The 72,089-nt window shown below is 39.5% G+C and overlaps 1 protein-coding gene across 1 annotated transcript; it reads right to left on the reverse strand.

Annotated features, from left to right (window-relative positions):
• Nucleotides 1-16,103: 16,103 nt before the first annotated feature.
• On the reverse strand, nucleotides 16,104-51,854 carry LOC145772719 (uncharacterized). The gene is made up of 26 exons (XM_082584593.1): nucleotides 51,785-51,854; nucleotides 50,624-50,715; nucleotides 49,451-49,528; nucleotides 42,920-43,067; nucleotides 42,476-42,620; nucleotides 41,654-41,855; nucleotides 40,567-40,723; nucleotides 39,261-39,835; nucleotides 38,117-38,215; nucleotides 37,574-37,713; nucleotides 37,070-37,166; nucleotides 34,965-35,146; nucleotides 32,716-32,974; nucleotides 31,551-31,769; nucleotides 28,694-28,907; nucleotides 27,652-27,750; nucleotides 27,164-27,341; nucleotides 26,148-26,378; nucleotides 24,179-24,377; nucleotides 23,306-23,462; nucleotides 22,401-22,551; nucleotides 21,493-21,631; nucleotides 20,304-20,428; nucleotides 19,092-19,426; nucleotides 18,146-18,245; nucleotides 16,104-16,346 (listed from the first exon to the last, which is right to left on the reverse strand). Exons 1-26 carry the CDS (start codon nucleotides 51,795-51,797, stop codon nucleotides 16,160-16,162), a joined length of 4,521 nt encoding a protein of 1,506 aa, XP_082440719.1. The 5' UTR covers nucleotides 51,798-51,854; the 3' UTR covers nucleotides 16,104-16,159.
• Between the last annotated feature and the right edge of the window lie 20,235 nt (nucleotides 51,855-72,089).

Genomic DNA, 72,089 nt, shown 5'->3' on the forward strand with positions numbered 1-72,089 from the left:
ACCGGGTTTGCGTGGGTAGTTTAAAGCCTCTACAACTCTTCAAAAACTGCTAGAATTAAGCGCTCTTAATCCGAAGATAAAGATTCAAGTATGATAGGGGAAAACCTCCTACAGTGCCCAGGTTCCTACAGTGCCCATATTCGAATTTTACCCACAATGCATCATTAATTTCGCGCCCGAATTCATTTTGAGATGTCCACGTGCCCAATGATTTCTCACATGTAAGATGAAGATGCAATGTGAAGTACTTGGCAAGTGAGAACAGAAGTCATTTTTTGAGGAAAATAGAAACTTTTTTTTGGAAACAATGAAAGTGTGCATGTGACTTCATTGCTCATGTTATAGCATTGTTAGTTACACTGTGGATAGTTAGTTAATGTAGGCAAGCTTTGATACTGCTTAATGCTTGTAATAATGTAGTTCATAAATATTGCAGCAAATTTTGTCCAAAATGGCGACGGCCCCAACAGTGCCCATCAGTGACAGAGCCTACAGTGCCCAGGGGTGGGCACTGTTAAATCTATGTTTTTTTTTTGTTGATAATGAGCAACAATCTTCAGATAGGTTTACGTTTATTGTTTTTGTCCAGACAATACGTTATTAATCTTCTATACCGTATCTTATTTTCAAAATGTCCAGTAGCCTACAAAGAAGCTTGTTAGAGAATATCCAGAAAATGTCATGAAGAAAGCATGCATGGAGGTGATTGTAAAAGAAAGAGCAAAAAAATTTGTATCTGAGGAGTTCGGCATTTTTCGTAGAACAATGCGGCGTTATTTAGCTAAGTGTTAAGGAGATCTAGAGAGTATTACCATGAACAATTTCAAGCAAAACTACTCCGTAAACAGGATTTTTAATGACCAAGAAGAAAAGAAACTTTGTGCCTATCAAATAGAGTCTGCAAAGCACCATTTTGGTTTTCCACTAAGAATGTTAGAAAGTTGGCATACGAACTTTGTTACGTACAAAATATGAGAAAAAAAAATACCAGAAGCGTGGAAGGCAAATAACATTGCTGGAAAAAAATGGTTAGAAGATTTTTTTATTTCTTCGTCTGCTTTCTTTATTATTGATTAGTGTTGTTCATTTTAGGCTATATGGCTTGAATTCAACATTTATTGTGTGTGGTGGTTGCTGCAACCAGAATATTACAACACAAGATAAGTAGGATACGACCTTTTAAGCAGTACAATAATGTGATGCTTTGTAAAGTGGGCACTGTATAGGTACTCCCCATGGGCATTGTATGGGACCGATACCCTACAGTGCCCACTTTTGAAAGCAAGTTTTTAAATGGCTACCGAACGAAAATTAGTAATCCCAGAACTTAGACAAATAGGCCAAAAAATAGAGAAAACCTCAAACTATAGAATAAAAATCAAAAGTTCAATGTTTCTCTGCAACTTTTTTCAAAATTTATGAAAATGTAAAAAACTGGGCACTGTAGGAGGTTCTTTCTCCCCTACCGGTAATCAAAAAAAATCAAATAAATAATATTCGGCTACGCTACCTTAGCCTACAGTAGCACATGCCTCGTAACTTAGTAGCAATCATTTGATAACAGTTTAAGGCTAATTGAATGTTTTTGTGTCACTGAATACAAAAACAGCATTTAAGCGTTTTTGTTTTCAAGCCGACATTGACTTTTTCAATTATTTCAAAACTTATTGTGCGATTTTTAATCTATTTAAGATTATTTGTCGTATAGCTTCACTGATTTTTGTAGCCTATGGCAGTTGGAGATGTTTCGTTACGTAAACTGAAAGGCAATCGTTGGCATAGCTATGTCAGCTGGCAAAATTTCTTCTACTTTAATCAATTTAAAAAATGACTTGCAGCGAAGTGTCTTGTCAAGACTCGTCTACATTATATGCTCTCGAATTACGATTCTTCTAGCCATAGCCGTACGAGCCAGGGGGGCAGGGGGGCAGCTGCCCCCCCTATTGTTTTAAAACGTCGCAAATCCGGGCAAAATCTTGCAATTATTAGGGCAAAAATTGCTGTATGAAAAGCTACACAATTGCATGAATTAAGAAAAACTATAAATTAATATATTTTACCTAAGTTATCAAACTAAGTATGGCCTCTTATTTGCACAAGAAATGTGGCGCAAAATTTTCATTTGGCACACCCGTATTGATGTATTGCATTGCATGGTGATCAAACTGTAGTACGAAATGCATTTAACCAACTGCATCATGCCAACTTGGGCAGCCACCAAAATAGGTCTCTAATACTTTTGTGAAACTGACCAAATCAAAATGCAAAGTTTGCTTGGCCTATATAGCTAATTTTTATAATTTTCACAAATGCATCGTGTTGATTTGGGCAGCTGAAAACATGAAATTATCCGATGAAACTGATTAGTCTGTTTATACAACTGCCCAAATTAGCGTGAGGCAGTTTCCCCAAAATGAACAAATTCATTAATTTTTCCCATTTACATAACTGCATCGTTTAGATTTGGGCAACAAAAAATATGAAATTATCTGATCATACTCTATTTATAAAACTGCCCAAATTGGCATGATGCAGTTGCCTCGGCATCAAAATTTACATAGTGTTAAATTTTTTTCATAATATCCATAAATGCATCATCTTGATTTGGGCAACTACAAAATATGACTGTATATAAATTTGGTGAATGCTTTCATAAAACGATTCGGGTGGAGAAGTTACAGTACTTTTTCAACCATAAACAGACATAGCTAAGCAACACCACAACATTTAACAAAAAAATGTTATACCTGTTAAATGTAGGCTAATGTTAATGTTGTGGTGTTGCTTGGCTTTGTTTGGTTACTTTTATAAAACTACCCAACTTAAAATGATGCAGTTGCGCCCCAAAATAAAAATAAAATATTTAGTTTGTTTATGCAACTGTGTCATGTTGACTTCACCAACATTTAAAATGCTACTGCTGAAATATATAATCTCAAACCAATCATAATATATTCATTTATTTCAAAGCTTTCCAAACTTAAAACCTGCCATGCAAGCTTCTTCTTCGTTTGAACCTTGTTCTTCGCCACTTCAAGGGTCGAGGGGCTCTGCCTTTTACCACCCTTGGGCAGTGGCGGCGACGCGGTTTAAATGTTTGGGCAGGTGTCGAGCAGCCATTGAATTGATTCGTCATCCAGTTCACGCAGTCCACGCACACCATTTGGCGCATGGTAGATGGCGCAGTTACAGATGGTGTGGTCTGCGGTTTGTTCCTCCATGCCACACTCACAGATCGCGGATGGAGCCATCCCCCATTTGTGCATGTTGAAGCGAAATAGTCCGACGCCAGTACGAAGGCGGTTGAGCCGCACCCAGGCCTTCCTGGGCAAATGCATTCCGGTTGGATGGTGGCTGGTGTCGGAGATGAAACTTTGGAGTCTTGAGGAGTTCTTCTTCCACTCCGAGCTCCATTGGTGGTCCGCCCAGGTTGCCGCACTGATGGATTGGTCTTCAGCACTTTTCATCAGGAGTTGTGCGGCACGTACAAATGGGTGTCTCGATTTCAGTCGCCGAGGTTTCTCGTTCACAGACTCGTAGAGACTTGAGTAGAGTAAGTGGTTGGGGTTCGTAGCTCGACGAGAGAGAGACAGGATGGCTTCTTCACGACGAAGCTCAGCTGGTTGGATGCCTGCAAGGACAGGGAGATTTTCCGATGGTGTAGGTCGCAGGCATCCTGTCACGATACGCAGGGCGTCGTTTATGGCAGTGTCGATTTGATGGCAGTGGGCACTGCGGCTCCAGACAGGTGCACAGTATTCTGCTGGAGCGTGAACTAGCGCGATGGTGGCAATGCGCAGGGTATCAACTCCGGCTCCCCAGCCAGAGCCGGCCAGACGCCTTAGCAAAGCTGTGCGTGTTGAGATCTTTTTGCGTAGTGACTCCAAATGTTGACGGTAAGTGAGCGACCTGTCCAGGACTACCCCTAGATATTTAGGGTTTGGGCAGAAGGGCAGGGTTTTTCCATTGGTGCTGATCTTGAGCTCACGCTTTGCTTCCCGGTTGTTTAAGTGGAAGGCTGTCGTCACTGTTTTGGTTTCGCTGAGCTTCAGTCTCCATCTCTGGAGGTATGCCGAAAGTGTCGACATGTCCTGGTTTAGAGTCCCTTCTAATGTTTCCCAATGATTCGACAAGTGTAGAATGGCCAAATCATCGGCATAGGCATACTTTGCGGATACCGTGATTGGCAAGTCGTGGGTGTAGATGTTAAACAGAAGGGGGGCCAGGACAGATCCCTGAGGGACGCCATTTTTAAGGCGTCGTAACCTGCTTGGTTTACCACTTCCGGTGGTGAGAGTAAAGCTTCTGTTGTAAACGAGCTCCATGATCATGCGGACCATGTGTCTGTCCGGGAGCAGGCGGAGCAGTTTGCAGGTGAGGCCTTGGTGCCATACAGTGTCGTATGCAGCTGTGAGGTCGAGAAACACAGCACCAGCCTTCTTCTTTGCCTCAAAGCAGTCTTCGATGTCTTGAGTCAAGAGAGTGACTTGGTCCACAGTAGATCTTCCATGTCGAAAACCAGCTTGCTCCCGGGGCAAGAGTGGGTCTATAATTGGTTCGACTCGAGTGTAGATAAGACGTTCGAAGATTTTAAAAGGGATGCAGAGAAGAGATATAGGTCGATAGCTCTTCGGATCCTCTTGTGGCTTATGAGGCTTAGGGATCGCGACTACTTTGGCTCGTCTCCAAATTTTGGGGATCTTGAGTTGGCATAAGCAGGAAGACAGGAATTTTCGCAGCCAAGACTTCATGGCGGTGCCAGCATGGAGTACAAGTTCGGGGCAGATGTTATCGGGACCAGGGGCCTTACGGGTCTTAGTAGATTGTAGGGCAGCGGTGAACTCATCCGACGTAAACTCATCAGAGATGCTTTCCTCGTCTGGTGTTGGGATTTTCCAGAGATCAGACGTTTCCCTCTTTACAAGTTTGGAGAACTTGCGATCGCCTATTTTGTAGGTCCCATTTTTCACCAGTTCTGATGCGATGTTATTGGCAGTAACGGGGCATTGGCGGGAGGGGCGTGCTGAACGACCTGTAAGGTTATTGACAGTACTCCATGCTATCCGGCTAGAGTGTGTAAAGTCGATAGTGTTGACGGTGTTTTTCCATCTCTCAAGCCTCCTTGAGTCTAGCCGATCGAGCAGTTTTGTTGCGGCTGAGGTAGAGGCAGCACCTGGTGAGGCACGAACATAAGAGCGGTATAAATTTTCGCACTCTGAGTCCCAGCACGGCGTGTAGTTCTTTCGGCGGCCGCGAGGGATAGCTTGTTTAGCTGCGGATTTGATAGCACGGCAGAAGTCTTGGTAGGCCTCATCCACGTTGGCGGTAGAAGGTGATGGTAGTTCCGCCACATTTTGATTGGTTATGAGGCTGTAGCGATTCCAATTGGCCTTTCTAAAGTTCCATCGCTTCACTGGGGCACTTGGGATGGGAGAGACAAGCTTAGGAGCAGTGATGAGCGAAGGTCGGTGTTGGGAACGTGGGAACTTCTCCAGCACACGTCTGTCAGGAAGAGAGCTGTCTGTGTCCATGCTTGCAAAGGCCAGGTCAGGGTTGGTGCCCGTTCCCCAGCGTCCGGACCAGAAGCTGGCTGGATCTTTTGGGTTGTAGAGGAGGGCGAGGTTGTTGTTCGCAGCCCAAGTAGCCAGGCTTTCTCCGTCGCTGTTGATGTATTTGTAACCCCAGTCGGTGTGCTGGCAGTTAAAGTCACCAGCATAGATACTGGGTGAGGGGAATGCGGGTATAGATGATGGGTTCAGGCGTGAGGATGGTGGCTTGTATACATTGATGATGTTGTAATTTTCAATGCTCACACAAACCCATTCTATTTCTTCATTGACTGAGGAGTTTGCAAGCGTCCAGTTCAAGCTCTCATGGACGAACGTGGCGAGGCCATGTTTCCTGCTTTGGGTTGACCCAGCTAGTGAATAGTGTGGAATTACTAGCTTGTCTGCAGAAGTGCAGTGGGTCTCCTGGAGGAGGATGACAAGAGCTCGGTTCTTATGAGCGAGCTGCTCGATCACATCAATCTTGCTGGATGTGATGCCCTCAGCGTTCAGCTGTAAGATGGTGGGACGACGGTACTTGTCGACAGTGGGACTGCCGCGCTCTGAAAAGAGCGGTTCTCGTGGGGTCTTGTGCTGAGCGCTCCGGGTCGAGGTTCGGTTTTGACAGTCTTCGTTTCGCATTTTTATAATGCTACTTACAGGGGGGACCGCGTGAAGGTGACTGTTCTGTCAAAATATTAACAAAATATTAACAAGCTGACAAAATATTATAATTTCTAGCTTCTAGGGGTAGGCTATGTGCGGTTTAATTTGGTCCAAAATCTGTTTGTTACTTTTGCAATCCAAGGAAATTGCAACTAATCCAATATTTAAATGGGGTTGTTTTTTATTTGTGGTATGTAAAACAATATTTGTTACTCCTACCTACCAATCTACCATGCCAAAGTGCAGAAGCATCGAGCAATACACAAGCAAGGTATCTTCAAAGATGAATTTAGTTCTTCTATCTTGAATACGGTACTTTGGTAAGAAATTCTAGCTAGCTGGTAATCTTGTTATGTTAGTTTTTCACTGTTATCATGCACTGCATACATTATATTTGGGCAATTTCTATAAAAGCGTGCATATTTGGGCAAATTTACGTTCTGCCCCTCCAAAATGATTTGGTCTCGTACCGGTACGGCTATGTTTCTAGCTACCGACGCTCTCTCGGCCTTACCTGTGTTCAGTACCTCTTCAACACAAAACTCGTCAAGATTCGCTTCACTCATCTCAAGTACGATCGTATCGAACACATCTCAAGTACGATCGTATCGATACGATCGTATCGAATACGATCGTATCGATTGTCAAGTACGATCGTATCGAACACATTATGCAAGAGAGGATACAATCGATAACCTACCTTTGGTGTTACCCAACCTGGAGTTGATCTCAGATCTATCAACACTAGACCCGAAGGCGAAACCTCTCGGCCACTGAGCTGGTAATATTGTTGTTATGGTTTTATTTATTGTCGCTCTACAACAGCTAAGGTCTCTTGACGACAGAGCTCATTTTTCATTTGATATCAGCTTTATGATGTCATCACATTGATGTCTTCCTTGTCATCACATTGTTACCCGACATCTACATTGCGTTATGCAAAAAAGAACATTGTAGGCACCGATTTTAAAGTCGTCGGTTTGACCTGACCTGGAATCGAACCCAGGTCTACCAGCACCAGAGCCGAAGGCGAAACTACTCGACCATTGAGTTGGCTCCAGTCAAGCAAAAGGACGAATCCAGTAAAAAAAGGTTGGAAGTCACTATCTGTAAGCAATTAACTAATCAGTGATAGCTTGATTGCCCGGAAGTGACAGAGAAAGCGCGGAAACAGATAAGAAACCGCCACGTATCATTAAATCATGTGACTTCCTGTTCAGTTGGTTTGGGTTTTGTAAGCAGCAGTTTGTGAGACTTTTGGAACCGTCACTGCAACGAAACACTGCAAGATATTTTGGTAAGTACAATCTATAATTGTTTCAAATCACCTAAGTTTGTGATGGTCGGTTAATTAGAAAGGTTTTTAGAAATACAAATATTTTAAAATTATTTGGAAGCGGAACTTCGATTTGTTTATACAAAATTTTCTTTACATGGTTTGTTTCTTTTTCAATTCTTTAGTGAAGAGTTTCGTTTCAAAATTCAAGTAACTTTGTTTTCTCGTGGGCTCCAACTGTGTGGAAGAGAGTACAGTTTCAGTAGCTATGGCCTGAGATGAGTTAATATTTCAAACATTGGGGTTGCCTGAATGCCTGTGATTGTAGCTGCTGACGGAGAAATTTTGATGCTTTAAAAATTTCAAAAACTCTGTTCCACAAACAAAAAAAACTTCAATAATGAAAAAACAATGTTCGAAAAGCTCTAGTAGCCTAAGTGCTAACGGGCGTGGCAGGCCGGTTCTTTAAAGTCTCTGACCTGGCTATGTTTATTGTGTTCTTCTCGCCGTGTCAATTATTTTGTACTCGTGCGTCGTTGATCAAAATAAAACAGTTCATCATTATTATCTGTCCTACTGCTTATGTTACATCCGAGTTTACTTCCTGATCTAATCACTTTAAAACTTTATATACTGGTATTACATTTTTCTTACGTAAAGTACCGTACCGGTAGTGAGAATAAGTCAGGCTGCGACGACTTTGTATGAAACGCTTGATCTTCAATCAGAACAAAAGTTCACTTGAAAGCAAGTGTGTCCGATCAACGTTGTTAATAATTTCCGGATGTACATTGATCTAATTGCGAAAAATGGGATTCCAATAGTTTCAACAAGTTTATCAATAACCACACTGACCTGGCATAGATGCGATGACACTTGCGCAAGTTTACAAACGGTTCTCGAAGGACAATAAAATATAGCCTAGCGCGTTGCCACAAACCAACTGAATTATTGAAAATTAAAGTAATTCGAAATTGATTAAAATAGTAAAGCATGCATTGTACTTTTAATCTTTGGCATTCTTCAATTCAATTTAGTAAACTCCTGTCATTTAAATTTCATTGTTGGGCAGCCCTTTCAATGACAGACCACACCCGCTATAGTCTTTCCCTTGCTTCTGTTGAAAATTAAACAGCATGAGACTCTCAAACTTTAATGAAGCGGTTTTTAATTCTCAGTAGGCCTTATTTTTTATATACAATTTTAAATATTAACTTATATATTATAATTTTAACTTAACTCTCGCGAGAAAGTTGATTATTTCTACCAGGAAATGTACTGAAATGACGAATGTAGCCTACATCTTTTTTCAAAATAGATGCAATTTCAGCAGTTGTCTTTTGATCAATTTCAATTGATTTTTTTTTCATTGCAGATTTTGGATTTCTATTTTTGTCAAAGCATGGATTGTCTTTCCCTCACGGTTGTTGGGATATTGATTAGTTGTGAAAAGTGTCGGCATTGAAGATTGACCTTACTAGAGATAAAAGCATTGGTAAACTGAAACTTAAAAGAAACGTAAGCTGCACTCTCACCAGCACTGTCTTTGCCTTGCATGAGTTGTTTAGTTGGGAGCAGCTGGCTGAAACTGATTTAAGGAATTCTTAACCTTTGCGATCACATTTAAATATCTTGAACATGTAGAGTATAAATATAATTTCAGCGCATGAGACCAAATTAGGTAAAAAGCGACTAATGCTTTTGCGCCAATATCACGTCAAAATTGTAATATCGCGTCGCCATGCAAAACCTTATTCAAACTAACTACCGCTGTCTGGCTATACCACACGCTATTGACCCGGATCTGCAAACTCCCGGATGTGTTTTGGGGTTTTGTCTGGATTTGAGACATGAGTAATCACGTGGCAAGTGTAATCGATCGCGATGCCATTGTTGTAAGAGGTCCGAGACTCCTTCAGGCGCCCGAGATTGTTGAAAGGCGTGTGATGCTTTCGCAAGACTTCGGAGACTTTGTAAGATGTCTGAGACAGTTGAAGACGTCCGAGACTTTTTAGGATGTCCGAGACTTTCGTAAGGCGTCCGAAACATTCGCAAGACTTTTGAGACTTTCGTAAGACTTCGGAGACTTTCGCAAGACGTCCGAGATTGTTGTAAGACGTCCGAGACTTTCGTGGACATACGTCCGCGGCTGTCGTAGACAGACGTCGGAGACAGTCATAGACAGATGTCTGAGATTGTTAAAGATGTCTGAGACTGTTGAAAAATGTCCGAGATTGCTGTAGGACGTCCGAGATTTTCTAAGACAGACGTCCGAGATTGTTGCAGACAGACGACGGAAGTTGTCGAAAGACGTCTGAGATTGTTAAAGAGGTCTGAGATTGTTGAAGACGTCCGAGACTTTTGTAGACCGGTGCCTGACGCTGTTGTAGACAGATCTCTGAGACATGGCGTCGTATTTCACTTCATTTTGATCTGCATTATTGCAAAGTAGGCTACATCAAATGAAGTTACTATTTACTAAAAGCTTAACAGACTGTTTCACACTTATTGGGATTATCAGAAGGTTCTTATCTAAATAGAATATTTTCAAATATTTTAGTTGACTGAAAACCTTCTGATAATCCCATTAAGCGTGCTGAAATAGCCTGTTAAGCTTTTATTGGGTTTATAGTAACTGTATTTGATGTAATTGAGGAATATATATTTTTTATGAAGAAAAGATACAAAAAACTACATGTATCTCTTATCTGGTCTTAACGTAAATATTTTTAGATTAATGACAGTTAAATGCATCAAATTGTGATCGATTAACATTTGCTGATTACTTTATGGCTGCGCCAGATTGTGCGAGTCCTTGGCTTCCTTGTGACTTGCAGTCAGGGGGTGACGCGCCGACGTGCCGATCCTTCCGAGAATGTCGTCCGTGGTTGCCCTGGTCTTGTTAATGCGGGAATCAAGGTGCGTGGTTAGCTTGTGCTTTAAAAGTAACCTTCAAAATGTAGATACTAGGGGTAGATACTTATCGAAGTGACAGCACAAATTTCTTAGATGCTATACCTAAAAATAAACTTCAATTAACATGACGCTGCGTAAAATGACGCAATTAACAGGACGCTGCGTAAAATGACGCAAGTAACATGACGTTGCGTAGGTTACAAACACAACCCAATGAACGACTATGTAAAAACAATAAAAGATAGTCATTGATCAGGTTGTACGCTATTCGTAAATAATCGTTGACAACGATCGGAACATACGTAGGCTATTCATCACCAAAGTTTTGATGCGGATGTAACTTGATAATTTTTGTTGCCAGGTTCCAAGTTTCATCCAGTCTACTTGACGACAAAATAAAATTAGTTCACCTTTTTTTTTTTTTTTACATTTGGACGTTCATTAATTTCCGTTGCATGTGTGTGTGCAATGTGCATGTGTGTGTGCATGGTTTCCTCTGGTGATTCATCTTGTCTAAATAAGTCTGCTCGTGTCCACTGTTATTCTTTTCTAAATTTATTTCGATTACATTTGTTTATACAGGTGGAATGTAAATTTATAGTATTTCCCGGAAACTGTAATTTGACAACTGTTGGAGTCACTTGATTGGATCGAACCCATCCCAACTATTCAACTTTATTTGCACCCGACTATTCAAAGACGAAAAGATAATGTTCTCATTACACTGAACGTTCGGCACTAACGAGAGTATGATGGCCAGTTAATTCCTTTCTCTTGGGCGGATTTCTTTCATATTCAACCCTGCCTAATTCATTGTATCTTGCGTAGAGTGGGTGGGTGCTGGTATTAACTTACTTTGGCAACCACCCAAACAGTAATTCACGATCGCATGGTTTGAAAGGGAGAGTCGTTGTCACTGCGCTACCTCACTGTGACACTGAAATTAAAAGGGCTCTCACTTGAAGGAGCTCCAACTAAAAGGGGCTTCAAATAAAAGGGGCTTCAACTAAAAGGGGCTTCAACTGAAAGGGACTTCAACTAAAAGGGGCTTCAACTAGAAAGGGCTTCACCTAGAAAGGGCTTCAACAAAAAGGGGCTTCAACTAAAAGGAGCTTCAACTAAAAGGGGATTCAACTAAAAGGGCTTCAACTAAAAGGGGCTCCAACTAAAAGGGGCTCCAACTAAAAGGGGCTTCAACTGAAAGGGGCTTAAAAATAAAATGGGCTTCAACTAAAAGGAACTCCAACTAAAAATGGCTTCAACTAAAAGGAACTTCAACTAAAGGGGCGTTCACAGTCCTTTTTTCTTTTAACCTTTTCAATCATTATTCTTGTATACTTTGTATTTGATTTTCAGATGACTTCGTTGAAATCACTCAAAATAAAAAATTCTTCATGTTTTCAAAGAACAGTCACCTTAGCTCCTGGGCTTTATCTTTTCTTTGCATTTTATTTAACATAAGCGAGAGCCTTTTTTGCTAGGGTATCCCATTAGCCTACTACACTCTAACTTAAAAGGGCTCTTACTTAAAAAGCCTCTTACTTAAAAGGCCTTTTACTTAAAAGGCCTCTTACTTATATACTTAATAGGGATCTGACTTAAAAGGCTCTAACTTAAAAGGATACTAATTTAAAAGTGCTCTAATTTAAAAGGGCTCTATCTTACTAACATTAAAAGGGCTCTAACTTAAAAGGGCTTTAACTAAAAAGGGCTTTAACTAAAAAGGGCTTTAACCAAAAAGGGCTTCAACTAAAAAGGGCTTCAACTGAAAGGGGCTTCAACTAAAAAGGGCTTCAACTAAAAGGGCGACCAAAAGGGCTTCAACTAAAAGAAGCTCTAACTAAAAGGGGCTCCAACTAAAAGGGGCTCCAACTAAAAGGGGCTCCAACTAAATGGGGCTCCAACTAAAAGGGGCTCAAATAAAAGGGGCTCAACTGAAAGGGGCTCAACTAAATGGGGCTCTACTAAATGGGGCTCTACTAAATGGGGCTCTACTAAATGGGGCTCAACTAAATGGGGCTCAACTAAAAGACGCTCCAACTAAAAGGTGCTTCAACAAGGGACTTTGATAGTCTGTTTAACTAACTAGATATATTGAAAATGGAAGTAATGTTTCTTTTGCCTTTTAACCTTTCAATCATTATTTTTGTACACTTTAAAAATTATTTGGTTTTCAGGTGACATTGTAGCTGAGTGGTGAGAACGTCTGCGCGACGTTCGAAAGGACGTGAGTTTAACACCACTCCAGAGCACGCGGCTGTGTCTCGGCAAAGACACTTAGTGGCATGCCAAAATAGGGGAGCAGCTGACACGAAGACTGTCAGTTCACTGCTTGTTGTTTTATGTTGTATCGCAATGTAGGCTACAGCACATTTGTATGTTATCGCAATGGGCGCAAAATAAAATGAAGAAGCACATGATTATGACAACTTTATGACGTAAGTCGCCACTTGTCACTCTTGTCACTTTATTGATAACACTGTTTCAATTCTCGTTATTTTTGCATTGTTTCCATGTAATTTTCTTTTGATATTTATATTTGCTTTATTTCAGCTTTGCAGAAGATAATCTTGATCGGGGAATGAAAATCAAATGTTAGCTGTATTGAATTGAACAGACTAAACATGAAATAAATCGATTTGCATTTGGGGCTCCAACTAAAAGGGGTTTCAAATAAAGGGGATCCAAACAAAAGGGGCTCCAACTAAAGGGGACGTTCACAGTCCTTTTGCCTTTTAACCTTTTCAATCATTATTCTTGTATACTTTGTATTTGATTTTCAGATGACTTCGTTGAAATCACTCACAATAAAAAACTCTTCATGTTTTCAAAGAACAGTCGCTTTAGTTTCTGGGCATTCTTTATCTTTTATTTGCATTTTAATTAACATTATATCGAGAGCCTTTTTTGCTCCGTTATCCAAGTACTACACTCTAACTTAAAAGGGCTCTGACTTAAAAGGGCTCTGACTTAAAAGGGCCCTGAATTAAAAGGGCCCTGACCTAATAGGGAAATTTATATCTGCTTTCTTTCAGCTTTACGGAAAATAATCGTGGTCAGGGAATGAAAGTCAAATTTCTGCTGAATAGAAATGAACTGACCAAACATGAAATAAATTGATTTGTATTTCTAATAACATTGAAAGTGACCAGCCTATCTGAACTTAGGCTACTGATATTTTTATTGAAATTGGGTGGCTTGACCATAAATACAAGCCGGCTTGGTTGGTCCAACTGATTAACCAGAACATTGATATTGTAAATCTTTTACAAAAAAATAACTTAAGACAAAAAGAGTACATAAAAAAATATTGATAGTTCTAGTAAGGATGAAAAAATAATATAGATAGTTATGCTATACTATGCAATGGATTGTCCTGTTACAATACGCCACCGGATAGGATTGAAATGATTAAACATGGAAGTATATCGATTTGTATTTTCAATGACATTGAAAGTAATTTTTCTGAAAAAGGCTGTCTGATCTTCGGCTACTAATAGTAATATTTTGATTAAAATTGAGTGGTTGAACCAAAAATACAAACTAAACAATAGAATGTAATGTATCAAAAACGCACTAAAGTTTTGATAGTCCATGTGCTTCAAAGAATTAGCCAAACATATGATACGTCACCGATAACCCACTTATGGTTATTTTATTAGTAATAACGAAAGGAGGAACGATGGAGAGACTTCTGTGGAAAAAAGGATTTTCAGTCACCAGGAAAGAAAACAATAAGCCTAGACATCGGACTATAAGAGTCTAACTTGGAAGAACTGACTAAAAACTAAACGCTACCAATTTAAAACGACTGACATCAAACGGTCTAAATAAAATTGACTGATCTAAAAACAATGACTGAACCCCAAATTGACTTAAACGTATATGCGACCAACTAAAAAATGACCTAAAAATAAGAAACCAAAAACTAATCCCAAAAAACTGAGTATCGATAAAACGAAGAAGATAAAAACGAATGACCAAAAACAATAAGAAGATATTGATAATTTTAATCTCAAATATTGAAAAGAATAATTAAAAATAGGGAAATCCTGTAAACTAAAAAAGTTTACTTTAGTACTTGCTTTAACTCAGGGTTACTCAACTAATCTTAACGAAGGTCTACTTTGACAAGTTGAATATTTTTAGCGGTCCGGTGAATAGGCTAAGTTATTTCACACGCAACCACGAAAGTTAACTATCTGTACCAAACCACTTTTTTAAGTAAAATGTAACTTGAATTGGATTTCTGAGAAATTGTTGGGGGGTCTGGGAGTCGAAGCCCCCAGCAACTAGGATAACCACAGTAAACATTTCTTCCTACCAGTAGAAATCTGTTTAAAGAAGCCATAAAACGTGGCAATGAGGTTATTCTTCCAAAAGCTCAAGGTCCACCATCAACACCCAGAAGGTCCGGATTCGGACCGCGGTCCGCCAGTGGAATAGCCCTGCTTTAACTTGTAGTCATTGCACACATGCCATTGTCATTCATCTTTCTTTCCTCGTCAGCTGAATGGTCTAAATCTAACTGGTAAAAGCGCTAGGACGTTGGCTTGATACCGCTCAAGAGCACGCGCTAGACACTCAGGATTGGATGCACTAACTCGCAAATGAAACAAGGGCCGCAACAACATAATCTATATTTTGTGGACCGCATGCAAGCATTGTTGCCATTGTTGCCCCATTGTTGCAACGTCGGCCTACAGATATAATTCACATAAGAAAAAAGTAAAAAAAAAATACGAAAGATAACCGCCGAAGGAGCGTACCGCAACATATTGTTATGGCAGAAAGTAATTATATGATATATTTGAATCATGTTGTGTGTCGCATATGGCCTGCAGACCGTGTGCTGTGCAACTTAGGTCTAAGATTGAGCTGAAAGAGTGATAAATTTAATTTAAAGTTATGTTTAGCGGATTACGATTGGTACGTAACAGATGAGTTGAGTCATCTATTTTTAACTCTAACTCTGTTTACCAGAAACATTCTGATGACATTATCCGAATTCATTACATCCAATTTCAAATTAAAACAAATACAAACGCAAGTATGGAGAAGTGCGATTGCTCATTAAACTCCTATCTGTTAAAAATAATACAGACCTAGCAATTCCATGCTTATGTATGTTTTATAGACCATAAATTGGTTTATAATACATGCGTTGTATGGGTTATCTTCTCGTTCCCCTATTCTGGGTATCAAGTATGGAACCAGCTTAAAAGTGTCTTTGAAGTGAGATGTACCCCTGAGGTTGAACCAGGGTTGCTTGATCTTGCAGTTCTTGAATTGAAAAATTCAAAGACAAGACCAGCCGACTTTTCCTTTCAATTTTTGTTTGGATCTACTGTATAGCTATCTCAAGTCCTGGAATTTGTTAAATCACATTGTGTATTTTATGTTGTCCAATTGTATGTTTTAAATATTGTGAACTCCTGCCTATGATTGAATTTTCACTAAATAGACTAGGCTGATCTTTCCTTTGCCTTCACTTTACCTAAGCCTACTTAACTTACAAGGTTGGCATAGATTTTTCTAAATGGACCAAACTTCGCCAGAACGGTGCCTGCCAGTCTTTCCTAAGTCATGCATTACAAACTTCAAATGTTCAAAAAGTATTAAAAAGCAGAAAGTGTTCGGATAATTTCCTTAAAACATGCAACCGTGGCATCCTCATACAATCACAACGCACATAGTCACAGTAATCTTTATTACAGAAATAACACAATAGTTGAAAACCATTCAGGAAGTCAGGCTACTTCAAAGATAAACGACCTCCTGACTTTATCTCTGTTGACATGGGCAGATTTGCAAAGCCTAGTCGCTTGTTGTTACCCTTTGGTGTGAGTACATTTGAGGGTCTCCTGGACAAATGGGATATACTCTTCCTCTGATCCCTTGATGTTGAGAGACCTGATTCTATTAAGAAGCGAACATCCGGGCTACAATGAAAAAGCAAAGTTGATTGAATCTATATCCTTAGACTCAGGCGCGAATCTAAGAGTTTTTTTCGGGGGGGGGGGCCAGAAAATTTGAAAATCAATTAAAAAGAAAGAAAAGGCTAAACAGATATGAACAATGATACTACGACATATACGATATGCTATAAAATAGACATTAAAAGAACCATTTTCATCAATTGTGATGCCGAGGGACTAATATCAGCTGTTTAGAAGCTTATCAAACCATTTGATGCGGAAACATACAATTTCTACAATTTTTCACAAAATTTCGGGGGGGGCGCCCGGGCCCCCCCATAAATCCGCGCCTGCTTAGACTAGAAAAGCTTCTTGTAGAGCAGTGGTTCCCAAACTTTTTTGAACGCGACCCAAATTTGAGTTTTGTGAACATCTCGCGACCCAAGACACAATCAACCTGTAGGCTATAAACGATTTTACCACTCCACTCTTTTTGCAATCTTTGTCTGCTTTAAACAAGACACAGACAACCAGTTGTAGGGTGATCTACTGTAGCTCGTCTTGCTCAGAGGCTAAGTAAAAGTGCTAGATTCAGTGCTGAGTGAAACCGGATTGGCTTCAGTGCCTCTTCTCGGTGCTTAAAAATACGCTCATTTTTGCATGCATCGGATGTCTCTTTAACTTGTTTTTTTTTAAGGATTCGTTTGACAACATTTTACAACACAGGCTACATAGCCCCTTGCCAACACTAGGGTCAGGCCCGGATTTAGAGAGGGGCAGAGGGTGCAGGTGCCCCGGACTTTTGAAGGGCCCCCCTACGTGGAAAAAAAATTTGATTTTACGTTTTGTTTTTTTTTCAGCGTTTGAAGTTTCTGCAAAATGGTGTGGAGTGCAGGATTAATGCTACTGCAGACGTAGAGGTGATTTTTGCGCGGGGGGGCCCGATCTAGAAGTGCCCCGGCCCTGACCAGGGTCTCAGAAAAAATGAATTTCAAATTAAAAAAAAAAAATAGTTAAGAAATCTTGAAGTAAAAACAGAGAGAGACTGTTAAAGTGTCAAATCTTAAAGTGTCAACTTAAAGAATAGGCTAATTTACGTTTACAGTGATTTATTGAAGGAATTGACTTGAATGCCGGTAAAACTGCTTGCCATAATTGATGTTGATAAGAGAAGCCAAATAAAAGCGTATGAAGCAATAACTGTCGATGTTGTGATTAAAACAACTCAATAGATAAAAAGTTTATTTATAAATTAATTTACAACAGTCGGATTTTGGCAGAGTTAGATGGTCTCTGCACGACCCATTTTTTGACCCTTCGCGACCCATGTTTGGGTCGCGATCCATAGTTTGGGAACCACTGTTGTAGAGCATAATCCTGGAACTTTCGCGTACTTGTAGAAGCTTTGAACCACTGACGCGTGCCGATCATCAAGATTGACAGAGTGAAGTTTTCGATTTTTGAAAAGAACTTGTCTGTAAATTATTCCATCCATTTAATAGAGAGCAGTAGGCTATTTGAAATGAGTTGCTCACGCGCACACCCCGAGAGTCGAACCAGCGGCACTTGATCAGGCAGTTTCTTTGCTCGTAAAGTCAGGCGCTTAAACCATTAGAGCTATCGGGACGTGAGTTTAAATACAAAGCTGGGCTATTGTAAGTTCAGTTGTAATCTTACATTTCGTGTAAGTGGCAAATAAAATTTTAGAACCATATTTTCACTTCCATTTTTCCACCAGTATAATCTTTTACGTTAAAGCGTGCTCAAGATTAAAATAATTTACTAAGTACAAGGATTTTGGCACGATCGCAACACCACCAGACCTTTCCGCCTTGATCACCGTGGACTTCCTTCCTCTTCCGGATTGAATCAAGCACGGACCTAATCTGATGGAGAACGTTATCCTACTTCCCAGATCATCGGCTGTAACCAAAACATAAGAAAGTTATGAATTGCACTAGTCCTGATCAGGTGACATTGTAATGCAGATACATCTCTACAAAAGAGTTTGCTAAGGTTTAATTTCTTCATTCGATTTAACTACAAATTCACTCACATCATAAGCCAGTGGCAACATCTTTGCACCATTTGCACTCTTGTAAACCAACTTTTTAAGATTTGCATACTGCCCTTTCATCCCACAAATCAATCTTTATTACACTGGTGCACAAGAGCTTGAAATTTATACTTAAAATCTGTGGATTCTGTTCAAGGTAGAGTAGTTCTCATAACAGTTTAGGGCTTTAAGGACCAAAACATATGATTAAAGTAGACCTATAGAGATTAGATTGATCGGGGTTCCAACAAAAACAGTAATGATAAAAATTGAATGAGGCTGTTCACGAGACATTTAAATTAATTACATGATATATGTTCTTGTTGTGTAAACTAAGCTAAACTATCACAAGAAGTATAAGATGATAATCTGCTTTTATTCTGACATTTTGTCAATTAGATACAACTGACCACTTCAGGGGCCAGGTCAGGTAGTGACTGCCTGTGTGGCATGGCAAAACACAGGACCATGTTGCTGTAAATCAACTAAACATGCAAAATAAAATTCAACTTCCAAACCAAAATTATGGCGCGCAAATTTTGAAGCTACGAAAAAGGAATTTGTTATTATTTATTACTAAACAACCTTGTTACTCAACTGTTATTATGTGTTATTATTTAAAATGTTAATTACATATTGTTAAAATGTTAGTAGCCTACTCGATAAGAAACATAATAATCAACCCCTACTTGGCGTTTGAAACCGCTACTCACCATCTCTAGCAGAACCTCTCAATTTCTTGAAATCAGATGGTTTCATGCGCGCATAATCGGGAAAGTACTCCCTGCTTCTGTGAGGCCTACAATCGATCAAGTGTTCCCTGCTTCTGGGAGGCCTACCATCAGGAAAGTATTCCTTGCTTCTATTAGGCCTGCAATCGTCTGGTACAACAGTGTCTGCAATCTTGGCTCTCTTTTTGCGCTCCTCCTTCAAAAACTTCTTCTCTTTTGCCATCGCTTCTGTCACGGCCGGCCGAAACTTGTTTCCATATATTTGCAATTGTTTCTTTGACAATTCGGGAGTGTACTTATATCTCTCTTCGCAAAATCTATAAACAACAACTTGTAAACCTTGAGATTGTTTCCAAACTGAAGTAGCGTTGCCTGTCAATTATTGTGCATTAAGTTGGCCAAACCAATAAACAACAAGTTGCCCATACTAACTCCACAAAATGATACATTTGAACAGAAGCGTTGCATCATCAATATACGGTATTCATATTAGAAACTGGACTGTAAAAAAAGCATGCAACTGGGAATGGGGACTTATGGTTATATTTATTAAAGCATTTATTTTCTATTGTATTTGAAAAATGAAAAGGACAGGCCCAATTTTCGCATTAAGGGGGGGGGGGGGGTTTCCTGATTTGCTGGTAACCTAATGATACTTCCTACTTGTTCTTTGGATATCAGCACCCATAAAAAAAATTAAAAAGTCTTGCATGGCTTTTATTCTTCCAACTTAGAAGATTGTTTTGTGAAAATGGAAGCCCATGACCCAAACAACCAGCTCATGTGAAACCAGAAATAAGATTAAGTAATACCTAAGTTAGAAGTCGTTGAGTCCGAACCTAATCTGAAGATAATTCAAACTTAGCTTAAACTATACCAGATTAACAAGCTTATTTTTTGGAAGTACAGTAGTTACTGTTACGCACAGGGCTGTTAATTGAGAGGTGGGCCCGGTACCAATGCGGTCATTGAGCCACAAATCAAAATATTCATAAGAAAAACACACTTCATTCAAAGAATACATTGTGTTTTTTTATGTTTTCAGGCCCTTGAAAAGGTTCCGGAAACCCTAAAATCACCCCAACCCCGGGTCCAAAAGTACTCCTGGACCCCCTGGACCCCTCTGTCAACGCGACTGGTTACACGCCATTCGGCAATTTTCAAGTTATTCCTGAAGATACTTTAGTTCATTACTTCTTCCAAAAGGTGACCATGAGTGGGAATATGTAGATGGTTGCTTCGTGAAACAATGATACATCGAGCATTCCATTCTGTAGAGACTCGACTGTCATGTCACAAACTTCGGACGGAAGATTTACCTTGAAAGAAAAAGTATTGTAACGCAATCGCTGTTAACGATTTAATAAAAAGCGATTAAAAATTGTCACGATCGGTCGCAATCACTTGTTGAGGTCACGAAGGTAAAACGTCCACGATGAGCCACAATATCACACTCTGGCTTTGTTAACAAACAAAAGAATTGATAAGCCATTAAAATGACCGATGTTGCGAACAGTGTTTGTTTCGTTTGGTAGCCTTATACCGAAAAGGTCTCAATGCAAACCGTGATATCACACAGAAGAAAATAATATGAAGACCTATTAAAAAATTGATAAAACACCAAACTATTGTCGAAAAGAGCGTATTTTGTATGTTGTGAATAAAGATTCTACATTTGCCAGACTAAATTTTGTTTTCTTTGTTTATGTTTTATTTTTTGTTGTTGTTTTTTTTAGAGGGGGGGGGGAGAGGTTTGTGGCTATGTTTACTGCAAGCATATACCCGAAGGCTTCTACAATCTACATGGACTATTATTCAGACACGTTTCAAACTATCAAGGTTTATAAAAGCCATAGTATATGATTACTTTGAATAAGCTGAAGATGCTATTATTATAGCAAAATTGTTTTTTTAATAAATTATGTCAAGAGGTTAGATAGACCAGTTGTGCAAATGCCAGCATTCGATGCAAATAAGCAGCAGCCTACTACTTGTTTTAAGAAAACCAATACAAGTAGTTCCGGCTTATTAAGCCCACGGTTAATAGGGCCATCCGCTTATTAAGCTCAATGTGATCCGGTCCGAAATCACTAAATGTATAAGAGTGGGAGAGAATCGTTCCCCGCTTAATAAGCCCATCCGCTTAATACACCCAAAACCATCCGGTTCGGAGGTGGACTTAATAAGCGGAACTAGTTTACTACATCACATCACAGTCCAAGTGAGTTATCAACTACAAGTTATCACAGACAGAAAAATCCGTCATTTTTACATTGATTAAACGTCTGCAGACATTGAATCAATGTAAAAATGACGGATTTTGCTTTAATTGTCATAAAGTTTTCCTAAATGATTTTCCTTGTTGTAAACGCATCCGGCCCACCCTGATCTCTGGGCTTATATTAGAGTCCAGAAAGCACCGGACGATGATACTCGCTTTCCTCTTGAGCAGTTTCACGTCTTCCGCTCTAGAATTCCCCCAAGGATCATGCAAGGCGCAGCTTTCAGCGAGAAGCTTGTATCTGAAACCAAACAATTACTTCTGAAACGATTTGTGGAAGACGTCTTAACCTTGTCACGACTAACCGAACCAAAAGTGCAAGGTTTCCTCTTTTGTGCTGGTATTTATAGCATGGTGTTATGGTGCTTAGACAGGAAAAGACCCCCCGGAAGACCAAAACTGCGATACAAGCACCAGCTGAAAGTCTCCTTCAACCAAGGAAACATTGATCTGGAATCTTGGGAAGAATTTTCTATAGTGACAGGTCACTTTGGAGGAAGAGAACTAGAGAAAGCAAGGAATTTTTTGAAGAAAGCAGGATACAAAAAGCTCAGGAAAAACGAAACATAAAAAAAAGAAAGCTAAAAAACACGTTCCCCACCCTCCACACAATGTAACTTTTGCCCACATCTTATCCGACTTCAAGACAAAACCAATGCTCGGACACGGGCTGGAGCCGACGACGACGATGGTGCTTTATTTTGCAACAACGAATAAGAATTTACTTCAAACCTTTCGTGCAACACTGTGACATGTCAAAACGTTGTTGACAAAAAGTATTATAAAAACTAAAGAAAACATTGTGACATGCTACATTTTTTGACTGATGATATTTCATTTTATGCCATTTAAAGTGAAATGCGACCTTTATGCAGAAAATCGATGATTTAATAAAAGTGCCAACAATGAAGAACTCTCGTGAAGAAATACAAAATCTTAAATTTTGAAAATGGTGACATTTCATCTTTTTACATCAAGGTCTTCATTTGTCAAGTAAATCTCATTCTTACCGTTGTATTTCCTGCCAGAACTTGAAGTCGTCTTCCAGAAAGTTGAGAGTAATTAGTTGTCGGTTTATGACTTTTTGTCGGACTTTCTTCTTTTCTTTTTCTGCTTCCAAATACAGATTAGGAAGAAGTCCACTTCGTTTGGCTTTCAAGTCTAAAGCATAAACACCGGTTAAAATACTTGGTTCTCTTATATAAACATCCAACCAACCTCAACTTACCACTTTAATAGACTGAATATCGTTTAATTAATTACGTGATCTATCCACCTTCTAAGTTTCACACATCGAGTTTTCTATCATATAGGTCCTCCTGAAAGGCAATGACGCAGCTAGAAGGAAAACTTCAGGGAGGTAAAAGCAACTGCTGGGATGGCAAACATCACTCAGCATGAATTGTAATGGAACTAAAACGTATTAGTACTAAAACATACTTTTTAGGGGACGATTTCCCCCAAGCCCCCGTGGCTACGTCTCTTTTGTAAAGCATTCTGCAAACCCCCATCTTGCTAATTTTAATACCTTAGATGTCTGGTCAGGAAAACTGTGAGTACCGCATAAAATTTAAGAGGCCGCCGTGGTCTATTAACAGATTGCGCGCTTAACGATGTTACAAGAAATATCTCCGAGTTCTATCATATGGATCATACACTTCTGCCGCATACGAAACACTACGTCACAGTAGCCAAAAGTTAAAACAAAAAGAAATTGTACAGAAAACTTGATCATTGCTATTTGCAATTGGAAATGACATTTTGTAGCTAAAACAATGGCTATTAAAATCAAGATGCATAAAACAGATTTTTTTTCAAGCACGACATTTAGCCACGTGAGCAATGCAGCGCAAACACAACGCTGACGATGCAGCTGAAGTACGATGAAGGACTCAAAAAAGAACTAGCTTCTTACTTATGCTTCGTTTGTCTTGAGATGTTACAATCGTATCTTTCAATGCTTCTTTTTTTAAGAATTTACTGAACAATTCAACAAACTTTGGATCCTTCATATGATGCAAAAACATGGCGGCTCTCTTAATGAAACAACGAAACACGCCCCAAGGTCCTTTCTAAAATTGATGAAATTGGTTGGTTATTATGATCACCGCTAGGCGATCTGAATTTATTGTCACGTTTAATGTCAATTAAAGCAAACCAAGGCAATCAGATGAACGCTACAACTAACCTACAGCTAAGCAAAACAACCATCTTAATAAAACTCAAACGTCTCAGTATTTGGTCAAGATACTAATGAATTATCAATGTCCCACAAGTTAGGATGCAACAAAAAACGCTGGGATGCGTTATTTGAATTCATGTCCGGCTCAAGATTTCAGTGAAAAACAACGGTGATGAGACGTGAAGCTATAATAAAAGAATTAGAAATGCAGTTTTAAGAGCGGTTTTTGGGTCAAGGTTCGGTTTCGACAGTCTTCATTTCACATTATCACGCTTTCTGTCCACTCGTTGGACTATTTCGCTCCAACATGCACAAATAGAAGTTGGCTCCATCCGCGATCTGTGAGTGTGACAAGGAGGAACATATCACAGACCATACTATCTGTAACTGCGCCATCTACTACGCGCCAATTGAAGTGCGTGGTCTGCGCGAACTGAATGACCAATCAGTCTAATCGCTGCTCGACTCTTCCACATATATCTAGTCCCAGTCACCGCCACTCTTCAATGGTGATAAAAAGCAGAGCCTTTGGATTTGGGAAGAAAAAGGCTCACACACAGAAGAGCTGTTTTAATCAGACTTAACTGTTTGAAAATTACTTCTCACCAGAATTTCATTGTCAAGCTTTTTAGTCATCTTCGGGGTCTCAGATACGGTGCTTTCATCGCTTGCTATTTTTGGTGGTACGACATCCGGGAACGTGGACACATATTTTCGGAACCAATCACCTTCCATGGATTTCGCTACAGCGGATTGGGCGACGAAAAGCATCCCAGTTGTAACCATGTCAAGATAAGGAATTTCTCTGATTGAAAAATTTATTTTACAAAAATATAGAAAACAGACTAACAATATAAGTAACAAGCGTTCTTATAGTGATTCATGTCTCCTCCGTGATTCATTTTATAAAATTATAAGTCACAAGCGTTCTTATAGTGATTCATGTCTTTTCCATGATTCATTTTATAAAATTATAAGTCACAAGCGTTCTTATAGTGATTCATGTCTCTTTTCCATGATTCATTTTGTCCTCCGTTACCGTTATTTAGTCTCCTCCACAGAGGTGGCTGCAAATTGTAGTAAAACTTCTAACCGTAACTTCTAATTCTACTGAAGATATTTCCACCAAAGACTCGATGGAATAAAATATCGATATGACTCCATACTATGTCGGCAAGGTTGCCGAGCGGTGTGAACGTCAGTACGACACTAAGGTGCCGGTTCGATGCTGCTCCAAAGTAGACCACACAGGTGTATCTCGACAAGACACCTAATGACATGCCATAAAGAAGCAGTAGATGACTAATATGTCCCTTTGCTGCTTCCAGTTGCCTTTTGTGTTGCATCCTTAATTGCAGTGCAATGTGTGTCACAGTGGGGGACAAAATAAAACATGATTATTATTATTATTACGTCATCATACACGTGAAAATTGGAAAAAAAATATGCATAATTTCCCAATGTCAAACGTTGTTTCACGGAGGAGTGTTGTGGAAAAGTGTCACAATCAATATGCGTAGCTTGGACGGCAAGCTGCATTCTTGTTTTAGAATAAGTGAACTATTTTAATTGTGTAATTCTGTTGAAATTTTTCGTCGATTGCTGACGTATCGTATTCTTTAGTTACGCAATCTGTTATTGCAAACTTGCTTATAGAAAATTTTGTGTACGTGAAATTCTGGAAACTTCTTTGACTTGTTCATCAGAAGAATGAGTTCTTGTGATGTAACATTACCCTAGTCTGTGAAAACTTATGGTCAAAGCAAACTTGCTACCTAAGTAGCTGCGTGATTTTAGTATGATAAAGATGTGTATTATAGGGATTAGAATTTAAGAGTTGATGTTATCAGAGTTATGCTGTGGATGATTGTATTGTAAAGTTGTAGCCAATATTGATTAGATTGTATCCTAAAGGTGGAAGTTATTGTCAATTGTAAAGTAGCCGTTGCAAGACGTTTGCTTTTCAAAATTTGTTTTCTTTACGTGCTGGAACTGGTGAATCATTTGTTAGTTTAAGGATTTCATCTATCAACTCACAAGTGGAACTATTCAATCATTTATCTGCCTGTTTAACGTTTGATATCCCAATAAACTACGTCATCAATCTTTCCAAAGTCTCTTAGGTGTAAGAGATAGAAGCAGATTGTGACAGATTGCGATACAACGGACAGTTAAATTGAAAAGAATTGTCTAAATTGGATCAAAATTCATCCCATGTTGTTATTTCAGCTACAAGTCCTTAAAACATAACTTTTATCTTATTTATCTATTCAACAGTTGTGAACTGAGCAAGTGACAACTAAGCCAGAAACATTTCAGCAAGTGGTTGAAAGTTGGCAAATGATGAAATCGAGAAAGTAATAACTGAACAAGCCGAAATTGATGTGTCACAAGTCAGCAAATTTAGTTTAGCAAGCGATGACCAAGTAAGTCTGACGTGAGCAGTGAGCACGTAACTCTCATTTGCTGACTTGGACCGTAGATGAAATACTTTCTAAGTTGCGAATGCCGAGTGGTCCAACTACAGTACTTTCTAGTTTAGTAGCCTAGTCAATCTTGGCGATAAACAACTGACTTTATGACGTCAGCTTGGCATTGCATCAGCTTCGTCGCTGAACCTTTGTTGCTGTGGAAGTATCGCTTGATTATCTGTTTCGCTTTCTTCTGCCTCTTTTTCGTGTTATCAGCCCCTCTTAACCCCTCCACTGCCAGCCAAAACTGCATGGGGGTTTCAGATCGGTAGGCTTTCAAGTATCGTTTGAAGAACTCTAAATGAACTGTGTCCTTCAACACTTCGTGAAATGATCTAAATGAAGATAACTCGGTCACTGGATGAAAAAATGTTTTCCTAGTGGCCTACTACACTATTGCATTAAAATGAACTTTGAAATCAATTGATAAATAAATCGAATCCATAAGAAATCAGATCATTATAAAATAGCCTACACAATACTGTATGGAATGATGATATGCGCCTGATCTGATACAAACGTTGGAGACATTCTTATACAGTATAATCAATCGTTTTGAGTATTGCGATTGTGGCCCACTATTTGGACTGTTTACTTAGCAAAACACAATCGCTATTACAGCGAGCATATGTATCTTGGTATATACCGGTGTAATATCGACACTAGAGAATATGTACTTTCAATATACATCGATAAGTAATGATAAGATGTCAATGAGATTTACAGGCTACAAATTAAGACTTTTTTAAGAAGAACAAACTACATCCAACGAATACGAGGCACTAGGCAGTTTCTTTAAGTTCCTGGGCCTCTGTGAAAGGTTACGGAACCTAAAATCATTCCGGGCCTGTGTCTAAACGTTTTTCCTGGATCTTTACTGTCATTGTTACTGGCTGTGCAAGTGCCAGCATGTAGAATCAAACATATAAATGTAGGCTATATCCGTGGTAGACTACATTTCATGTTTAAAACAAGTTCAAAAACAATCCCAACGGTTTTTGGACGCTTCATTAGGTCTTAACATTCATGGCTTCTTCGTCTTCCCTTTTTAACCAATCAAAAGCTTCCACCTCATACCATATCCCTGGACGAAACAAAGAAATTTTTACGTCACACTGACATTGGCCTGCTTGTGGGTCGTCGGAGGATTTGTCCTCCTCTTTTGATTGGTTTGTAGAAGTTGGCAGATCTTCGCTGAAACCTCCGTTCTTTCATCGCGACTAACCGGCTCGTTTCGTTCAAGTTCGGATATTCGACCGCTGAGAGCGCAGCGAGATCTTTCATGTTTTCAGGAGGATCTGCATTGTGACAAATAGTGATTGGTTATTACATAATTATTGCTCTGTTTGCATACGTTGAGAAAATGCCATGCACAGTTGAAAAACGAAGCAGAAGACAACAAAATTTTTTTACGTTGTTACTTGGAAGTGATAATTAGTGACCATTGATACGTCAAATGCAAAGAAATTTATTTTCACACGAGTCAGTTCAGTCATATATAGCTAAAAATTGATTTCGATGTCAGAAGATACTTCATTTTTTTGATACATCATAATGCGTTATTGTTTTATCACAATCGGAAGCGTAGTTTCACTTCTTTTCTCTTACCCCTGATAATCACGGGAGGCGGTGGTGACGTAGGATGACCGTCGTCATCACTCAAGTCTGATTCTTCCTCTTCTCCTGGAAAAAACTGTTTGCGTCCACCTACAAATTAATCAAAATTATAACTAGTAGTAAACAGAGAAAGAGTGAGATTTTCAATGTCAGTCTCAAACCGCTTCTTTCTCCCACGTACTGTCATGTGGTTTATTACTGAAATATGTCGGCTGCATGGCCAGGTGGTGAGAGCTTTGTCACCACATTAGAAGAATGTCGGTTCGACACGGCTCAAGAGTATGTGGCTGTGTCATTAGCAGGGCATTCGACTTAGCTCTCCACCAGTGATCGAAAACTTTCACAAATTTACCAAACTACCAGGAAAAGGGACTTGTGTTGAAAAAATATTTTATTCGGTTAACTAACTGCAATAGTAGACTTATGTAGCTTGGAGACACTGTTGTGATATGATACAGCAGTGGTGTAGCCAAGGGGGGGGGGGGGGAGGGGGGTTTGGGGGTTACAACCCCCCCCTTTGGCACGCGTGTGACGTCACGATATTGAGAATGATGCTTTCAGTCTAAAACAAATTGCTTAATTTTAAACAAAATTGCATTAAAAGAGCAAGTTTTGCCAATACCAAACATCTTAGCCAGGAATTAGCAACAAGAAAACATAGAGACTTAGCTTTATTTCCGAAAAATGCCGAAGAAAACATGATCTTATCCTTTTGCTATGCCACCAGACACCACCATTTTACAGGAATATTCGTAACTACATTTTTGTTGAAAATGCTCTCAGAATGCACCAAATTCAAAGTAATTTTTCGAAATTTTCTGGGGGAGACCCCCCAGACCCCCCGCCGGTGGGTCGCCAAAACCCCCCCTTTCAAAATTCCTGGCTACCCTACTGTGATACAGTATTTTCAAATCATTACTTTATAATTATGTAGGCTGGTGTATGGTTTATGCTTGTGATTGAGAAGTTTTTCTCGGCCTGAAGATCAAAATTAAATCAATCAATGAAATATTCATCTTAAAGAATTACTAACTTGGTAAGTGTTCCTCTACCACGAGTTTCTGTGCTCTGTACATCCTTCTAATCATTTCTCTTTTAAGTGGATTTTCTTGCATTTCCATTCCCGAAAACAACGGAGGCATGTGATCCATGGACTGGATAGGAGAGAGAACAATTGAAGATAATCGACGCTTTTTGAACACAGAGAGCCTCCTTAATATGTTTGGCTCTTCTTCTATTTTAATTGCCTAAACAGAAAAACAAACAGTTTACCAAAAACAAATTTATTTTTATTGCTTGAAACAAACTGAATGAAGCGTTCTTCTTCTTCTTCTTTTGTTTGAGACTAGATCAAATCAAATTTCAGGGCAGGTGATGGAGAGCCAGGTGAGTGTAGCTTCGTCCAGCGTTGCTATACCATGCGTTCCATTTGGTGCCTTATAGATCGGACATTCGAGAACGACATGGTCAGCAGTTTGTTCCTCCGCGCCGCATTCGCAGGCCGGTGAGGGAGCCAAACCCCACTTGTGCATGTTGGAATGGAAGCGACCGACTCCGGTTCGGATTCTGTTGAGCTTGACCCAAGTCGGCCGAGGCAGGTCCATACCAGGGGGGCGCGCCACCGGGTGAGGTATAAAGCGATGTAGTTTCGTGTCGGTGGCACACCACGCTGCATTCCAATTGTCTTCCATGAAGTGTGCTGCGCTGATGGCATGATCGCTGAACGGATGTAGTAATTCAACAGCAGCTGGCACAAAGGGGTGTCCTGTAATTGCCGGGGAGATTCCTGAGGTGGGATGTTGAGTTTTGCATGAAGCAAGTGGTTAGGATCCCCCGCCCGGCGAGCCAGGTGTATAAGGGCTCCCTTTCGGCGAAGCTCAGCAGGTTGGATGCCTGCGAGGATTGGTAAATACTCTGTTGGAGTTGGGCGCAGGCATCCAGTTACAGTTCGCAATGCGTCGTTGATTGGGCTGTCGATGAGACGGGTGTGGGCACTGCGGCACCAGGCAGGGGCGCAGTATTCAGCAGTGGAGTGGACCAACGCCAGGGTTGCAGTGCGCAAGGTGTCAGCACCTGCACCCCAAGTTGTGCCTGCCAAACGTCTCAGCAGGGCGACGCGAGATGTCAGCTTTTTGCGTAGTGACTGCAAATGGTGACGGTATGTGAGTGACCTGTCAAGTGTAACCCCAAGGTATGTAGGTCTGGGCAGGGCGGCAAAATTTTGCCGTTAACGGTCACTTTCAGGTCACGTTTTGCCTCCCTGTTGTTGAGATGGAAGGCTGCCGTCACAGTTTTACTTTCGCTGAGCTTCAGTTTCCATTGGTGAAGGTATCCAGATATGGTCGTCATGTCTTGGCTCAACGTCATTTCTAATGATTGCCAGTCTTTCGCAGAGTGCAAGATGGCCAAGTCATCAGCATATGCATATTTGTCAGATGTTGAAGAAGCGTTGTTTGATCGTAACTATATTTAATCTTTGGAGAAAAGAAACCTCTTTTCAAGCTTAATTCTCTCAAACTTAATTTGTTTAGCAAATTTCAGAAACCTTTGTTCTCCTGCAGACACACCCGAACATACTACTTTAAAATCACTAACAGCGGTTCTTTTCAGCGGCCGATTAAACTGACTGTATGATAACATACTAAAAAAAATTTTGTGCAAAGTTAATTTAAATTGGATCTCTAATCAGTGAATTTAATCAGCGGATTATGGTTGGTGCATAAATAAAAACGTAGTTGGTGAAATAAGTTTCCTAATCAGCTGATTTGCTTAATTTGTGGTTATTCTACTGTTGGTTTGAAAAGTATTTAACTAAGTCTTTGAATGTTGTAATTTTTTTCTGCTTAGAAGTTCAGTGTGAATTGAATTTGCAAAGAATTTTTATGCTTTGATGAGTTTAACTGGGATAATAAACAATTGATTTGAATTAGCTTTGGAATAATTTTTGATTGTCATGACTTAGGCTACCACTCAGGGCCGGATTTAGCTGATGGGGGGCCCGGGGCACTTTTAGATCGGGGGGCCCCCGTGCAAAAAAAATTTTTGCGCCTACGGCGCGAAAAACCGTCTCTACGTCTACAGTAGCATCAGTCCAGTACTGCACAGCATTTTGCAGAAACTTTAAAGGCCAAACGGAAAAAAATAACACAAAATCACATTTTTTTCCACATAGGGGGGCCCTTCAAAAGTCGGGGGGCCCGGGGCAACTGCCCCCTCTGCTCCCCCCTAAATCCGGGCCTGCAGTACCACTACTGTAACACTTTATCCGAAAAGTTTGAACATCAAGCAAGGCTGAAATTTAAGGCACCCTCTTGTTGGAAGACCTAGTTACTTCGTTGGCCATGCGGACTTCTAAAAATCCCTGCCTTTGCTACTTAATTTTTTTCATGATTTTTGATTTCGGCAATTACCTTATTCAAGCTACTTGTCTGCGCGTAATTTGTCGCTTCAATGTTTTCTTAGATCTTTGCTATATTTGACATTTGTTGTTTGATGTGATAGAAATAACAAACAGAGTCGTATATTACAGGTACTGAAAACTGAAAATGAATTCTAAACTTGCCTGAAAACATTCTATTTTACTGAACATTATGACTGAAAGTATCATATTGTTTATCGCTATCGTCATGTACAGCGCCCAAGACCATAGTTGGCACTGTAGATGTGGCGTTATGTAAATGTTTGTTATTATTATGAGGTGATTTGGTCAGCGAAGGAAGAGGGAAGGGTCGTCCCAAAACAAGATGACTAGATACAGCGACAAATGATGGCGGGATGGGCATGGAAGAGCTGAAGGAGGTTGTAATAAATTGAGAGCTGTGGAGGGAAAAGGTTTCTAGAGTGACCGAGAGTCGAAACCGACTGAACGGATGATTATTATTATTACTCACTGCTACGTTGTAGAAGGCTTGCACATCTTGAGCTATGTACGACTCGTAGCTTGGCTTAAGATCTTCCAAGGCGTCTTCTTGAAGCTTCCTCAACTCCCAAGGCATCTCGTACGGTTCACAAGAAAGCACCTCATCCACAACACTCTTAGGAATCCTCTCAGAAGCATCGATACGGAAGGGAGAGTTGGGTAGAAGATGGTTGGTAACAAGAGATATTAGCTGGTAAGAAAAAAATAAATCTTATTTTAATTTTAGTCATATAACGACATGCTTAGGTGAGTCTCATACTTAAATCCAAGCACCGAGGGATGAGAAAATAAGGTTCTCATTATACTAAGTCTTCGGCACTAACGAAAATAGGGTGGCCAGTTCCTTTCTCTCGGCAGCTTTTCCTTCAGTAACTACGCCCACTCGATTTATTACAGCCTGAGTAGAGATGAGCAGCTTTTAACAGTCATCTTATGCGCCATCTCATTGCATCTATACACCGATAATTAGCCAAAACTATTTCTTACTTTTTAAATTAAAAAAACTCATAAAAACAAATGAGCCACCAAAGGAAACGTAGTTAACCATATATCATTGGGAAATCTTCTTAAAAAGAAACTGATGGGCAGTTCTGTAGCCATTCGGTCGTTTCTACTGTTTTTAAGCATTCAATCATCCAGTTCTTAGTTTGTTTTTATTTCTGACCATCACAACAAAAAACAATATATGACAAAGCAGAGGATTAGAAAAAGGTAGAAGCGCCAAAGCGCAGATGAGCAGTGGAAGTAATATTACGCTGCTACAAACTCTTCAGAAGCTTGCTGTCACAATGAAAGAGTTCGAAGTGTGAAGTCACAATGAAGAAGACGAAGATCTACTGCCTTTTGAGGAGAAGTTCTTGAAGAGAGTCGGATAATAGTATGACGAGGAACCATAGGTAGCCTATTCTACCTTTTTCCACCATCTTTATTTTTCACCACCAAACACCCTTTCGTGTTAAATACTTTGCTCAAGCGTTCAGACATATAAAAATATATCAATAAACTTAAGTACGGTAAGATAATATTTCCAGTGAGATATTATGTGATCTTCCTCTATTTTAGAGTGCTCACAGCACTGAGGTGGCATCTACACCAATTGTTTGACTTTGTGCAAATGGAAATATTACTTATCTTACAGATTTAGAGAAATCATGGAAACTCATGCTCCCGAACTTGTAATCCGGTCTCAATTTCTCCGTGTGTTGCCAGAAGGTGAGCAGGTCATACATTTCTTCATTGCCAGATTTAGTGAGGAACCGACGAAAGGGATTTCCCGCTGCGTGATCTGTCTGGAGAGCGGCAATCATGCGTCGGTTCTCGGCGTTGTTGCGATACTTGAAGTCTTCTTGAAGAGAAAGCACTGGATCGCCAGCATTGAGCAATAAGTTTGATTGTCTGAAGACGACATTTGTGATGAAATAGTGAACCGAATACTTTTTTAGAATATAAAATCAGGGATTCATAGCAGTAGGGGATCGTCATCTCGGCTGCGATATCTGACCAGTGGAGTCAAAAGTGTTGCCAGATATTTTTTTTAATTTTTAGAAAGAATATTATTTTGACATTTTTAAAGTAGTGGTTGGCCAAAACTTGCAGGTAAACTATTCTACAGTTAAGCTTTATATTCCTGAGGTGTATTTTAGGTTTTTTCATTTTTTTTTGCTTTCAAATACTTGGAAATACATTTTTTTAATCCTGTGAGTTTTATTCAATTTAATTTTTGTACATAAATTCACATTCTTATTGCAAATTAGCAGAACAAAAATTGCTTTGACTCAATCAATTTTTTGATTTTTTCTTGGAGAACTTTAAAGTTCAGGTAAGTTTTAAACGGACAAGCTTTGAGCCCAGTCCCGGCTTTGAGCGACAACTACTTTGAAAAGACTATAAAAATATTTTTTCTCAAAATTTAAAAAGTATTTGGCAGCACTCTGTCTTCCACTTACTTGAATAAGGACCTTCTGATGATTCCAGTAATAGTTAAACAGGCTGTAGAGGTTTTCGAAAGTATAGTAACAATATTCGATTAGATATTTGTACTTGCCATTTGTCAGTTGGGCTGACTGACAAACTTCAGGAAAAAATGAATAGGCTATGATTTTCACCATATTATAGAAGCATGGTTTGCTAGAAGAACGCAAAACAATTTCTTAAAATTATATGCCTAATGAACAGTATCACGCACTGGTGTGGGTTTGTTTCTTACAAGAAGATATATTGTATTCGCTTATAACATTTTGTTACAAAACAATACCACCAAAGCGACAATCATTTAGTTAGTAGGCTAGTTGTTCATTGATTTCGGAGATTAATATTATGTTCTACCATGCTTTGTACTTTGTGACAATGAATAACGAGGTCAATAGACAGTGGCAGACTTGGACAACTAGATAATTCTAGTCGTCTGATTCGATAAATTTAAAGTGAAATGTCGGTAATTCTAATTTTATGACGCTGCAATGTATATTATGACGTAAGTGGTTTTGGCGCTGTAATGGTGGAAGGACACTTTGATCCCGAGTTGCCACATCGGCGTTTTTATCCAACTAAAAAAGATATGTGACAACTGCGTCTAACTAATTCTAATCTAGTTTAAATTCTACTCAAATTTGTGAAAACTTTGGTAGCTCTAATTCTAGTCCTAGTCAAATTTGTAAAAGCTTAAAATACTCTAATTATAATTCTAATCTAATTTCGAAAGACTGCAAAAATTTTAGTTGTACAAGTTTGAACAGTGGGTGGAGTCAAACAGCACACTGCAAAACTTGTTTGAATTAAACAAACAGTATTGAAAGACGAGAGTTCAGGTAGCAACACTTCAACGGTTTGAAGAAGATTGAAATCAGTAGAACCGTAGCCTACTGACAGCGAGGTTCAAAGGGTACTTTTGGATTTTTCTATTTGTCTTATCCAGGCTTATATTTGGTGATTGATGATTTAGATTAAGTGGACGGGAAGGTAAGGAAGCCAATCTTCGTGTCCACCTTCAGGCATGCCTGTGTCTTACCAGAGACACAGCTGCATGCTCTTGAGGGGTGTCGAACGGACGCCCTTTCGAACGCTGTTTCAGGGCTCTCACCACTCGGCAATGCAGCCGACGCCGACAGCTACTTTTGGACCAGAGCCAAGGATGATTGTAGGGACCCGAAAACTAAGAAAATACCACGTAGCCTATTACTTAAAGTCATCTTGTTATTTACGGGCGTCTTGTTTCAGAGGCCATGGATTTTTATACCAAGCCCAAACTATTTTTTAACGTCATGCTTAAAATTATATGGAATCACGTTTGACAAACATGATCATTTGGCAAAGTACAAACTGAAGAACAACAAGTTAAAAAACTTTTATAGTTAACTTATTCTTTAAGTTACGTCATCAGTCTCACCGTAACTTTTCAGACTTTTTTTTCATTGCTTTCAATAGTTGATTTAAATCAGATTTCATATCTTCCCCAGCTTTTGGGAAACTTCTCCTTGTTTTTGATTTTGCAAACTTTATGTTCGTATTTGATGGATTCTTCTTCTGTTTTTCGGTCTTTCCGGATAGTGTAAATGTCAGTGTGGTTATCTAAATAAAAATAAGGTTGTAGCCATGGTTTTAATGGAAGTGTTGCCAGATAAAGAATTCCGCCCTAATTAGAGAAAAATTCATATCGATTGAAGATAAAAACGTGAGATTCGGGAAATTTTGAGAACCAGAATCTTAACCAGTATCCTATCTTAATCCCAACCAAAGGAGCTCCTGTCACTAAACATTGCCTTTTGGTCGCAACTTTGGCAATCAGTGTGTAAAAATAGTCACTAAATAAAAATATATATCAACGACTTATTCTTGATACTCCAGGTCTAGAACAAGAGCCTAGCTATCGGAGAGAGGACATCTGTCCGCGGGTGCAGCGGAATTTGAAAGTATTGTTGAAAAACTGCAACTCTATAAAAGATTATCCAAATAAATTTTGAACCATGGGCGTGCGGAGCTAAGTAATTATAAACCTATGGTTCAACAAGACAAAGGTCGGCTGCATTGCCGAGTGGTGAGAGCCCTGGAAAGATGTTCGAAAGGGCGCCGGTTTGACACCGCTCAAGAGCATGCAGCTGTGTCTTTGGTAAGACACTTAAAGACATGCCTGAAGGTGGTCACGAAGGTTGGCTTCCTTGCCTTCCCGTCCACTTAATCTAAACTCTAAAGCTTCAATCACCGGACGTAAGCCTGGATACGACAAAAAAAAAGGGACAAACTCTCTACTGAAGCTCTACAATATAGGTATAAACTTTCTCAAAAATTTATCTTTCTGAAATTATAAACAAAATAATAAAAAACTTTGCGATTTCAACGTGATGACGTGATGTCTATGCAGGCCCGGATTTAGGGGGGGGCAGAGGGTGCAGGTGCCCCGGGCCCCCCGACTTTTAAAGGACTCCCTACGTGGAAAAAATATGATTTTGTGTTATATTTTTTTCTTTCAGCATTTAAAGTTTTTACAAAATGCTGTGCAGTGCTGGATCAATGCTACTGTAGACGTAGAGGTAAATTTTCGCGCCGTAGGCGCAAAATTTTTTTTTGCACGGGGGCCCCCCGATCTAAAAGTGCCCCGGGCATCAGCTAAATCCGGCCCTGTGTCTATGTATACAAATTTAGTTTTAATTTGATAAATTTTGTTAAATACATAGGCCTACTGTTTATCAGCAAAACAAATTATTATTGGACCATAAAATACCCAAAAAACAACTAGAACAAGAGAGAAATCGTTCAATTTCTTTTTTTAGCATAATTCCCCGAACTTCCGGTTTAGTCATTTTCTATTTAGTTGTTCATCTTTTACATTGACCATTTTCTTTTCTATTGTATGTTGAAACCCGATGTCGTCGCAGATTTTTTAAATCTTTTAGGCCTACCTACCAAACTAGCAGAGATGTATACATATACGCCGCAAATTCTACGCCGTAGACTTGCGGCGTAGACTTTTTGTTTACGCTAACGCTTACGGCCACATTTTCTAGATAACCCTAGTTGTCGCTTGAGGTTACGCCGTAAAGTTTTCGGATTTTTTTAGCGTATAGCGTCAACGTATACTTTTTAATGTCTGTTTTTCGCTACAACACGCAATACCTTCCAGCGCTGCAGTTGAAAAAATATTTTCAATGGGCAAAGACATATTGAAACCAAAACGCAGCAAAATGTCAGATGAACACTTTCAGATGCTTGTGTTTCTTCGTGGAAATTCAAAATAAATCTTGTTTGTTTCGAGTGGTTTATACCGTGTGAATGTTTGGCACCTAGCAAACAAAATGAGTTTACGCTAGTGTATGCGCTGACGCTGACGCCGCCAACTTTTTTCACAAGTTGCGTTGACGCATACGGCGTATGGTTTTTCGAACGTTTGCGTTTACGCTGACGGCGCCAATATTTTTTTGTATACGCGTACATCGCTGCAAACTAGTTGCAGTACAAGTTTGAAGCAAGACTCGATATTTTCAAAGTGCACGTTACCTTTGTCTTTTTTGGCCTCGCCCGAAAACTGATTTTCCGTTTCTTGGGAATCTCCAAGGGGGATTCTATCAAGTTACTCGACGATTTATTCTGAGATCTGGATAAATAATTTGTAAGGATTACATCACTAAATATATTAAACTTGAGCAGAACATTGTGATGGCCACATTTACACACAGGCCTTAACAACGTGCAGCTTCAAACGTGACTGAAGGCCGATCTGTTGGTATCCAAAATTGCTGGTATGAAAAATTGATAGGATTAGTATCCACTTGGTGCAGCTGAATGGAGAGCAGTCCTTGAAACAATTTGCTCAAGCGCACACACTGAGAATCGAACCAGCGCCGTTTGATCTTGAGGTTTCGTCGTACATAAAGTCAGGATCTTAACCAACTGAGCTATCAAGTTGAACCATTCTTTATTTGTCTCGTCAATTCATAATTTTCAAAAGCAATAGCCTGCATCAGACAATTGCTATCGTTGTTGTCATGCCAACCGAGCTACCTATCTTGCATGGTGTCCGAATCAAGTTTTTCAATTTCGCTAACGCTAGACCGCCTTCGATCTTTGTCTTCATCTGTGTCCTCCTCAAAATTGGATGGCGAAGCCCGGTCGGGAAGACCCTTTTGATGACCTTTTGTTGCCTGAAAAGAGCAATCGCAACGTTACAATGAATAGACAATGGGATGGGGGAAGAGGACAAAGAAGAAGAAGAATCGGCAAGTCATTGGCAATTACCATTCACAACGGCAGTGACAACTTCAGAATCCTTCTGGAATTTAAAGGTTTGATAACAATGAAATAGGAAAGCAGGGAAACCACTTTAAGTCGACATTATGGTGTCTGAGCGAGTTTTACAATATTATCCACAACCAAGTTCCCTGAGCAATCATTGCACAATAAATCTATTGCTCATTTATCAGGCCCTCTAAACATAGGTCGGATACATCACACTCGGAAATGACGTCGCTGGCGTGCATGCGGCACTCGAAATAAAAACTGAAAAATTTGTTTTGTTAAACTGAAACAACTTTTACTTGGTCTTACTTTGTTTCCGAGTTTGGAATCAGGAGACTTGCCGTCTTCCAAACTTTTCACGTCGCTTTCATGGGGCTCAACGTCATCATCAACAATGTCATCTACAATCTTTGCAAAGTATTTACAATAAAACTGCTATGAAATTATGCCTGCTGTCGCTCCTATTCAAGTTGAAGCTGCTATCATTTTTTTCTACCAAGTGCGTTGTGACAGTACAAGTTCTTTGAGATAAGTCGCGTTTGAAAAAGTTTTGTGTTTTAGTTGCGATGTTCAGTTCAGTTTGTTTTTATTTTTGATTATCATAGCGAAAAACAATAACAGTATACCAAACGCAGCAGAGGTAGGACGATAGAAAAACGTAAAAGCAAAAATAAACGTCATAACGTCCCTGAGGCCAAACAGGATAATTAGATTAATTTTCGGCACGGTCACAACACATAAAAACAATTCAAATTTTAGAAAACGAAGAGTGACAAAAGTAAGAAATTATTTAAATTATATGGAAAAATCAAATAAAATATATGGAAAAATAAACCGTTGCTATGTAGATTGGTCTTGGTGCATTATCGAGAGGCCCTGGGATCACATTGGTGTCAGGCCAAAATTAGCCTCAAAACCGTCAAAATTAACCGTTCTAGGATACATATTTTTTACATTTCACTTGGCATATGGAGGACTATTTACTCCTATGCGACTTGGTTAATTAGTTCAGTTCAGTTTGTTTTTATTTCTGACCATCACGACGAAAAAAAAGCAATATAGGCCAAACATAGCAGAGGTCTAGAAAAAGGTAGAAGCGACAAAACTCGGACGTTATGACGTGCATCTGCATCAACATGATACCAAAGCAGGACAATCAGTTTAAAATATGCCCGGCCGCATCATTATCCTGGTTAAAAACTTGACGTCATTTCAACGTCAATTCAACATAACTTTATTCAAGATTCGTCAGCTGTTTATTTCAGCTTCCAGACGATTGCAGTCGATTTAAAAGCTTTTACAAAAAAAATAATTGAACCATGATCACAGTTCGAGATCTTGTCCAAGTGTTGTAGGTTATGTTAGTTTTTCAATATATTTAATTAGATTATCACTGAATGATTGTCACAAAATAATTGTGTGTTTTTGTGTCTTCAAATAAGCTTTCATTTACCTTCAGGTTTACCACAGTCGATTTTTTCCTTGTCTCATGCTTCACCTCGCCGGATATCGAATACCGAAAAGTGGAAGATTTTTGCACAGCTTTTTTCCATTTGCTCGTTAGATCTTCGGTACGTCTTCTAACAATTTTCTTCCTAGGTTTCTTAAATATTTTCTTCTTAATCGAATCGTCGCTTCCCATGCTAATTAAACTGTGATCATCTTCTGAGGATCCAGAACTTGGAATACTTGACATTCTCTTTGTTTTAAAGAGCTCAGTGTTTCTGTCATCGTTTGCATTTGGTGCGCTAGAGGCACGTTTCCTGGACTTATGCTTGTGCTTTTCTTCTTCAAAAGTGTTAAATGGCGATCTCCTTCCTTTAGTCAATGCGTTTTGTTTATCCCGATGTCCTGCGTAGGAGTGGGGCCTGCGCCGCCCTTGTGTGGCATCAGCCGAAAGCGAGTCGTCTTTTGAACCTCTTCCATTGTAGACGTCATACTGTTCTTTTGAGTTAATCATCGTATCCTCAAAATCGTGCATTATAGCGCTGCCAGGTTCAGACAATTGCGGAAGAACACTAAGGTAGTCTGAAATTGATACCTCAACCTTGTTAAAAAAAAGGCTATGAGTAAATGTGTGCTGCTAGGCTGCGCCATTATACGGCTGCGCTGAACTCGTCTGCATTGTAAACCCTTGAAAGCAAAACATATCTATCATGGATACAACCTTTATAAAAACTTATTATTAAGTTAGTATTTTCATTGCTGTTACCAGTTTCACTATCATTGTTGCTATCATTGTTTTATTAATAATTAAGCAGAAGAAACTATGCCGATGCTTAGCTTTTTCAATAAAACCATATAAATTGAGGAAAAGTAACCAGACCCCTATTTGTGTAGAAGATGTCACAGATGCTACTCGCGAAGATAACGTCTTCAAAATGGTAGCCTATTGCAGAAGATATATCAACTTTTTGTAAGTGTTTTAGTGGCTGATTCTTTGTAGTATACCATAATAGAGTATTGGTTCGCTTTGTAATTGTCATCATCATCATTTTCAGTAAGTTCCTTGTCCAAGGTTGAAGGCAATGAAAAGCCAATTTTCTCTGGTGTGAGATTTTCTATTGCAATTTTGTAATCAAGCCCTGACCAGTCTTTAATAGCCTACTCATGAAAATAAAATCAAGATGTATTTATATTAGCCTAGCTATATTTATTTATACTATATTTATTTATATGTATAACTGTTTGTGAGTGATAGAAAACGTCCTCGGCATAGCAAAGACTGGCATTGTCAGGTCACAAACCAGCGACCTTACTTGCAAGTCCTTTGGTCAGAAAATCTTCTGGAAATTTTTTCCTTAAATATCGCATCGCGAGCTCGTAACTGGCGTCATCAGAGGGAGAATTAGTTTCATGCGTGCAAGAGAGTAGGTATCGCGGTGTCCAGTAGGTATTGAGCCGATGCATACACAGCTGAAGACAAAAATCAACCGCGATTGATCGAAATTATCGATATGTGCAAAACACAAAATAATCAAAAATAAAGATTCGATGATTTATGTGAATTAGTCTGAATTTAGTTTGAATAACAGTAATGACAACATTCTAGACAGCAAAATCCGTTATTTTTACATTAATTCAACGTCTCCAACGTTATCTGAATTCGGTGAATTAGTCTGGATTTGTTTCCATTCGAATTACGTTCCATAGTTAGGCTAAAAGTTAATTAGTTTGTAGTTGGAAACGTATATGATCACTCTAAGATCGTAAAAAACACCATTGAGTTCAAAATGAGTGGTTTTCACGCCGTGTGCGTCAACCTACGTACATTTTGGCCGGGGGCCTACCGCCATTTAGAGACCCATTTCTTAGTCTGTCCAGTGTTTTGGGGCATTTGAAAAGAAAAAGGTCGAAATATTGCCACATAGTCTCCATATTTAATAACCGACATCACTTCATAGGGTTTTGTTTGTCATCATTTAATGTGACTTCTTCTTTCAGTGATTAATTGTATAAGAGCAAATCATAAAGGGGCCCGCAGTTTCTTGGCCATCATGAAAAGAGTTTTCCATAAAAAAACATTAAGCACCATTATGTCGTAAGCATCAATTCCGCTTCTGACTTAAGTAACTTCAGCGATGGATTCTGTATCTTGTATTGAAACACAAAGTTTTGTGAGATTTTTTGCTATATTTACTTGTTTGGGTCTAAGATGTTCCGATTAGGTCCCTGATAAAAAAAAACTTTTCCATAAATAACATTTAGCTGACTTCACTGGATTGATGAAAGGGTGGACCTTCGGCCCTAAGTAAGAGGCTTATATTTGACGACAAAAATGAACGAAAACACGTTCTTTTATAGTGAGAGATACTAAGTAAAATCTGTTTGAAAAAGACATCTCACCTTTTGCATCAGCATAGTGAAATTTAGATCGAATATTCTAGAACTTTGCGTTGATTGGTCGAGACTGTCATCCAACGTTGCCCATGCAGCGTCAATCAAATGACGTGGGAAAGCCAAATCCGCACATTCTCGAAAGAAATTATTTTTTAGCTTGTTAAGTCTTTCTGGACTGGTACAAGACTTTCGCTTGATGTACTGGTACCTAAAAAAGAACAACAACTTAACCAGAAGCCCGAAGAAGGTGCTTAGGTGCCAATGTACCATCTTCGTTTTTTTCTGAGTGGTACGTCTAATGTTAATGCTCTGTAATGATTTAATATATGACTAGTGTAGAGATTGAGAATAGGTTCATTTACCTCAAGAGTCATTCTTGGAATGCACTTGTATCACAATCTATTAGAACAAATTTTAGCATCACATTGCACATGCTTTTATTGCAAGCCCCTTATTTTGGTTTATCCCAAGTGACGTCAGGATTAAACAAAAAAAAACTGACGTTAATATCTTTGGCCGCTACAAGTCCCATTTTATGTTTTATTAATTTGAAAATCAATAAAATTCAAGCAAATGTTTACCATGGATCGTCAGGAATTTTTAAAAACATGACGAAAATTCTGAGTGGTAGCCCACCTACACGTCCTACAGTAGCCTATACCAGGGAATTAATAGGATAAAAGAGCCGACAGGATAGACGAGTCACTGTCTTAAAAATAAATTCATAAAAAGTGACTTTACATGAACAATTGAACATGTACCCTAATATTGTTTTTGTTATCTTTCGACGCATGTTTTATCAACAACAATTTGCAACTATCAACTCACAAACGTTCCGCTCCGAGCCAAAATCGGTACATTTTGTATCCGTCTGGTGTTGTCATCAGAAAGCGTCGAAACCGCCGCAGCCCAGACACTCGACCAAAGCTTCTGCGCGCGAGCCAGATCAAGGATTGCTGAATGATTTTCTTGTCTGATATATTTCGATGAAATCATTAAAGCGACTTTTATGGCAGGACTATAATTTTCAAACTGCTTTTCAAAATTTTCTGCGAAGTTTTTAAACTGTTTTAAAAGTAGTTTACAGAAAGGATTTTATTGTTACAAAGTTATGATTTGCAATCATTTACGAAGTTGTTGTGTGGTCAAGTAAAACTGCACTTTCTGTGTTTACACAACACAATAATTTATTTCACTGGCTTAAAGTTTTAAATACCGGACGCTTAAATCAGTTGGAAAAGCATTGAAGTAAGCAAAGAAACTGATAACTACCGGATGAAGATAAACCCATATCGACATCATGGAAGAGATTGTTCTCCATCAAACGTTTCGCGAAGAGAAAGTTCGTGAACCACTTTGTCTTCACAAATAAGTTGCATCTTTTCCAAAGCCACTTCAACAAGCCACGTTTGTTCAATTTCTAATAAAAATATTTTTCTTATAAGCTTGAAAAGGGCTGTATGACTAGCCGAAAACGTTCGGTTATTATTTTTGTTTTATACAATGTTAACTGTAGTGTTGCTGCTTAGTCTGTTTATGGTTTAAAAATGCTACCCCTCTCCCTCTACTCAAATGGTATAAAAAAATAAGGCAATTTAAGGACAAACTTCCTGCATTCATGAACATATTTAAGTTTATTATAATAACATTTGCACGAAAACTACATTGAAACAAATTTCAAACATTTTCGACATCACATGATGTCATCTTTATGAATAACATACAGTAATTTGATCTATATTTAAACAGAATACAATGGTTCAATATTGAATTTATCAACAGGAAAAAACAAAAACAGCACAGTGCTTCTGACTAGCTCAACAATCAACACAAAAAACTCAAAAGTCACTACAAATGGCGTCAAACAGATCACATGATTTAATATGTACAGATAGGCAAGGTGCGTAAAACTAATTTTAAAATACACAAAACAGACGAGCCGCAAACATACTGCATAATTTTCCGTTTAAAGGTGGATTATTTCGTTTTATTTGTAGGGCTTCCAAAATCTTGGATTGATACTCAAACCTGCCCCCTGGACATGATCACAAATTACTTAATAAAAACGTTGTTTTGACATTCTGTACATGAGAAAACGTGATCTTTAACTGCACTTTTTTATACACTTTGTTGTTGATAGCCCTGTACAAAAATCACCTCAGTGAAATTCTAATTTCAATTTGTTGCCTACTGATGTTTCATGACAAAAGTAGTCCTGTAAGGAATCCCACAAGTGGCCGTCTAGCTAACGACCTTCGTCAGAGATAGAAACTGTAGTTTTTCTGGGTTATGAAGTCGGCGGGAATTTGGCGTGTCCGGAGATGGAGTCGGCCGGTTATAAACCGAGAAGTCGAAGTCGTATATTTTTGCCCTATTCTACAGCCCTGTCAGGACTGTGGAGTCGGAGCCGAGGACTATTCTGTCTCTTCGCTGTTTCCTGTTGTGTTGCATCCATGATTGCAGTGTATTTTGCAATGGGCACAAAATTAAACATGATTTTTATTATTATCATTCCATTCTCGGGGTGTGCGCGAGCGCAACCCATTTCAAGGACCAGCTCTCGATTCGTCGGCACCTAGTGGATGAAGTAATTCACAGAAAGCAACACTTCAACACTGGTCGGAAACTATACTCTGTTAATTTCGGTGACTGGGCCTATGTTAGTGCTTCAAATCCTTTATAAGCATGCAAAACTGCCAGGATTAGATTTTAAAGAAGCTTTCTCAGTCCGAGGGTAAAGATTCCTTCAATCAATCAATGAACAATCTTGGGCAGTTGTTATTGTATTTTATCTAGACACTTTTGTATTTGTATTTTTAAATTTACTAAGTCTATTAAATTTTTGAGCTGCTGACTATGTCTCCAAAATTGCTTTTTTATCATTTTGATCAAGAAATGGTTGGGCCACGTGCTAAGGAGAGCAGTGGCGTACCGTGACCACTTTGACAGGGTGTTCAGTGACGGCAAAGCAACAGCGGGGGGTCTGGGGGGCCTCCCCCAAAAAATTTTTAAAATTAACATTGAATTTGGTGCGTTCTGAGAGCATTTTCAGCACAAATTCTGAACATGAACAGAACTGACAAAAATAATGTTGTCGGAATGGAGAAGAATACAAAATAGATATTTATTTGACAGCGCCTATTGAATGAAAGACTTAATAATATCAAACATTAAGTAGCATTTCTAAAGTCACATACTTCAGTTCAGTTTTTATTTCCGACCATCAAAACGAACAATATTAACGTAGCTACTTGCCATAACACAGCAGGAGTCGGAAAAAACGCGAAAGTTAAAGCGTGTTCGAGATGGAAATGATTTACTTCATGCAAGGATTAGGCACGGTCGCAACACCTTGAGAAATGTAGCCTACAAGCAGTGTTGTACGCGTCATTGAAATAATTTGACGGCGTCAGCGTCAGCGCGAATTGCCTAAAAACTTTGCGGCGTAAAGGACTGCGTAAGCTCTTAAAGAAATTGACGGCGTCAGCGTCAGCGCTAATTTCTAGCGCTATTTTTTGCCAGCGTCTCATAAAACGGAAATATTTCAACCAAGTTCAGGCTAACAATAGCTATAAATAAAGAGCAGGTATTATGTTTTGAGACTGTATTGTAATTAGCTGCTCAGCCTATTAGTTATTTCCTTGCAGAAAAACAAGCATATCAAAACGTTTGTCTGACAATCTGCTGTGTTTGGGACGCATATTCAGGGGCGCCGGAGCGATTTTTGACTGGATGGGCAGAAGTATGAAAAAAGGGCACTTTTGTTGCTGAAAGGCCAATTTTTTTTTGTAAGTTTTTAAGATAAGATATAGCGATAATGCCCATCTATCAGCTCATTATCGAGTAATGATACAAGTGTCCGCTATACAAAGAACAATGGCACGGAAGGGCATCATGCTATTTTATAATGATGTAATATAACTTACTGTGATGGAGAATTTTGTGTCGTGAATATTATTTTGAGGCAAAAATAGAACATTATAATTAGGCTAAAAGCGAATAGCATAAATTGTTATATTGCAAAGTGTGCAGTAGCTTACATGACTTTAAAAGGGCACCATTGCCCCCTCTTCCCTCCCCATCCACAGAAATTTGAGGGCAGGGGGGCTTCCGCTCCCCCTGCCCCCCCGCTTCCGGCGCCCCTGCGCATATTGTCCTTTCCAAGTGAAAACATGCGTTCCACAGCAGCGCTGGTTGGTATTGGTGTGTTGTATTTCAAAAACAAGTTGAAAACGTTTAGTCGGAAATGTATTACTGTTCCAAGCGTGCTGTGATAGTTTAGCATGTATAAATCTTTTAACGAGGTCCACTGCACCAACATCGCTCTTTTTAGGGGCATAGAGCTCTTGAAATAAAGTATATTCAACGTCCGCGATGCCATTCATGGATTTTTCACTTTCTGTCTCTGATCCCTCGTTTTCAATACATGGGTGATCACCATTTGGAGAACTTCTTCTGCATGTATTCCAGGGAGCCATTCCAACCAACGCAAAAGCCGGTAATTCGGATGAGTCGCGCTGGCCAGAATACATTGTGAAACTCTTATTGTGAAACGAGATTTTCCATGAAAACAAAAAAATGACGCTTAGCGCTTGACGCTTAAAATCGGCAAAATAGTTGACGGCGCTATCACTTCCGTCAACTGAAAAATAAATTGACGGCGCTAGCCTCAGCGTCAACAAAAAGTTGACGCCGTCAAATGACGCCGTCAAATTGACGGCGTCAACGTACAACACTGCCTACAAGCGAATTAAAAACAAACAGGTGAAAGTTAAAACAAAAAACAATAGCAAAGCAACTCGATAATAAACAAGCTTTAGCCACTAGCCAATTTTTTTATTATCAGTACCGGCAGTGACGATCGGTGAGGGAAAGCAAGGAAAGTAGTGCTTACCTTAGCAAAAACTATGCAAAATATAATGACTGAATTCTAGGTTTAACTTATTATTTTTATCACCTCTATTTTAACTTGAAAATTACTGTATTCGTGACTAGAATTACTCGTAACGCTTGTGAGTAGTCTAAGTCCTCACCAAACCGCATGTCTTGCCTATAAATACCAATTGACGCAAACGCTTCTGTCAGAAACAATCACTGAGACTCCAGGTAAGCAACTATCAAACTTGCTTTCCCAGATTCAAAAATGTCAAAAAACGCCTTCGTTTTAACCAATCCTCACCCGTTTTGCAAAACGTCACCAGCTGCTTAACCAATCAGATGTGTTATGGTTATGGTAGGCTAGTTGTGCTTTCCCAGTGACGTCAATGCGTACATTCGCTAGAGCGACTAGACTAACTCGTCAGAATGGTATCTCGTCACGGTACACGCACAGCATCATAATACCAAAAAGCTTGTTGCTGTTTTTTGATGTCTCCTCGCCATGTACTTTAGCCTACTGTACTAGCTTTCATTGTCATGCCTTTGCCCTTTTTACAGCGTTGATATAACGTTACTTCGCCAATGAACGTTCAGGTGCGGATGCAATATTTAGTTTGTTAAGCTTCTATACGCAGGAGGCAAACTTATCCAGCTTTTTGTACAATTTGCTTGCGGTTGTAATGTTTAGGCCTAAGTGTTAGTTTTTGTAGTGTAGGCTTAATTAACTGAATATCTGACAATGAACATTCATGACGAATTAAACATTTAGACAACTATTATTCCATGTCTAACACAGGATTTTGGTCCTGCAACGTTAAAATTAAGATTGTTCATCACTTCTAAACATTAAATGGATGTATGATCACGACATAGGCGAAGCACAATTTGATAGATTTTTATTTTTGATTTGTTTTGAAAATGCTCTCAGAGCGCACCAAATTGGAAGTGTTTTTCAAAAATTTCTGGGGGAGGCCCCCCAGACCCCCCGCTGGAAGTGTTGTCTTCGGCAACATGCCTTCGGGCTTCGCCCGACGGTTACGCCCTTCGTGCCTACTACCTTGCTGCAGCATATTTCCAAGTTGCTTTCCCAACGGTTTAAGCCGCCGAACGTCACTGAGTACCAGTATCATTTTGTTCATTGGCTTCACATTTTAATATATATATTATATACCGTACCGGTGGTACACCCAAGACGAAACGAACATAGGCAATAATTAATGTGAGACAAACCAGGAGACACAGAAAGCGACTTTGAGTCAGCTGGCACCTGCTACATAATAAAGGTGTTTCAGCAATAAGGTACAATACCAGTAACATAGCCTACAACACACTCTAATTACAAAACGATTAGATGTGTTGTTTTAGAATGGTGTATCAATGATATTGGCTGTTGCCATAAGCTTTGTTGCAGATTCAGACAAGCTAGTCCTAATTTACTGGCACTTGGTGCATAAAAAACATTTTATCTTATCTTGTTTCCAACTCTGATCACCTCAAACTCTAATCCAACAAGCTAAAACTTGCTATTGCCTGGGATTCCCCCAATGACGCGCCAAGGTGTGCAGATCAGCGAGTGCACAGCCTGGCTGACCTAAAACCATTGTTGTTTTCGCTGCCTTGTGACGTCATTTTTCTTAATTGTTTATTTTAAATAGCACTCGCCAAGCTGTGAGTGCACACCCAGCTTAAAGGTAATGACCGAAAAAAATTAAAGGCAATGACCTCAAACGTTGGAGTATTAAAATTAGAAGGGGCGAGTTTTGCAATTGAAAAGAAAGCAATCAGCATGCAGCAAGATGTTAGAATATCATGAAAGTAAAGAACATCGACAACCGATGGAAATTTTCTTTTTTTCTGGATTTCTTGGGGTGTTCAGTGCACACCTTGAACACCCTGAATATACGCCACTGAAGGAGAGTCTGAATCAGTGCCGGTCTTAGGGTTTTTCGGGCCCTGTGCGGAATATGCTTTTGCGGGCCCCAATGACAATAATCCAATTCAGTGGCGTAGCTAGGTACTTTGAAAGGGGAGGGGCGGCGTGATCGCCAAAGACGACAACCAGCGACGGGGGGTCTGGGGGGCCTCCCCCAGAAAATTTTGAAAAATTACCTTGAGTTTGGGACATTCTGAGAGCATGTTCAACAAAAATTTAGGTATGAATATTACTGTGAAATGGTGCTGTCCGGTGGCATAGCAAAAGGATAAGATCATGCTTTCTTTGGCATTTTTCGGAAATAAAGCTATGTCTCTACAGTATGTTGAGTCTGGATGCAACCTATTTTGTCCCCTGAAATCGTGTAACAAAATTAAATTTCGACCTTTTTCGTCCCCTAAAAAGATCGAGAAATTTTGAAATGTTTGCGGCAACTCCGATCAGCGATTTCGGCTATGTCGTTTTTTTTTCTCGATCTTTTCAGGGTACGAAATATTCAGGCGACGAAATAGGTTGAATTCGTTGAGTCTCTATGTTTTCTTGTTGCGAATTCCTTTGCTGAATTCACTTGTTGAATTTTTCCTTTGAAAATGACAAAATTACTGCATTTTCGGAGTAAATTGCGGGCCCCCTAATTTGCGGGCCCTGTGCGATCGCACGGTTTGCACATCCCAAAGACCGGCACTGGTCTGAATATGTCAGAAAAAGAATGAGGCAATAGGAAGTTGTGAGAGCGTTGAAAGCCGTAAAGAAGATGGAGAGACTGTGTGGCAGAAAATACGGAAATAGTGGAAGTGAAAGAAGAATTGCTATTGACAGAGTGCTGATGTGGATGACTGTATTCTGCACCGGCGACCTGGTTTGAAGTTAAGAGTGCCTCCCGTCAAAACTACGAAACCTAGTTCTGACGTGCAAACATACTTTTTTTTTATAAAACCCACTAACTAAACCCTAACAATAACCTATTCAATATCATCACGCCTATAACTTACGTATTGATCGTTTTGAAAGCTTGGCTCAAATAAAAAATCCTTTCTAGACTTGCTATAGACGATCAATTGGCTAAAAGCCTAAAAACAACAACAATAATAACATGACATTAAAAAGTTAAAAAGTTTTGAAATGTGGTGTCACAGAAGGCTATTACGTATCAGCTGGATGGAAAGAAAAACAAATAAATTTGTTTCCCAACAAACAAACGATAAATGGAGTCTGATAAACAACATTAACCTTAGAAAATTGAGATATTTCGGACACATTGCAAGAAGCAACTCGTTGGAAAATTCAATGTTAACTGGGATGGTGCAAGGCAAACGAACAAAAGGACGACAAAAAATGAAATATTTTGACAATATCAAGCAAATTACAGGAATAAAAAGCATGCCGGAAGTACTAATAAAAACAAAAGACAGAACAAAATGGAGGCAGTTCATAAGGGAGATCACAGCTGATCAAACATGATCAATCTGTTGAAGAAGAAAGTAGTGTCAGCCTCGATGGCTCAGTCGAGAAGAACTCAAAAGTACAACAAAAAAGGATAACATCCGTCAACAATGGTTCGACTCACGGGGTGTGCGCTTGAGAAAAGCATTCCAGAAAAGTTGTTTATTGAGTGCCACCTAATAGATTGTCGACTACATAGCAAAGCGGTGAAACCCTGATTTGACGAGTCTCCTACAAGTCAGCAATTGTGAACTGAGCAAGTGACAACTCAGCTACCAACATTTTAGAAAGTGGCTGAAGTTGGTGTAAGATGAAACTGAGCAAGCCGAAACTTGACATGTCACAAGCCAGCGAAATGAGTTTGACAAGCGATGACCAAACACGTCCTGCGTGAGCATGTAAATCTCACTTGCTGACTTGGCCTTAGCTGAACTGTAGGCCTAATTGCTGAGTTGAAGCACTTGCTGAGTTGTCGCATGCCGAGTGGTCAGACGACCCATCCACTTATTCTAAATCATCAACTACCAAGTGTAAGCATGGAATTATCTACCTCACACTTAGGCTACCTTAGCGTTGAACATGTAACGCTAACTTAAAACTGTTAACCTCGGTGACTGGTTTGTGTCGGTGGTTCAAAGCCTCAACAAATATGCGAAACTCCGTTATTAAACTTCTCTGTCCGCAGACAAAGGTTATCTCAGTTCTAAGTCAATTATACTTACCGGAAGGCTACAAAATTTGTTGAAGAAGTCTAAAAATTCTTCATCTTGCAAAAGCAGTCGAAACTCATCTACCGACAGCTCATTGACAGAAACTACAACAAAATAACATTCTGGTGATAATTTTAGTTTGAGAAAGCGAAACGATTGTTACATCAAGCATACAAAATCTAACGCCCCCGCGCGAAGTTTGCGGCGGTTCCAACCAGGCCGTGCCGGAACGAGGAATAACACAACCAGACTGAGTAGCCTATATTTATTTGAAGACACAAAAATAGAAAGAAGTAAATTTGACGTTGTGTACATATTATTGCGAGCTCGTCAGGTTTTACAATATTAAAATTCAGTTATATCTGAAGAACAACAGTCTTCCTCGCCGTTTGAGCTTCTGGAGCAGAGGTGTATCTTTTTATCACTCCAGTTTCACGATGTTCACGGACGACACTGGAAGCCTACTAAAGACCACCTAGTGTTAGGTTTCATCATCCAAGACACGCAGTTATAACTTTCAAACACTGAATTTTACTGTTCTCACACTGTGGGCGCAACCTTTTAGTATTGCAATTTGCAATGTGAGCATCAGCCACAAGAAATAAAAAATCGAAAGCTACACAGATGAACGCGAAACACAGATCGCATGAGATGACAAATAAATATAACAAATGAGCAAAATACATGAAAGTAATCAATAAGAAAACGCGGAAAACACTTGCCTCAAGCACCTAATTGCTCATTTATGGAGGGACTACGATTGTTATGTGCGCACAGATTCCAAAGTTTGCATTGGTTACTTCCAGCTAGCAATTCAATTTACTTTTGCATTGATTCATCGTCTATAAACGTTGAATCAATCTAAAAGAAAACCAATTAGCTGGATCAGTCAGAGACCTGCTTCTGGAGAACATTCTAAGATTACATCCAGAGGTAGGCATAGGTATACCAAACAAAACATTGGGGATTGGAAAGTAAAAAAGCATTGAAATGAAAAAGGAACATCACTTTTAATATACTTTTTTAAGTAGTGTGTTTTATTAGACAATTTTAAGTCATTTTATCTAATTTCGAATTACCACAGTGAAAAGTTCCACTTACTTAGGTTACTTGCCCACTTGTTTACTTATTTATTAGCTTGCTTACTTAGATCTATCTATTTAGGCTACTTACCCTTTCTTGGCATTTTTTTTGTGTAGACAATTTCTAAATTGAAATCTAGTTAAACGACGATTTAAATTTGGTACTTTATGTATAACTGATGCGTGTCATCAGTTAATTGGTGATGTTTTCAGTGAAGCATTATTTCATCACAGATGATTATAAAAACGCCTATGCTGCAATAACAGTAATTTTATTTTAACGTTTCAGTAGCATAACAAAGATATTTTTAAGGTTGTGTTCCAATGGGACCCACTGTTGCATTTCAATGGATCCACAAGATTTTTTTATCAACTGTTATCAAGTCCGGAAGCAATTGTACAACATAAAGTTGTGTTGTAAAAGTGGAGTATACGAAAGAGAGATAGGGAAGCAGTTCTTATTAAACTAATTGCTCACTAAACTAACTGTTACAAAATACTAATTGTAACTAACTAACTGTTACAAAATACTGACATTTTTTTAACTATGAAACATTAACCCGCACCATCCCTGTTAAGACTTCGTCATATTTAAAAATAAGATTGATATTCCATCTTGAAAAATGCGTGCTTTTTCCAAAAAAAGATTTTGAAGTTTTTGAAGTGGCATGAACTTTTCCCAGCATTTCTGGTTCAATTTTTGTTTTGGTTTTGTTCCACGAACTTGTATGTTGGGCCCGCCCTGTCTGATGGAGGGGTGTATGAATGCTTATTTGATCTCTGACTTTGGAGATCAACAGAACTTACGATATCAGCCTATAGTGCAGGGCTATACTCAACTAATGTTAGCAAAGGTCCACTTTGACAAGTTAAATATTTTTGCGGTCCGATGAATATTTCATATGCAACCACGAAAATTAAACAACCAGTAGCCTAGCCTACGAGCACCGAAACACTTTTGAGGTAGTAGCCTATGTAACACGACTTGGATTTTTGTCTGACACAAACAAAAAAATAAAAAAGGAAAAATGTATTTGTGTTTCTTTGTAGTGTAGTTAATGGAAATCTGTTTAAAGAGGCCCTAAAATGTGGCAATGAGGTTATTCTTCCAGAAGCCCGAGGTCCACCTTCAACACCCAGAAGGTCCGGATTCGGACCACGGTCCGCCAGTTGAGTAGCCCTGCAATAGTGGTATCCTAAAGCAATGAGAAACCAAGTTATTTTTGCCGACTGACTGGTTTCATGGTCTTTTAAACTTTTTGCGTTTTTGGGTGATTTGCGGTTCTTTAAAATCAACTTCTAACGTGTAAACCTATCTACTTGCTGTACTTTTATTCTTTTTGTTTCCTTAGCCTAGCCTATATGTAAATGAATAACTTATGATATTGATATAACACAGTGTTTTTCAACCTTTTTTTGAGCCACGGAACACTAGCTCTATCGTAGCCTATGCGTTAAAATAATAAAATAATTGCATTAAATTAGGCTAATCACCAAACAAAATTTTATAATGATGCAGTAAAATAGAGAAAGGGTTCATTTTAAGTCTGCCAATGTATGCCTTGCAAAGACACGAGCGTCGAACATAAACCTTTGTATCAGACACTCTTATACCTTTGACCACTAGCGTACGCAGGGGGGCATTGGGTCATGCCCCCCCCCTTAAAAATGTTGTGTGACGTCACGATATTGAGAATGATGCTTTCAGTCTCTTTATGCTTGGGAATGATGCTTTCAGTCTAAAATAACTTGCCTAATTTTAAATAAAACTGCATTAAAAGAGCGAGTTTTACCAATACCAAACATTCAAACATCTCAGCCAGGAATTAGCAACAAGAAAACGTTGAGATTTAGCTTTATTTCCGAAAAATGCCAAAGAAAACATGGTCTTATCCTTTACTATGCCACCTGACAGCACCATTTTACAGGAATATTCATACCCACATTTTTGTTGAAAATACTCTCAGAATGCACTAAATTCAAAGTAATTTTTCAAAATTTTTTGGGGGAGACCACCCAGACCCCTCGCCGCTGGGTGTCATCTTAGGCGAAAACGTCGTCGGGCTTCGCCCGCCAGTCGTCAACCCCCCCCCCCCTTTCAAAATTCCTGGCTACGCTACCGTCAATGCCCCCCCTTGAGAAAATCCTGCGTACGCCACTGCCTTTGACTCTGTCTTTAGTTGACTAACATTGTAATTTTTGTTTAAATTTACTGCAAAAGTGTATAAAGATCAAATCCTACTTTATACTTTTCTCTTTTCGGTATTAAAAGAACACAACAACAATTTATTCACTTTCAGTTTTTCTTAATGCGATATCTGGACCTGTTTGGATGAGCACAAAGATGATCTTCGGGCAGGAATTGCAGAAAGGCAAATGTAAAACTCTTGAGATTCTGATTTTTGCCCGGTGTTCCATGAAACACTTGTTAAACTAATCAATTTCTTGCGGAACACTTGACGATCTTTTTCGAAACACCAGTTGAAAATGACCAAGATATAACCTACTACACTAACTCAACAACAAACATATGGTCGTCCGTGAACACTTTTTGACCGTGGAAAATCAAAATAAAGAATGTTCATCTCCAATTTCTAAGACCTTTAGAACTTAGGCCTATTTGAAATTGTTTATTGACCATTGATCTTTAGGCCTATAACCTATTCCATTTTGGGCGAGTAGCTTAGGTTTTACCGGTCAAGTTTTGTAGCTTTTGGCTTTTCTGTAACACCGTGTCCGTATGTTATAGCAGGTAAGCATACTACTTATTTTCAGAGATGTACGTATACGCCGCAAACTTGCGGCGTAGACTTTTGTTTGCGCTAACGCTTGCAGCCACATTGTTTTTTGGATAATTTGCGCTTGAGGCTACGCCGTAAAGTTTTTGCGGTTTTTTAGCGCATAGCGTCAACGCATACTTTTTAATGTCTTAGTTGTTGTTTGCATTTTTTTTATCAAACTTTCCAAATTTTGATTAAGTTGAAACAATGTTTTCAATGGGCAAAAACATATTCAAATCAAAACGCAGCAAAATGTCAGATGAACACTTTCAGATGCTTGTGTTTCTTTTTGGAAATTCAAAATAAAACATGTTTGTTTAGAGTGGTTTATAATTTGTGAATGTTTGGCACCTAGCAAACAAAATGAGTTTGCGCTAGTGTAGGCTATGCGCTGACGCCGCCAACTTTTTTTACAAGTTACGTTGACGCATACGGCGTATGGTTTTTCGAACGTTTGCGTTTGCGCTGACGGCGTCAATATTTTTTGTATGCGGGTACATCACTGCTTATTTTTGCTCCATGGTAGTCAGAAATAAAACGAACTGATTGATAAAAAAAATGAAGTGAAACAAAAGAATTGAAAACAAAGCCTCAACAAAGTAGGCTAAAGCAACTATAGCCTGTGCTCTCAAAAATAAGACGCTCTCAAAAAGGAGCGAATGCCTTGAGTTAGACACAATAGCGTTGACAAGGGGGTTTAAGGGGTACTTTGGACCTGGGATAATTTTAGAAGCCCGAAACCTTTTCAAAGGGCCCAAAAACATGAAAAAACAGCGTATTCTTTGGATACACTGCAGTTTTCTTATGAATGTCTTGATTTAGGACCTAAAGATCTCATTGGTACCCTATCGGGCCCGAAATACCCTCTCAACGGCCCTGGTTAGGTCCGTGGCATTATCGTACCATAGATGGAATCGGGAAATCTAACCTCCATTGGATGCGTGTGTGGCGTCATAATCAAATTGATTCAAATATCTTGACTTGAATAGGCCTATCACAAAATTGGGTGGAGTTAAATAGTCATGGCCCATTTATGTGGCCTGCTTTGGCTCTTTGTGTTATTGACAATAAATTGGTTCTTGTGTAATTGCAGAAGTAGGCTACTTCTTTAACGTGCTTGTTCGCATTTTTAATCGGTGTAATGTCACACTATTATAGAACTATTACTAGATAGCTTTTAGTCCGGAATGTGAAGGTGTTCCCTGAAAGATTATTGGTTACATGAGTAGGTGCTCACTGCCTACCTACAATCCCTCCTCGGTTTGCCTGAATCATACTTGCAATTGTTTCTTGTTGTTTTTTGATTTATTGAGCGCGAGTTGGGATAAAAACCTGATTTTGTATAAACTTACAATGGCTTTAACACGACAACTTAAATCCGTGGTACACATTCATTTCTCTAGCTTGCTTTTTTCGATAATGAAATGAAACTCAACACACAATGGCAAATACTCTCCAGAAACCACGGCTCCCGGCACGCGGCAAATGCGACAATCAGAAATTAAACGTCTTGGTCAGAAGGCGGGCCACGTAACGTATAACAGTGAAAGAACGCAAATTCAACGTTGCTTAATTCAACCAACCAAGTTACAAAATTCATCACAATTTCAATTCTAATCAAGAGGGCAATCGACCCGCCGGAACATTGCGGCCCCTAATTATGGCACATAATTAAATAAAGGTTGAAGTAGAAGGGTCGATTCCCGACATGCAATACACAGAAAGTACGTAGCCTACATCAAAGCTACACAGAAACGGTGACTATCCTTTTATAGCAGTGCAAGGCACTGGGATACCCTGGCCACAATGGCCTGGCGAATAGCCTACTTACACGATTACTATTTACATCATTTTCATGAAACACACAATAGCAAACAAATCAAATGCATTACACAGTAACTAACTAGCTACTTATAATGAGGCCGATCACTGAGATCGCTGTAGAGCATACATTACTAGGACATGTTGTTGAGTTACGCATATTGGGGCCCTGCGGATGACACATAGAGATACGCAGGTTAAAAAACAGATTTGCGCGGTACATATCTACAATACACTACAAATTTAAATGAAAGGCAAGGGTGGTACAGATGCCTCGACGACACCAGCTAACAACAGACCAGGGCGTGGCCGGGTCCTGAACGCAGTCAAGCACCCCCCACAGGAGCAACGCACGATATATCCCTTAGGACCAGATCCACTTTGACCTCACCCGATGCCTCATCCACCACTGAGACTGCCACCCTGACGCGCCGGACAATCGGTTTTCCTTTCCTAATTTGGGGGATGATCTCATGGACTCTCCCCAGACGGTACCTCCCTCTCTTAGTTATATCTTCTGGGGAACCAACCACCACTAATTGGCCAGGCTGTAGGTTTTCCACCAAACTGGCCCACTTTTTTCTACCCTGCAGGGAAGGTAAATAGAAAGAGATCCATTTCTCCCAGAAACTGTGAGATAGAGCCAGGTTATACCTATAGTCTCTCCGTAACTCATCTCGGTCATGAGGATTTCCTACTGATGAAAATGGGCTCAAGAAGGGGTTAAGGAGTGCGGCTGGGGTGATAACAGTAGAATCCTTAGGGTCATCACAGACAGGGACTAAAGGTCTTTCGTTGACTATTCTTGTGGCACTACCCGTAAATGTAAGAAGTTCAACAAAGTTGGGTTTCCGTGATGAGTTCCCAATAACGTGGGAAAAGGCAATTTTGAATTGCTTGACCATTGCTTCCCAGGCCCCTCCCTGGGCCGGGGCATACGGAGGAATGAACTCCCAGTTAATTCCCTTTTTTCGCAAAGAAGTTTGAATTTCAGAAGACTCCAGAATTTCTGGTAGTCTTTTAGATGCCGCTTGAAATGTGGTCCCGTTATCTGAGTACATGTTACGTATAGATCCACGCAAGTCTACAAATCTTGTAAATGCTAAAACAAATTCACTGTAAGATAGTGACGTCACAAGTTCCACATGGATTGCTCTACTCGCAAGGCAGGTAAATAACAAACCCCATGCTTTCTTTTGGCTTCTTCCCTCCACAAACGTCATTGGACCAAAATAATCTACGCCACTGTTGAAGAAGGGTTTGTTATAGGCCGTGGTTCGTGGTAATGGTAGATCCGACATAAGCTGCCTGATAGGCTTTGCTTTCTCTAAGGCACATGGAGCGCAATCATGCAAATAATGTTTCACCGAGGAATTACCATTTGCAATCCAAAAACGTTGGCGAGTAGATAACAGTGTCTGTTGCACACCACAGTGATAGCTATCACAATGAGCGTCAAGGACAACTAGCCGTGTGAATGCGTGCCTCGAAGGCAAAATAAGAGGATGCTTCGCATCGACAGTTATTTCGGGAGACTTACTCAAACGACCTTCAATACGAAGTCTCCCCCGTGTGTCCACACAAGGACGATACTTTTTTAGAGAGCGCAACTCCTTCAGGCACTGTTTATCAGCGCCAGCTTCGCTCGAAGCAAGACGTTTTGTTACCACATCGATCGACTCCGGCAGGCCGTCACAACTTAACAAATCTCTATACACTACTTTTTGTACGTAAGAAACAACCCTATTTAAAGCGTCCTCAAGATAGGATGCATTTAACTTTGGTTTTACATACCCATGTTTCTTGCATTTGGATACAATGAACTCCGTGAAAGCTACAAGTTAGGCGGCTCTTTTTTTCAACACGTACAAAGTAGGTGCGGTTTCGATCATCTTGCTAATGGAGCCAGCAGTTGCATTTTCACTTATCGTTATCGCCGGCGACAGTTCCATTTTACGAATAGCAGCATCTGCTCCATTCACCGTTGGGACCTCGCCCTCCTGCATGAGAAAAGATGGACCGCTCAACCACATCTCTCTGGAACCTGTTTTGGTGATGGCATTCGGTCTGGTTCCAACGTCTGCCGAGTTGAGATGTGTCGGACAAAAATGCCATTCTCTCACCTCTGACAAGAGTAAAATACGATTTAACCTACGAGTAACAAACTTGCATAATCGTAAATCAGGATTTCTGATCCACTGAAGGACAGTATTCGAGTCACACCAGAAATGTTTTCTAAGATCAGGCAGGTGTAGTGCATTAGCTGCCTGGTTTAACAGTTCCGTAGTATTAAGCGCGGCTACAAGCTCCTTTCTGGCAATCGGCCATGCACTTTGATGCTTGAGGACAACCCTACTTTTGCCAAAAACGAAGGATACGCAAGGGACTCCGTTACACAGCCTACGTATATACACGACGGAGGAAAAGGAGTGATTGGAGGCATCACTGAATCCATGTAACTGATATACGACATCAACGTCTGCACAACACGGCTCGGTGTTTACAAAATACCATCTAGGTATAGAAAATTCTTTCAGCAAATCTAAAGAATGAAGCCACGACTTCCATTCTTTTATGTAGTCGGGTGGCACTTCGGTGTCCCAATCAAGACCTTCAATAGTTAAACGCTGCAGAATTAACCTAGCTTTCAGGAAGAATGGCGCGCCGAACCCTAATGGATCGAAATTTTGGCCAAGTTGGCTTAACATTGAGCGACGTGTGTACTTCTCCAAAGGTCGGAGAGAGCACTTAATGTATAATGAATCTGACTCAGTTTGCCACACGCAACCTAGAGTTTTTGCTACTGGTAAGTCTGTATCGTCTTTTTCCAGGTCGACATCGCGAAAGGAAGAAGCTAACATCTCCTTTTTGAAGTTGGACAAAACATCCAACGCCCCTTTGTTGGCACTCCATTTCACCAAACTAAAGCCTCGGCTATCGAACAAGTCAATGGCTTCTTTTGCAATCTCACTGACCTCATCAAGGCTATTTCCAGAGAAAATCAGATCGTCCATATACATATTTTTTCGAATGGTACTCAGGGTCAGGTCACTGGCTCCAGTGGGGTTTTGTTCAATCATTTTTTGAATAGCTAAGCAGGCGATGTATGGACTGCTTTTAATTCCCCAAGGGTGTACACAAAATCTAAACGGAATTACTTTGCCCTTTTCGATATCATTATTCTCAAACCATAGCAAACGGAACAAGTCGCGTTGTTCCATTGGTAATTGAATCTGGAAGAAGCACTTGGTTAGGTCTGCCATTAGGCCAAACTTTCCCAATCTAAAGCGAGCCAGAACTTGTGTTAAAGGGTTTAATATGTCTGGGCCCGACAAAATCACATCATTAACACACCTACCCTTAAACTCAGATTTGCCGTCATATACCACTCGCTTTTTTGCTTGAGATGTCACAAAATATGGTAAGTACCACACACATGCCGATGAGTCGTCGTCTTTTACTGGCTCGATGTACTCACTGGACTGCATTTCAGTCATCGTGTCTACTAAGAATAATCGAACATCAGATTGCTTTAAAGCCTTTCGTCGTAAGCTCAGAACACGGTCAAGAGCCAAAGAGTGGTTATCCGGTAATTCAAAGTCGGTTTTTAACGGTACGGGCATTTCAAATCTCCCATCTTCAACTTTCATTTGCGTCTCAACAAATTTTTGTGCTATGACATCATTGCGGGACAGTTCTATCGTTTCATCTGTTAGGGTTAAATCCTTTATTACATGTTTTAAGCGACTGATTTCAATCTCCTGCGCATCAAAACTGTCAAGACTAAGTGACTCCTCAGCGACGTTACCATTAATGGCAACACGACGTACTTTAGAATTACCAGAGATCATAGAACCTCGACCTCCACTAGCCAGCCAGCCCAGTGGGGTTAAAATAGCATGGGGCTCTTCCCGAGTCATGCCAACACGTTCTTCTAATACTCGCATCAAGTAAGCATGGTCATTCCCGATTAGAATATCGACCGACATTTTGTTAGGTAACGAAATCAATTCAACATTATCGAAATGTGAAAACCTATTTAAGTCTTGATGCTGCGGCAATGTTTCGACATGGTCACTCCAAGGTGCATTTACCACTGCTTCCACATCACCATACAGTTCGTCAGTAACTAAGGATTGGATATTAAATTTAACCAGATCAGAGTGTATTTCTTGTTTGCCTGCTAGAGTGTCCATGCGGAAGGATACATTATCCGTGGCTTTTAGATACAATTCTTTAGCCAATCGGCTTGAAACAAATGTGAGCTGCGAGCCTGGGTCGTGTTGACAGTAAACCAGAGTGGTCTCTCCATTAGATGGGTTTATGACTCGCACAGCCGTGACACGATTAAACACTGCCCTCTTATGAGCGATGCTTACACTACGATTAGTGACGGCAGGTGCCGTTCTAAGACCATTGCCATTGCCCGATGTTCCTTGAGGACTCACATAAGCGTCGTGCAGTAGATAATAGTGCTTAAATCGGAAATGTTCGCCGCAGCGCCTACAATTACATGATTGGGTGCAGTTTTTTGCTTCGTGTCCTAGACGTAGGCAGTTTAGACAACGACCAGTCGTGGCGATGACATCCCGGCGTCGCGACGGCGTCAAGTTTAGGAACTCGGGACAATTGGGTAGTCTGTGACGCTCTTGCTTATTCCTACTCTCACAATAGATACAAAGTATGTCCTTCCTCGTACCCTCAAAAGAGCGGCTACCAAACGTTTCTTCTCGGCTCCCAGAACTAGAGCCAGACCCGCGACTGCTACCTTGGGTGACATTTCTGACAGGCTGTGCTGAGGTTTGACGAATACGCATAATGTGATTATCACTTGCCGACCGTTTTGTATCTTTTCTAGCAACGACTTCCTCCATTAAGCGTATGGCGAAGTCCGTAGAGCGACACGTCTCTTCGCAATTTACGAAATCCATTAGGCTTTGGAAGCTTGGTTCCTCGGTGCTACCATATTGCTCTTTCAGATAGTACAAAAAGTCTTTCTTCGCATATCCAGGTAATCGACCTGCCAAGTCTAGTACAAAACGTCCTTCTAGCTGATGACGCTGGTTATACGCCCTAGCGAAGAGGGTACACTGAGCCAGCTCGTCTTTGAATTCCTTTATTGAGGATGATGACATCCCAGATAATTTATTGCCATGCCGTATCCGCCGAATCTCCGGTTCCGCGAGAAATCCGCCTCTAACGCCAAAGCGCTGCGACAAGCGATCCAACGACATATCGATCCTTTCCTTTTCGCTCCAACCAGAAGTATCCGATGCTAAGTTTGAAATGGTTTGCGCGGCGCTACGTACGCAGGCTGCCTGTAGCAAAGTCAGCCGATTTCCCTCAAATGGGCAACTCTCCATTAGTGATTCGATACGGTTTTTAAAAAATATAAATGGCATGTTGTTGCCGTCATAGTTGATTAATGCGGCCCTGTCATAGAAAGTGCGACAATTATGATATTTATAGAACCAGTTTTGTTGATCCTCAGCGCCTCTGTTTGCATTAAGCCCTGGCGGGGGTGTCATAGCATGTCGAGTTTCACGGCCATCATCTTTAACTAGTGGTAAATTACATCTCTCATCTTTAAGATCTTTCCTTACAGTTAAGGGGCATGTTTGTGACGGTTTCACAACCTTCTCTCTATGAAAATCACGTTGATAACCATAATGAGGTTCTCTTTCCGCGGCCCCATGGGTCCCCCCGGGCGGTTTTGCCAAAAAATTATCTTTAGTCCACGTTCTATACTTGTTTGTGAGGGCGTTTCCTGGAAAGAGCTTTCTTAGGGGAGTTTCTCTATGTGGCGGTTCCATTAAATTCTCCTGTTTAGCCTGGCTCTGTTTAGGTTGGGCATCTATGCTAGCGGCCCCATGAATGTCATGGGATCTCCCAGGCGGATTGATAATGTCAGCATCCCACCTCTGGACCTTTTCTATCGCTGTAGGGATGTAGTCGGTGACTCCGAGACTACTGGCCGTAGGCCGTCGTTGCCCGCGCTCCGACCCTTGGTCCGATCCACATTGTGAAAACAAGTCAAGCTTACTTTGCCTTGCTCTCAGTTCGGCTGCCTTGATCTGCATTTCAATTTCGGCTCTGGCTTCGGCTTCCTCTGCTTCGGCTCTGGCTTCCTCTGCTTTGGCTTTGGCTCTGGCTTCCTCTGCTTTGGCTTTGGTCACCCGCATCTGTTTTTCCCACCGCAACTTCTCCATTTCGAGCCGGATTTCAATCTCTTCTTCTTTTGAACGGCGCGAGCGACTACTCGAGGCACTGGTGGTTGATTTTCCTTTTATTGTACCTAATTTTGTATCTACCTTGGAGATTTGCTTCTGTTTTATAGTACGTCTCAATTCCTCAATCTCTAACCTGACCTGTTCTGTAGCTTCAGATATCATAGTGCTATCCTTTAGTTTATTCGCAAGTTCTAACAGTTCTCCAAAGTTGCCCTCTAACTCCGCCATATCAACCAAGGCCCGCTCTAGCAACGCTTCATCATGTACCATGGGGAGACCTCTCCTTAATTCTCCAACCCCCTGCAGCACCTCTCTTTTTTTGTGTCTGACGTCCCTGAGCACAGCTTCTGCACTGGAATCAGCATGGGTAAGGCTGCCATGAACCCCCTGAGGATACACCTGCCCAACGCCCGGGTGTTCCGCCGCACCACCCCCAGACGCAGCGCCCCCTGTCCCACTGCCAACGGGAAACGCACGAGACACCGGATGGCCACCGTCACCTTCCATTTATCAATTTAAAAAAATTACACTACTGTATACTATAGCCTACACACACTAAAAGCGACACACGTAACGTAATGGACAGCGTAACCAACATTAATTAGGGACTTACCGCTCGCTGAGTTACGGTGACGCAAGCCTCTTGACAAACAATACAGTATTTAAAAAAAAGTTATTGTACACAATTAGGCTACAGTAGAGTTCCAGTTTACAACACAATTAAAGTATATTAAAGTCCTTTCGTTGCAGGGAGTCTTCGTTGCACTGAGTCTTTCGTTGCAAGTCTTCCTTGGTTGAAATTTAAATTTGTTATTCTTAAGTTAGTCCTTTAGTTCTTGTTCTTTCAATTCTGCCAATTTTGTTAGTTCTTTTAATTCTTTTATTTCGTTATTTAGATACTTTATAGTTCTTTACTTCAGTTGTCCAATAATCAGGTTTTTATTTTTGGTTACATGAGTAGGTGCTCACTGCCTACCTACAATCCCTCCTCGGTTTGCCTGAATCATACTTGCAATTGTTTCTTGTTGTTTTTTGATTTATTGAGCGCGAGTTGGGATAAAAACCTGATTTTGTATAAACTTACAATGGCTTTAACACGACAACTTAAATCCGTGGTACACATTCATTTCTCTAGCTTGCTTTTTTCGATAATGAAATGAAACTCAACACACAATGGCAAATACTCTCCAGAAACCACGGCTCCCGGCACGCGGCAAATGCGACAATCAGAAATTAAACGTCTTGGTCAGAAGGCGGGCCACGTAACGTATAACAGTGAAAGAACGCAAATTCAACGTTGCTTAATTCAACCAACCAAGTTACAAAATTCATCACAATTTCAATTCTAATCAAGAGGGCAATCGACCCGCCGGAACAATTATTTAGAAATAAAAATATACAAGTACTAAAAAACACCAAGTTTTATAACCATTTTTTTTTATAAACTTCTGATTTTCACTTCACCGTTCATCGATTAATTAGAACTTCCATATCCTCTGGTTGAAGCTTGGCTCGACAATCTTGAATCCCTTTGAAGCTTCTCTTTGCTCTCTAGGAAAAGCTTCAACGTCTGAAAACGTCGAATCAATGTAAAAATAACAGATTTTGCTGTCTAGGATGTTGTCATTGCTGTTTATGTGTATCAATTTAGTGCTTTTGTAATTGTTTTTGCAATCAATTGCTTTTATGGGTTGCCATACGCTCGTTGACGGCAACAAATAAATTTTCTGCTGCTCCAATGTATAAGCTAAATGCTAGATTAAACGTTTACAGTAGCTTAGTGAATTGAAATTAGCTTACAGAAGCGGTAAAAAGGCAACTTTCTTTGTAAGCGAGTTATGCGACGACTAGTTTATTTCAGAAGAAACCTGTTAATTAAGGCGATCGTAGACCACTCTTTACGTCAGGGTTGTCAGACAGCTTTTGAGAAAAAGAGCCAAACAATGTCGAAAAAAGGGCCAAACTGGGTAAAAAACAGCCAAATTGTTCAATAACGTTAATAACGTTGTTATAATACATAATAACGTTAACAACGTCAATAACATTAGCCTCCCAGCTAGAAAGCTACGTATATTACACGTTGATTTTTGGTTGATTTTAGGTAGTATGGTATCTTAGGTAGAATTCAGGTGTTATTAAGGAGTTTGTGTACACCAACACAAATTCACTAGTTTAAAAAACATTTTTTTAGAGACATATTTTAGCTATCATTTAGTATGACTAGTGTGTAAATATGATTCTAGAAGTTTTATCAGGGATTATTTTTTGAATATAACTCTTGCAAAAATAGCACGTGTTTTCCACGTATATTACACGTGTTCAAAATCCTATGATTATTTGACTAATTTTTAAGGTATATAAGGTAAAATCACACCCAGAAGAGGGCATACAAAAGAGAAAAAATGTTTACCCGAGCAGAAGGATGTTTTATCGGAATTTTTTATATTTTGACTATATGTTGTTTCCACGTGTATTGCACGTTTCCATCTGTTGAAAAGTAACACGTGTTTTCCACGTATATTAAACGTGTTGAAGTTCTTTCGTTCATTTGGGCAATTTTTAATCTGTGTTAGGTAAAACTACCTCCCAAGGACGGTATAAACAGAAAGAATTCTCCACTCAAGTGGATTGGTGTCAACCACACTCCTCCGCATTTTTTAGGATATAAGTTAGATTATGTGTTTTTGTAGGTGTCTTTACACGTTTTTATTACGTTATGTAAAAAGGAAACTTCATGACATTTTTTAGTCGCAAATTAATGTGATCTTTTAACGATAGTTCTTAGTGTAAATTTAAGTGGTCTCGCTTACTGATATTAAACAATTACTTACTAAGGTTTGGTACGGTAGCCACTTTAACAAGTCGAAATTCTGCCACTAAAAATGACTAGAATGAAACCGCCAACCAATCATAAGCTCCGGTTTAAGTGACGTAAAAATGGCGAAAAGAAGTTGATAGAAAGCAAATTAAGTGATGGGTTTTTTGTCAGCTGGTTGGCTTAGGGGTTTTGTCAGCTGGTTGGCTTTCATTGACGCGGGTTCGATTCCCACCACTGCTATTGCTCTTTTTCTTCTCTAATTCCAAATAAAGTTCAAAACAAGCGTTAACTCTCCGAATGAGTGCTAGAAGGGTCACAATTGGACAGTAGCCTCTTATAACAATATGTGTTATACAAATGTGTTAAATAAATACAAATGTGTTAAATTGTTGATTTCAGATACGGTACGCGGAAATTAGGTAGAATGTGGGTGTAAAAACACGTAAAATCCACCACCAAATATACGTGTAATACACGTGAAATAGTGTCGACACTTATACGTGAAAATTAACGTATAATACACGACCCAAGGAACTTAGAATCTACGTGTCAGATACGAGGAAATTAGGTGTAATGCGGGCGTAAAACACGTAAAATCCACCACCAAATATACGTGTAATGCACGTGAAATAGTGTCTACACATATGCGTGTATTATACGTGAAAATTAACGTATAATACACGACCCAAGGTACGTAGAATCTACGTGTCAGGTACGAGGAAATTAGGTGTAATGCGGGTGTAAAACACGTAAAATCCACCACCAAATATACGTGGAAAACACGTGTATTAGTGTTGTCAGATACAAGGAAATTAGGTGTAACGCGGGCGTAAAACACGTAAAATCCACCACCAAATATACGTGTAATGCACGTGAAATAGTGTCTACACATATGCGTGTATTATACGTGAAAATTAACGTATAATACACGACCCAAGGTACGTAGAATCTACGTGTCAGATACGAGGAAATTAGGTGTAACGCGGGCGTAAAACACGTAAAATCCACCACCAAATATACGTGTAATGCACGTGAAATAGTGTCTACACATATGCGTGTATTATACGTGAAAATTAACGTATAATACACGACCCAAGGTACGTAGAATCTACGTGTAATACACGTGAAATTTCTAGCTGGGATACAACAACACAGTCTACATTCTACAAGAACAATTCCAAATCTTAATCTTCTACAGTGTTTCCACTCGAATCTTTATTGGCATTGGCATAAACATTGTCAGCTAAACCACAGTCTCTATGGCTAAACAATGTCTAAAAAATCGTAATAACACTTTTCAGTCTCAATTTCCGAAAGACAATTATTTAAATAGCTAGTTTGATAGGCCTATAGTAGGGTGCCAACTGCTTCTAAAAAGAGTCAAATATTGAAAACAAAAGGCCAAGGAGCTAAACAATTTTTTTTTGCGCCAACTACTTCTAAAAAGGGCCGAATTTGTGAAAATTGGACCCAAAAGGGCCAATCTGGCAAGCCTGCTTTACGTAGCCGACAAATCAACAAGTAGGCAAACCATCAGAGCCTAACAGGCGATTATTCAGTAATTCAACAATTAATTTTTTTTTGTTGGAAAGCAGAAGAAACAATAATGTGGAAATGACATACAGCAATAAAAGAAAAGGGTGGCAAAACGATAAAGATTTAAGACGTGCATGCAAAGATCTAAGTCCGCCCCGATAGCTCAATTGGTTAGCGCGTCACTTCTGGAACGAAGAAGCTTCAAGATCAATAGCGGCGCTGATTCGACTCTCGGAGTGTGCGCTTGAGCAACGCACGTTGAGGACTGCTCTCCATTCAGCGGCATCTAATGGATGGAATAATTCCCCGGCAACAAGACTTCAACAATCGGAAACTTTACTCTGTCAATCTCAGTGACCGGGCCTGCGTCAGTGATTCAAAGCCTCTACAAGTATGCAAAACTGCCAGGATTAAGCTCTGCAACAAGCTTTCCCAGTCCGAGGATAAAGATTCAATCAATCAATCAAGTCTGAGTAATGAGGTATACATATCGATAAAAATAATTAGGCACTGTCACCTAACCTCCGCCTAAAGCAAGTAGGCTGCTGTAAAATTCAGCAGCTACGTGAAAGGTCAACAATCCATTTGGGTTTCGTAACGAAGTGTAAGACCGATGTTGTTCGCCCAAACACAATGCTGTTTACGATTTTCAGGCCAGTTGTGGGATGTGCATCAAATCTAAGTAACCTACGCAAAATGGCATTATAATTTTTTTTCGGCCTTTTTATTTTTTATTATTTTACCCATGGGTAGCCTATGTTATAGCAAGTGATCTTGTCTTTTTGTTTTGATGGTCAAAAAAAAAAACATGATTAAAAAAAACATTTTATTTTTTCTATCTCTCTTCTAGGTTTGGTGGCTGTACAATTTTAAGATAGTGGTGTAGTTTAGCTGGTAGGCCTACTGTTTTATCGTTGTATATTTTAAACTTTTGGGTTTTGTCATCTTTCCCTTTTGTTGGTGTCAAACTCGTATGTTTACTTTGTCGTTCTGTACATATTTGCGCCAGCAGCAAAAAATAAATTTGATTGATTCATTGAACAATCAAAGTAATGTTGCACCATAACAATAATTCCAATATCTGGTTTTGCAAGATAACAACAGTTCAGTTTTTTGTTTTTTTGGCAAAAAAAAACCTGTATGATTAAAACAAACACAAATGGCAAGTAGTTCGCACAACAAGGGATGATGGCAGTGAAAGGCTAAAAGGTCAGCAAAGTCAGCTGCCACCCAACATCTTGCGTATAAATTTTATTTTAAATAAATACTGAAATATATGTATGGAAACTCTGATTTTGTTTCCCCGAAACCGCGAAGATACAAATTTTCTATTTTTTTGGACAAACACTTTGATTGATTGAGTGATGAGAGAGAGAGAGAAACCTTTTATTTTGTCTGCTGCGAAAAATACTATACGGTACAAATATATTCAACAACAGACAGGAAGCAGCGAAAGACTATATTAGTCATCGAGTCAGCTGCTTCCCGTGTTTTTAATGTGACAATTGACAAATGTAAAGCATCGGCATTACGTTGCAAACAAGATAAGCATAAGTTCCGTAAAAATGTAAACAAAAAAGTGAATTCCTGAGGTTTTATTCAAACATCAAAAAATATTATGCCTTACAAAAATAGTAGGCCTGAGAAAAAAAAACAAACATGAAAACAAAGAAAAGAAAAAAAAACACCTACGCAAAAACACACTTGCGACGAAGCAAAAACACTAAAAGTAGGCCTATCGTAGTTTATAACTTCATACTTTAACAAAATCAGTCAGTTTATAGGCCGACTTGAGTACAGTTAGGCCTAATAAGATTGCAGCCGTTAATAAGTAGCTTACGGTAGTACGGTACGTAGCAGTAGCACCTAGTAGTAGGCCTAGTGGCCTAAGTAGTACCAACAATGTTCAATCCGAAACAATCGTCAATGTTTGTGACAGTAAAAACAGTCACGGACCAAGTTCATTCATATAATAAATTTTAAGTTTTTTTGTGAAAGTTTTACAGTAGTACTCGTAGCCCCAACTATTTCTGAAGGTAAATCATTCCATATTCTTGGGCCTAAGAATTTCAAACTGCCTTGACCTTTTCTTGAGCTGACACTATGTAAGTGAAAGTTATTTTTTTGAGAAGCTCTCGTGCCATGGCAATGTACTTCAGTAATTTCCTGGAAGTAACGTTCAAAGTAGCCAGGTACGGTAATAGCATATTTTTAAATTTAAAGACCAATTTAGAAATTTCTGATTTATGCAAATTACTGATAAGAAGAATGTCGAGATCTTGGTACACTAGTACATTAATTGATTGGTTTATTTTGTTGTGCAATATCATAACAGCAAAATCATTAAATGATGCAGCACGCTTAACGAACACAATTGAAGCAAAGAAAAATAACAAATGTACCGTACACTAGGGTGGTCCCGAAAACCGAATTTTAGAAAATGCAATGTGACACTACCCAAAACATCTCCAAATGACCAAAAATGGACTCTGTAAAAATTTCAGAGAGATTGAACTTTGTTTAGAGGTGCCAGATTTACTTTGAAAATTCAGATTTTTTCCCTATGCGAATATATGGGAATTGGGAAGCTACAGTCTGTAAAACCATATATACTTGACACACTGAAGTTGTATTATCCAACTGTTGATATAGTTGTAGGCAATGTCCTCTTTTAAACTGGGTTAATCTATTTTTATCAGCATAATGTTGTTCCATTTCACTGACCACCATTACTTGGCTGCCATGTTGATAGTTTTAACAGTAGATAAAATTGTGTCACACCAGCTACCAAAGCTTTGTCTGTAGTTGAGCAGATATTCTAGACTCAGCTAAAGCTAGTTCGATTCAGCAATACTGGTCAGAAGTCTGGTGCTTGTGTCCTAATTTTATAAGAATTGAACAAGGACATGTTTCATCTGGCTTGTCACCATATTCTGGAACTAATATTCCAAAAAGCAGTCTTGACATGCCTTGGGCCATCATCTGGACCAGACATTCTCCTTTTTAAGCGATTTAAATCAAAATGAAGTACATTGAATCCAGATTGGAAAGTTTGAACATTGCGCGGGGGAGAAGAGTTTCAGCTGCTGCATTTGCGCGGCTGTCAACATCAAAGGCTGGAAATTGCGCGGTTGTCAATATCAAACGCTGGAAATTGCGCGTTTGAAAATTATTCACAAAAACGTAAGGAAAACGCTTACTGAAACCATAACTTTGCAATTGCAATGCTGTCCTGCCTCGTTGAGCTTCTTTTGGAAATAGCATAACAGCTCAATAACTGCGCTAATCTTGACCACAGTATCTATGATCCCACAGACCACGGTAGGCACTTTAACCCTGCTTTAACATAATCCACTGGTCGACGCAATCATGCGTGACATATGACATCACTGATGTTGGTAGCGCTATCATGCGTGACATCACTGATTTGTGCGGAGGCTACTGTGACAACTTGTTGTTGAGGTGCATTTTTTGGTTTTCTCATAGGTTACTACGACATTTTTTGATATCTGAATAAAGCTAAAAAAGCTAAAAGTTCGGAAAAGCATTCAATTCAAACCTTAAATCAATAAAAATAACCAGCCTTAATCAACTTCGCCTACCGTACTTCCTTTTGGTCAAGTATATTTCGTAATTCTGTTCTTGATCTGGTAAACACGAGTGTTGTAGGAGCACGTCACTACTTTGCACTCCTTGATGTCACAAAGGCGATGGATAGAAACTACCACAAGCAAACAAAAGGCCAGGCTTAAAAAACTGTGTGAGGGATGCCAAGCCAGCTTAGGCTACTAAAATATATCTTTTAAGTTTGGTTTGGAAAACAAGTTGCCTGAAAATTTTTACTTTCCACAAAATTTTTTTCTTCGGGATTGTGTTATTTTTTTGGAAGGTGCTTCGCGGTCCTAGAAAATTGTCTCGCGGACCCCAAAAGGACCGCGGACCCCAGTTTGAGAACCACTGGTATAACATAAGCCGTGACCTGATTTAACGTGCCATAGGAGCAAGGCATGGGATGGGAGGCATATTTTGGGATGGAAGATCCAAGGATGGAATGGAAGATTTGGATGATGGGTTGGAAGAAGGTCTTCCATCATCATTCCATCATTTATTTTTAATCTAGGCTACGTATCATGGCACAAAACAATTTTTAACTTAAATGCGTAAAATTTTGATATGATGGTCAGAAATAAAAACAACTGAACTGAACTTTCTATCCAAAACTAAATTTTGTTTCTTGAAAACAATGAAATTTTTCCTGTTTTTTTTAACAACGCGACCGACGACCGTTAGGCGTTGCAGTAGAAAACACAGGGTTCCCACGCAGTCGGGAAAGTAGGGAAAAAGTAGGGAATTTGAAAACCCGTTTTCCAGACCGGGAAAAGGTCGGGAATTTTGTGAAACCTCCCTCGTGGTATTGAAAAAGTATGGAAAACCTTGATGACTAAATTATAGATAAAAAATCCGATATATTGGTATCGGTGATATCGGCCATTGTTTGAGTATCGGTATCGGCAAAATTTGGCTGATACTAAACATGTAAAAAAGGCGCTTGCTGCGGATTTTCTACAGAAGCAAAGATATAGATTTTTTAAAGTAGATTGATGTAGAAAAATAACAACCTGTTAAATTTTTGATATCTCACACTCCCATGACTTCTTCCGCACGCATTTTGGCATTGGTTGCTTGCAGTGATTCTTTCACTCAAACAAAACGTTTTGTTTCAGCAGTTTTGAGTTGTTCGATTCTTAAGTTGTAAAGGAGACTCAATTTCTCCAATATTTATCATTTGTGTTTCTTTTTTACTCTCAGCAGAGTATAAAACTTGTAAAAGTTTTTCATCCATACAACGTCATGATTGAAATATCTCAAATCGGCGTAATGACGTGACATCATCTAAACATTTTATCAAATAAGGAATTAACAAATTCGATCGTCACAAGTGGTTTGGTTGTGGTAAACAAATACGTTTTGACTTTGAAGTTCAGTGAAACAAAATATCCATTAATCGATATGTAATATATGTACTGTAGTCAAATTCCATATCAAGAATAAGTCCATATTTTTTCAGGTTTATGTAAGCTCCATAGATCAGTAGGCACAACAAAACCTTTTACTGATTGGTTCAGTGAGGATTCGTGGTCCCGTTGCTCTCATATTTAGTGATAAGGTTGGAAGACATTACGTCGTGTATTTTCTATACAAATTGAAGTT

The sequence above is a fragment of the Aplidium turbinatum genome, chromosome 6 (genome assembly GCF_918807975.1).
Source record: "Aplidium turbinatum chromosome 6, kaAplTurb1.1, whole genome shotgun sequence".
NCBI lineage: Eukaryota > Metazoa > Chordata > Ascidiacea > Aplousobranchia > Polyclinidae > Aplidium > Aplidium turbinatum.

Bases quoted from the DNA above. Each gene is read 5' to 3' on its own strand.
- LOC145772719 (XM_082584593.1), bottom strand. The intron at 35,147-37,069 runs GTAACGTGCACT...ATTTTTATTTAG, and splicing joins CGAGGCCAAAAAAGACAAAG to ATAACCACACTGACATTTAC. The intron at 26,379-27,163 runs GTCAGTGTGACG...ATCTTCATTTAG, and splicing joins CGACCCACAAGCAGGCCAAT to ATCATTTCACGAAGTGTTGA.